Source organism: Hyaena hyaena, unplaced genomic scaffold (genome assembly GCF_003009895.1).
Source record: "Hyaena hyaena isolate Hyena2069 unplaced genomic scaffold, ASM300989v1 scaffold_281, whole genome shotgun sequence".
NCBI classification, from domain to species: domain Eukaryota; kingdom Metazoa; phylum Chordata; class Mammalia; order Carnivora; family Hyaenidae; genus Hyaena; species Hyaena hyaena.
The window spans coordinates 1,175,410-1,242,722 of record NW_024080914.1 but is presented as its reverse complement, the minus strand read 5'-3'; the positions used below and the strand labels follow the sequence as shown (position 1 = coordinate 1,242,722).

General features: G+C 57.6%; 4 protein-coding genes across 5 annotated transcripts in view; all 4 read right to left on the bottom strand.

Moving 5' to 3' along the window:
• CFAP45 (cilia and flagella associated protein 45) overlaps positions 1-18,232 on the bottom strand; it is a 25,982-nt gene extending 7,750 nt beyond the window's left edge. For both annotated transcript variants that reach the window (XM_039246397.1, XM_039246398.1), the window contains exons 1-8: positions 18,177-18,232; positions 12,797-12,922; positions 10,819-10,955; positions 8,661-8,805; positions 8,207-8,377; positions 6,464-6,642; positions 4,140-4,269; positions 1-112 (exon numbers count right to left, since the gene is read on the bottom strand). The exon at positions 1-112 is cut by the window's left edge and continues 35 nt beyond it. In XM_039246397.1, coding sequence (XP_039102328.1) covers positions 1-112; positions 4,140-4,269; positions 6,464-6,642; positions 8,207-8,377; positions 8,661-8,805; positions 10,819-10,955; positions 12,797-12,922; positions 18,177-18,179 — 1,003 coding nt within the window. In that variant the 5' untranslated portion in view covers positions 18,180-18,232. The remainder of the gene's footprint in view (positions 113-4,139; positions 4,270-6,463; positions 6,643-8,206; positions 8,378-8,660; positions 8,806-10,818; positions 10,956-12,796; positions 12,923-18,176) is intronic.
• Positions 18,233-33,157: 14,925 nt separating this feature from the next.
• On the bottom strand, positions 33,158-40,430 carry TAGLN2 (transgelin 2). Its single transcript, XM_039246473.1, has 5 exons — positions 40,344-40,430; positions 35,441-35,648; positions 34,579-34,753; positions 34,209-34,311; positions 33,158-33,970 (listed from the first exon to the last, which is right to left on the bottom strand). The coding sequence occupies exons 2-5, from the start codon at positions 35,618-35,620 to the stop codon at positions 33,829-33,831; spliced, it is 600 nt and encodes a 199-aa protein (XP_039102404.1). The 5' UTR covers positions 35,621-35,648; positions 40,344-40,430; the 3' UTR covers positions 33,158-33,828.
• A 1,500-nt stretch (positions 40,431-41,930) lies between these two features.
• On the bottom strand, positions 41,931-57,082 carry IGSF9 (immunoglobulin superfamily member 9). Its single transcript, XM_039246510.1, has 20 exons — positions 56,978-57,082; positions 56,554-56,742; positions 52,060-52,212; positions 51,217-51,371; positions 50,890-51,007; positions 48,835-48,976; positions 48,592-48,737; positions 48,356-48,498; positions 47,102-47,242; positions 46,577-46,693; positions 46,248-46,398; positions 45,923-46,046; positions 45,516-45,691; positions 45,000-45,250; positions 44,744-44,828; positions 44,465-44,641; positions 44,089-44,131; positions 42,926-43,786; positions 42,563-42,690; positions 41,931-42,416 (listed from the first exon to the last, which is right to left on the bottom strand). Exons 1-20 carry the CDS (start codon positions 57,033-57,035, stop codon positions 42,235-42,237), a joined length of 3,540 nt encoding a protein of 1,179 aa, XP_039102441.1. The 5' UTR covers positions 57,036-57,082; the 3' UTR covers positions 41,931-42,234.
• Positions 57,083-64,463: 7,381 nt separating this feature from the next.
• Positions 64,464-67,079, bottom strand: SLAMF9 (SLAM family member 9). The gene is made up of 4 exons (XM_039246472.1): positions 66,974-67,079; positions 66,237-66,578; positions 65,189-65,461; positions 64,464-64,830 (listed from the first exon to the last, which is right to left on the bottom strand). The coding sequence occupies exons 1-4, from the start codon at positions 67,017-67,019 to the stop codon at positions 64,709-64,711; spliced, it is 783 nt and encodes a 260-aa protein (XP_039102403.1). The 5' UTR covers positions 67,020-67,079; the 3' UTR covers positions 64,464-64,708.
• Positions 67,080-67,313: the final 234 nt, after the last annotated feature.

The following is a 67,313-nucleotide window of genomic DNA, read 5'->3' as shown; positions in this document are numbered from 1 at the left end:
CCGCCAGCTTCTCCTGAGCGAGCAGCTCTGCTTTCTGTTTCTGGTTTTCGTCATTAATGCGCTTAATCTCAGCTTGCATCTTCAGCTTCTCCTGGTGCCTTTGCTCCAAGTCCTGCCATCAGAAGGAAAAGAGCCTCCGAGTGGAAGGGGACCAGGAGACACTGCACGTCGGGGCAGAGACACAGACCGAGGCAGGGGATGCACTCCGTCTGCGGCCTAGCCACTGCTGCTGCAAACGTCGCCATTGACCCCTCACAGCCCCTCTTTGCCGTCTATACCCACTTGGCTTGGTGGCAGCCTGGACATTGTTGATTTCTAACCAACTCAGGGAAATGGAGGCTCTTAAAATTCTACCTGGAGTCCCCCACGGGGCCTGCAAAGTCCTATCCCCTCCTCCTCGCCTTCTCACCTGCCTACAGTTTCCTTCTCTTAGTCAATCCCGAGCTTTTGGTCTCTACTCAACGGTGATGAGTGAAATAATAAAGCGTTACCCTCACTGACTGTTTTGTATCCATTGGGCACCTATACAGCCCAGCTCTGAAACCTAAATGGGCACCCCAAAACCCTGAAAGGTAAAGCTTGTTATGTCTGCCCTGCCAATGAAGACATAGAGGCCACGAATTTGAGTGACTTGTCCAGGGCCATCCAGCTAACAAACTCTAGTTCTGGAATTTTGGAACCTGATCTTTCTAAATTAAAGTTCCAATCTTCCTTGGAAGATTTTCTGCCAGTTCTCTCTGCATTTCTGAATCCCTTCTACACTTAAGATGGGGCCACAGCTCCTGGGATTTGGTTCGGCACTGCCTTGTGGCATTCATTCATTCATTCCTGTGGGTTTATTCTGTCCCAGCCAGAGCACAGGGACCACGTCATACGTCCTGTCTTCTCTCGCAACATGCAGCCCAGGGAGAGGAAAACAGCAAATACTCAATACACCAGAAAAGGGAAAGGGGGAACCAGAGTGAGGGGCATGTGAGCAAAAGAAAAAAAATGGTAGACACAGAGAAACACAATGAATGATGGAGGTCAGAGTGCCTGACGCTGAGGGACAAGATCCCTTCTAATGAAGGAGCCTGAGCCTTTCAAAGCCCCTGATGACCTGACGGAGCACATTCTCAGGTCCTGATGCAGAATCTTTTTAAAAAATTTTTTTAAACATTTATTCAATTTTGAGACAGAGAGAGAGAGAGAGAAAGAGAATGGGGGAGGGGCAGAGAGAGAGGGAGACACAGAATCCAAAGCAGGCTCCAGGCTCTGAGCGAGCTGTCAGCACACAGCCTGACGCAGGGCTCTAACCCATAAGCGGTGAGATCATGACCTGAGCCGAAGTCGGATGCTCGACCGACTGACCCCCCCAGGCGCCCCCCAATGCAGAGTCTTGTGCACAAGACGGAAAGTCTGAACCTGGCCCACCTGTACTCTCCCAGGGATTTCCATCCCTATGCTTCCAATTATTCTACCTATCAACTCCTGCCATGTGCTGTTTCCAGCTCCTTCCTTGAAGACACTGAGGCCCCAGATTTAAGTGACTTGTCCAGGGCCATCCAGCTAACAAAGTCCAGTTTGACCTCCAGGCGGGACCTCACCCTGGGACTTCCAGCTCCTCCTTAGCCCGGCTTCTGACCTGACTCATCCAAGGCAACTCTGCGGGCTCTCCCCAAGCTTGACTCACAGCCAAGTTCACGGCTCCCAGGAAGCCTCGTGCACCAGACCGGCACAGTGCTGACCGCCCCCTGCCAGGCCTGTGGTGCGTGAGTCATGGTCGAGAGCGCTCTCTCACTCTCGCCGTGCCTACCTCCTCACTCACCCCACTTTTCCCCACCTGGCCCAGAGGCTCTCCACTCCTTTCCCCCTTCTCCCTTTCTTCCTCTCCTTTCTACCTGCTTCCCCCCTGGAGTTAGACCTGCCACTGGTACCCATGCATTATTTAATCCCATTGACCAGCTCAACTTGAAAACCCGCTGACCTCCCGTCCACGATATATACAAGCATGCATGGACTCATGTCTTTGCTTGTTTATTTACCTTCCAGTCTGTTGTTTTTGTGGGTTTGCTTCATTTCCAAGAAACCGAAGGACTTGCACTGTCTCTGATCTCTGAACCCATTCCAAATCTACCCCAGGGAAACACTCTTGTTAGCGAGGCGGGGGGTGCTGCCCCGCACTATCCTGAGATGATAAGGCAGGTCTGAGCTGGGAGACACGCATTCCTTCCTTAAAGCTGCCTAAGAACACTTCCTGGAACCTCGGGAAGTGCCTCTCTGAAGGACAGCACCCGTGCAATGACACGCATCAGGCCATGGCGTTGACTCAAGATCACCTGGAACTTTCTCAGGGAGTCCCCCGTTCCCCCTCCAACAACCTAGCCAGATCTCCCGGTCTTCCTTTCTCACCCTTCCCCTGCATGTTGAACCCCTATCTCCCCTTCCTGGCTCTTTCCTGGGCTCCGGAGCCAGGAGCTCGGCCAGGCCTCTCTGGCTCCTCGACGCAGCTGGGCCGTCTTCTCAAGTGGCTCACAAAGCTGCCGGCTCTCCGGCCTCCCTCTCTTCGTGCTCCTCACCTCTCTCCCCTCACAGGCCGTCCCAAGGCGGGCACTCTGAGAAGCCTCCATAGCCGTTAGGCTGTCCCCCTCCCCGTCCCTCACTGCCATCGCTTCACTGGGGGATGACAGCCCGTCCCTTCACGTGGGGAACGAGGAGAAAAATTAAAGAGTGTGTGTTCCACAGGTTAAATGACAGCGTGAAGAAATAATCCAACACACCAGAAAGGGAGACTCTTCAAGTCAGCTGGCCCGGGGGCTTCAAAATACCAGTGCCGCAGAAATGGAGGTAAGAAGGAGCCAGAGAGCTCTTTCAGGTCAAAGCCGACTAAGGAGGCCGACTAAGGAGGCCTAAGTGAACGCGGGGTGAGGACCTTAATTGGATCCTGGCTGGAAGGACAGAAAACCAGTCAAGGCACATTGGTGGGTCCACTGGGGGATTGAATGTGGATTGAATATTAAGTGATATCATAGAATCACTGGATTCTGCTTTTGATGAGGGGCTGTGATAGCCATTCTGTCTGCCGGATGGAGAATGTCTCCGCTCTTCAGGGGTGAGGGCTGCAGCGTTTAGTAGCAAAAGCGTCAAGACACCTGCAACTCACTGCCACACAGCATAACAGTGACAGAATGCGTGTGCGCTCCGGAAAGAGACAGGCAAGCAAGGCAGATCAACAACCAGCAAGTCTCCAAGTCTCGGTGCAGCACTGATGGGTGTGGCTCAATCCTTTCAGCTCACCCGTGTGCATAAAAGTGTTCACAGGCCAAAAACTGAGTGGGGGGGGGGGGCGGTAATAAATAAATGTCCCAATGCTCTCCATGCCCCTCATTGTGCGAGGGGCTTCTGCCTCTTCCCAGCAGAGCATACCCGTCAACAGGAGGGGATTTAAGTCCGTCTATGGAGTCCTTCTGGCAGGTATGTCATTTCCTTGGCTATGGGTAAGCCTGTGGTTTTACTTAGCTGAACACGGCTCTTCCACACAATTAGCCACACTGGGGTGCCCTTCGCTTTGAATGAGGGAGCAGCAGGGAGCCCGGGCCATGGACCCTCCTCCCATCCACCTACACAATGTAACTTATCCCTGGATAATTGCGGGAGGACTAGAAACTTCCCTAGGCTTATTTGTGCAAGGCAGGCAGCTATTTCCTTTATGCGTCCTGTCCGTTCACATGGATGTGTCAGACCCCGCGTCCCGGGGAGGCGGGGACGGTATCTGTCCAAATCCCTGCTCCCCCCGTGTGGTGCCACGGCCAAACGCATGTTCAATATGGCAACAAAAAGTGAAGGGGCGCCTGGGTGGCTCAGTCGGTGAAGTGTCCGACTTCGGCTCAGGTCATGATCTCACAATTTGTGGGTTAGAGCCCTGCGTCGGGCTCTGTGCTGACAGCTCAGAGCCTGGAGCCTGTTTCAGATTCTGTGTCTCCCTCTCTTCTCTGCCCGTCCCCTTGTCCTCTCTCTCTGTCTCTCAAAACATGAATAAACGTTAAAAAAAAAAAAAGTTACTGGTGGCCATGTGAAATGCACAGGTGCCCGACGGAAAGCCAGTCCGCAGCCTGAGCCGAGTCTCGAGCGCCTTGCCGGCACCGTGGGGGGCCCGTTACCCGCAGGTCCTCCTGCTGAAGCTGCTCCATGTACTCCAGCATCTGCTCCTTCTCCTGCTCCCGCTGCTCCGCCAGCAGCGACCGCTCCTCCCGATTCCTTTCCATCTGCTCCACGATGTGCCGTCTGCCTCTAGGAGCAAACGGCACCGCAGGGGTTTAGAAACCCGGGGCCCACGCGTTTCTGCTCCACCCGCCACCTAAATAACCCCCAAGATGGGAGATGGCGGTCACGGGGTCACTTTGACGAGCGCCCCGTGAGACATCGCTGTGCTTCGTGAGCCCAGAGGCGGCTGTTCCCTGTCTTCCAAACTCCCTTTCTTTTACAACAGTGTTTTAATGTTTATTTATTTTTGAGAGAGAGGGAGACAGACAGAGCACAAGCAGGGGAGGGACAGAGAGAGAGGGAGACTCAGAATGTGAAACAGGCTCCAGGCTCCGAGCTGTCAGCACAGAGCCCGACACGGGGCTCGAACCTACAAACCGTGAGATCATGACCTGAGCCAAAGTCGGACGCTTAACTGACTGAGCCCCCCAGGCGCCTCCTCCAAGCTCCCTTTCTTGAGATTCCCCTTCTTTGTTGGTTTGCCCACATGTGCACCCCACATCGCAATGCGCCTTCTCCCTTTCATTGTGCAAAAGGCTTCTGAAATCCTAGCGTCCCCCCCAAACCTGTCTGAGCAATCGTGGGGAGCTGCCCTCCTGTGCCAGCTTCACAGTTAGAAAGCCCACGACCCCCTTCCTGTGCAACCTCTGCTGCGTCCTGTCCTGTCTCCCAGCCACCTCCCACGCCCCCTTCATTAGCCGTCTGTCCGTCTCATGCCCCGGCCCTCACCGCCGGTGGACAGGGCTGGGTGCGAGCCAGCCTCTCCGCTCAGCGATGCCCTGGCTTCACAGTAAAAAGCAGAGAGCCCAGAGTCTACAATCAGCGTGGCCGGTGACTCCCTGTGTGTTGTTGGGGTGACAATAAACCTCAAGGCGTCCAGACCCCACGACGGATGAGTAAAGGCAGGGACAGTGAGAGAAGACACGGGCTGGGGTGAGAATTGGGAGGAAGGACTATGAGATTCCCATCCAGGTGGAGCCCTTGAATGGCTTCATGACTCCAGATGAAATAAACAGGAGGAATGAGTAAAAGAGTTGCAGGGAAACAGACTGAGGCTCAATATAAGGACCAGCTCACATCATTAGAGCAGCCTAATGAGGCAGGCAGAGATTTTTTTCCCTAATTAGAGCTGTTTGTGCCGAAGATGAAGAACTACTGAGCTATTAAATAAGTGTTTATAGGGAGCCTACTGTCGTCTATACCTACGAGAAGTACAGGGATGAATGGTCCAAGAAGACTGAATCAGACGGAGAGACACCAGCCAGTTGGTGCGGTTCCAGGACTCTTTAAGGAAATAATTCCTGCCTTACACAGTTAGTGTTCTAGATCTTGGACACCAGGATTCTATAATTTACCTCCTCTGGGGATTGTCCTTTAGCGCAAAAGGAAGGGGACTGAATTTATTCGTTCTAACGTGTTAAACGCAGGCCCGACTCTCCGCTGGACCCAGGAGCTACAGAAATGAATTAAGAGAGGGGCGCCTGGGTGGCTCAGTCGGTTAAGCGTCCGACTTCAGCTCAGGTCATGATCTCACGGCTCGTGGGTTTGAGCCCTGCATCGGGCTCTGTGCTGACAGCTCGCTCAGAGCCTGGAGCCTATCTTTGGATTCTATGTGTCCCTCTCCCTATGACCCTCCCCTGCTCACACTGTCTCTCTCTCTCTCTCAGAAATAAATAAAACATAAGAAAAAAAAAATGAATTAAGAGAGGGATGCCATCCTCAGGGAGCGCGCAGTCTGACGCGGGCCAGGGAGCCACGGGGCAAGAAGCAGTGTGCAGGGGCATAACACAGGGTGGGCAGGCATGACATGGAGCCGCGAGCCTGCCCGGTGAAGTGAGAGGGGTTTGGGTGGGGGGGAGGTGAAGGCCAAGCCACACGCTGAAAGAAGAGAAAGCACTTTCCAAGGGAAAGGGGAAGAAGAGGAGGCTTCAGAGCAGGAGGAAGGACAGGAACACAACTGTGACAAGCCCAGGCTTGCTGGGGGAGGGGACGGCGGGGAAAGGAGGGTATTGAGGCAGAACAGGGGCCAGATTGTGAGGCGCCCGTTATGATCTTAGGAATCAGCTTCGAGGAGCACTGCGGTTCTGGGAATCTCTTCGTCAGGCTCTGAGATAATAATAGATGGCGATGATGACCATTTCTCTGCCCCCTTTGCAAGGCCACCTGGACCCAGGGATCCGCGGAAATGCCAGGGAGGGAGATGCCAAAACCCCCGCTTTACCGGATTCTTTCCTCCCTCCTCTTCCTGTCTAGCTCCTCCTGCCTCTGAATGGATTTCTGTCGCTCCACCTCCATCATCTGATCCAAACGCTTCTCCTCTGCGTCCAGCTCTCTTTGAATCAGCTGCTTCTCCAGGATTTGGGCATCCCGGATGGCGTGGCACTTGGCGTTGAGGATGATCTGGAGGCAGGGAGATGACACAGGGCACTAGGTCAGGGCACAGGGACGGGGCGGATGCACCAGGGGGAGTAGAAGGCGGAGGCGAGAGACGGGTACCACTGAGCATGCTGGACGCGGCCACAGCTTCGCACAAGCCTGGGAGGATGCGAGCATCCTGCTGCTCACCCTTCCCTTAGCAGAGCTCCACGCTAACACGGGCCGGGCGTCTGCAAAGCGCTGGTCTGTGCGAGGAGAAGCCACAGGAGCTCCTTTCAGGGTATCAGTGTTGTGGGGTCATCACTCTCTGAGAACATGAGGAAAGCTCTGAACTCCGTCCTCCTTAAGATTCACTTACATATGTGCACATAAGATTCCCATGAACCTTGGGGCGCCCTGGGGGCTCAGTCAGTTAAGCGTCTGACTTCGGGGCTCAGGTCATAATCTCGCAGTTTGTGGGTTCGGGCCCCATGTTGGGCTCTGTGCTGACAGCTTGGAGCCTGGAGCCTGCTTTGGATTCTGTCTCCCCTTCTCTCTGCCCCTCCCCTGCTCATGATCTGTCTCTCTCTGTTTCTCAATAATAAATAAACATTCAAAATTTTAAAAAATTGTCCACGAAACTTCAGGGGTTCGAGGTCCCCCCTTGAGGACCCTTGAAGCCCCATATTTAGACCCTCTGTTCTGCTTCTCAGGGAAACTAACACACTTTTGCAGAGACCCAGCTACCGAAGAGCCCAACAAGACCCATCAGGGGATGGCCATCTATAAGAATGACCAAGATAAAGTTCTGGAAAATAAAAGGAGGCCTGAGGACAGCCCCACCTGAGAGAGAAGGTGTAAATGAAGGGGTTGGGAGCCCGCAGTGTTCATTTGCTTGGGAAGGGAACCACATGCAAATGAGAAACAAACAGTCCAGAGGATCCTCGGGCCCTCATGCTCTCGGCTAAAGGAACCACTTTGCCTCCTGGGAAGAAGCCTGCTGTGGGGGGCGCTGCACGTGGCCAGAACCGAACCGGCAGGACAGACACAGGAGTCACATCGTCACCTTCACTTGCCCTCCACACTTCCCGAAGCCACTGCCATGGGTTAGCCCAGTTCACCCTGATCCATCACCCTGCGGAGAGGGTTGACCACTCTCCTTTTACAAATGAAGGAAGTGAGGGGCGCCCGGGTGGCTCAGTCAGTTAAGCTCAGCTCGGGTCATGATCTTGCGGTTCATGAGTTCGAGCCCCGCGTCGGGCTCTGTGCTGACAGCTCAGAGCCTGGAGCTGCTTCGGATTCTGTGTCTCCCTCTCCCTGCCCCTCCTCCGCTCACTCTCTATCTCTCTCTCTCAAAAATAAATAAACATTAAAAATGTTGTAAAAAGAAAACAAATGAAGGAAGTGGGGCCCAGGGTGACTTGTGAAGGTCACACAGCTAGCGTGTGTCACGGCCGGTCCTCCGTGTGACCACAGCAACCCCCAACTCCGCCAGCCCCTCAGCGGTCACCCCTCCTTGCCCCACCCCTGCCCCACGTCCAGCCCAGCAGAGCCCGTCCAGAGAGTAAGGGGAGGGGCGGCGCCCTGGGGTGCGGAGGAGCGGCCGCACCTTGCTCATGCCCCTGAGCTCCTCCTCCTGCTGGGCCCGCAGCCGGCTGGCTCTCCGCAGCAGGTCCTGGGCCCTCTCCTGGGCCTCCTCCTCCAGGTCGCTGAGCTTCTTCTTGCTCCTCTGCACCATATCCTTCTGCTTCATGATCTTCTTGCGTGTGGTCACCGCGTCCTACGGGACGCAGCCCGGATCGGTGTGGGGACTGCCCTGGGCGCTGGCCCGGCTACCACGGGTGACCCTGTATGACCCCCTGCATGGCTTCGCCCCGTCATGCTGTCGGAACCCAGAAGTTTCTCAGCCTGGCTTCCTGCTGGCCCCGCCCCTGCCCCCCAGCCGCTCCCACCCCTGTTCAGCTGGCTCCAGTAAGCACACACCCACGCCTCCTTCCCAGGGCCCCCTGACCACAGCTCCCCCTCTCATCGGCAGAGATCGGGGCTTGGGGGAGGGCGGCTACCATGATGGCCTCTTTCTCCTTCTTGAAGGCCTGCTCCCTGGCCTCCAGCTCTTCCCTGGTCAGGACTTGGGATGCGCCCTTGATGCGCTCAAATTCCTCAGGGCTCATGATGAGGGACTCCCCGGAGGGATCCTTGGTGGGAACGCTGATGCAGGGGATGAGCAAGTCAGTGGGGAGGAGGGAGAAGCTCTCAGCACTGCTCTGCCCTCCCCTCCTCCCTCACCACTGCCAGCGACCCACAGGGCCGCCCCGATGGGCCGGCTGGGGAAAAGGGGCCCCAACGAGGGGCCGACAAAACAGAGACATTTTAAGGACTTTTGCTAAAAGGCCTGGTGCATCCATCGCCCTGTCTGTGCAGCTGTGAGCCCCAGGCACCCACCCGAGCCACCGACCGCACCCCACTCCTGCTGCCTGTGCTGTGGCCACGTGGGCGCAGCCTGGGTGCTGCACTGCACGCTCCTCCAGGATGCAGGCTCTGCTGACCGCACGCCTGGCCCCGACGCTCCAAACACTGGCCGTCCAGGCCCCAGCGCAGAGCTGGGCCTAGAGGCAGAGCTCAAAACAACGCTGGTGAACTGAACTCCAAAAATAGCTTATTCCTCAAGGACGACTTAAAAAGGGCACAGGGACGCCAGACGAGGTCGAAATGGATGCTGTGAGAAACCGAAGCATCCCTGTCCATCCGGCCCAGAGAGAAGCTTTGAACCCTAAATATTAATTAAAATCTGTGATCAACAACAGTTGGAGGCACGTCTGTGGCCCTCTCCCCCGAGCCGCCCAGCACATGCAACAAACCAATAGCTAATTATGATGATTACAAACAAATGACATACACAGAACGTGGAGGCGGGGGCAGCAGGGGCCGGGACTAAAGCTGCTTCTGGGTGAGGCCATTTAACAGCGACACGGCAGCCAGACGCAGACCGTCTGAGGCAGGAAGTGAGACCTCATCTCATAAAACTTGCGTGTGCACGTCTGCACGTGTGTGTGTGCATGTGTGCATGCATGCAGGTGTGAGCATGTGTGTATGTGTGTGCGTGTATTGTGCACGTGCGTGTGTGCTTGCATGTGTGAGAGCATGTGTGTATGTGTGTGCATGATGTGCATGTGTGTGCATGCATTATGTGTGCATGTATGCAGGCGTGTGAGCATGTATGTCTGCATGTGTGCATGTGGCAGGCGCGGGTGTGCATGCATGTGCGTATGTGTGTGCGTGTGTGCATGTGTGTGTGTTGGGAGGAGTCCAGGAGGAAGATCCAATGAGTGAGTGGATCCGGGGCATGGCCTGGGGCCAGAACGACCAGAAACGGTCTGTCTCTGAGATAGCACCTTGTGCGGGGAAGGCCTAGACCCCCCTCCAAGGAGGAGCCCTTCCTTAGGCCCCACAAGTAGCCGCAGGTCTGCTGACCATGAAGGGCCATTGGACACCAGGGCTGAGCAGAGCATGCTCGCGGGGCTGTGTCCCAGCCCTGCTTCCCCAGCTCCCGATGCGGACAGCATGGCCAGGGAGCTCATGATCTCAGCGGGTGGAGCCAGAGGAGTTGGGAGAAGGGTTCCAGAGAGTGCAGCTAGACGCACCCCTCCCACCCCCAGCAAAGGCTCAGTTTGCAAGGCTGAGGGAGGCCTAACCCCAGGGCACTGAGCAAGGAGGCAGCTCCAGTCAGAAGCCGAGCTGGGCCAACCCCAGAGGAACACAAGAGCCCTTGGGAATTTCCCTGGGAAGAAGCCAGGGGGCTGGTTGTCATCTGGTCAGTTTCTCCTCGCTTCAGATTCTCGGTGCAGCCAAAAGGAGGTGACTCATTTGGACCTTTACCGAGAGCACTCAGACGGGACCCACTGAGCACGGCCCTCTCACAATCCCATAGGTCCGTCAGCAGCCAGGAGACAATCCCATAGGTCCCTCAGCAGCCAGGAGAAAGGGAAAAGGAAGAAACTGGGGATTGAGAGTAAAGGCAAGAATAGATACAAATAGGGGAGAAACGAGAGAGGCCGGTATGCTGAGGAAGGAGAGCTAGCAAGCAAACAGGGGAGATGAACAGGAAAGAAGCCAGGGCCAGACCAACTCCATGAACACAGGGAGCACCCCCTTCCTGCACAGGTTTCTGGCAGAAGGGCAGGCTGGGGCAGCAAGTCCAGGCACCGCGTCCTGGGCACTCACATGAGTTTCCGGACCATGTATCGGGTGACGATCTGGATGGTCTCCCGCTTGCGGTCCGAGCTCAGGGCAGTGAGAGACTTCCGAATGGCATGCTTGTCTCGGAGAAGCACAGTGGGACCGTCGCTCTGGGCCAGAGGCTACGGGGTCAGGAAGCACAGCTTAGAAGCTGGTCAGCCCACATCCTCACGGTCAATCCTAACTTCTTCAAGCGTAGCCTTCCCCTCTTTCTGCCGCACCATCCAGGGGCAGAAAAGGCTGCCCGGCGCCCGGTGCTGTGGGGCCCTGAGGAAGCAGCGCGGTGCTCTGCACTTGAACCTGGCTGATGTGTTCTGTGCTGACCGGCTCCTCTGAGAACAAGCCCCCCACCTTGTCTTATGCACACACTCTGGGTGGATGGGGAGGGGGTGCCTAGTCTGTGCTCCTTCCCACCCCAAAACCATCAGGAACGAACATTGGGGGTCTCCATGTTCCCCTCCCTCCGTGAATTATTTAAGAAGAGAGAATGATCCCTCTTGGACACACCGTGGGTTCGAGATAACACACTGTGACACACACTCATCCAATCTATGATATTTGGAATTGTTTAAATCCTTAATTTACTTTGATCCCCACCACCCCCCCAAATCATATAGAGGGAGTTAGAAACGGCTAAAAGGCCTAGTGAGGACCTGCTCTTACATCTAATGTGGTAAGGAAGTCAGGGAATCCAAATTAGCAAGAATACATATTAAATGTATGATTTTTTTCCCCAAAATGTTCCAACCGTGAACAAATTTGATACTAAAAAAACAAAACCATTGGGGTGCCTGGATGCCTCAGTCGGTTAAGCGTCTGACTCTTGAAAACAAAAATAAAATAAAATGAACTAAAATAAAATAAAATAAAATAAAATAAAATAAAATAAAATAAAATAAAACAAAACACTTATTTCAGGAAAATTTTGAGCACAGGAGGGAATTTCACTTGTCCTGAAAGCAGTAACTGTGATCCTGAGTGGAGGCAGGGGGATGGCCTCAGCGGAGGTCCTTCCGGTCTGAGCTCCCTTTGCAGGGACGTCCCCGGGGCGCTGCTGCCCCCTGCTGCCCATCTGCCTCCAAGAGGACGCAACTCAGGCTCGCCGCGGACCGCGTCCGCCCCCTACTGGTGGCTCAGCGACTTCTGACTGGCCCCGCAGGAAGGCCAAAGAAATGGGCCAGGAACCGGCATTTTCCCCACTGCCCCTCCCGCTAGCCAGCTGGACGACTCCCGGAGAAGGCGGCCCTTTCCAAACCTATCTTCGCTGTAACTAGGAAACACCCCAAGGGCTCCAAACCAAAGCTGTCTGCAAGTGACAGGGCGCTCCTCCGACGCCTCCCCCCGCCCCCAATGCTCCCCCACCTGCCCACAGCACAGGTGTTCACACCTGGTCTTTTCTCGGTCTGTCCATCTCTCTCTCCTGGCCTTCCTTCCTTCTTACCTGCTGCAAGTCCCCAGTACCAAGAGCATCTCTAACCCCGCCCTAGCTAGCTCGCCCTCTCTGCACCTTCTCTCCTTCACTTACTGTGGGCAACATCTGCCCATGAAGACCTGCTCTGGGTTTCCCAAAGCTCAGTAACCCTGCTAGTTGAGCGAGCAGGGTGGGGTGGGGGCTCTGTTTCTTGCTGATGCTATTCTTGGATGGAAGGGAAACCTGTTACTCCCTCCCAATCTGCGAGCTGGACAGCGGCCCTCAGGCAGCTCCATCCTGGGGCCCTCACTGGGCATCCATCTGCTCTCTGCAGCAGAGCCCCCTGTCGACATCACAACAGGTTTTACGTGCCAGGCGGACATGTGAGGATTGCAGGGGTGCGGGGAAGTTCACAGGGGCTGCTCAGGTCTTCCTCGGAGGGTCACCTGGGAGAGGGCTGGCTTGTCCAGCACTAGCTCTGTCCTGAGCAACGCCGGCCCCGGTCACTGCCTCCACCAGCCGGCCACCTGGAGGGGCTGGGTGAGGGGTTACCTTGACCCGTCCGAAGAGGTTCTCATCCACCTCGGAGCTCACGGCTTTGGTCCGATAGCGAGTCTTATTTCTCGACCTGTTGGAAGTGGCGGAAGAGGAGCTCAGGATGCCAGAGGCACTCAGTGGCTGCAGGGAGAGGCAGAGAGTTTGGGTCACCAGGACTGAGCGCCCTCTGGTCCCTGGGCAAGGTAAACACTCTGCCAGCCTGTGGTGGGGAGAAGCGGGTAGAAAACCACTGACAGAAAGCACCTGGGAAGCCCTGCAATGTAGGAGACACCCCACAGAAGTGGAGGGGCCTCTGTGGAGGGGCCAGGTGAGGGGGCATTTCCTCGCCGCGGGGCTGACGGAGGCCAGGTCCCCGTGTGGTACGGAAGCAGGGAGGAAGAACACAGAGATGGAAGGAGGAGGACATCATTGTCATCCTGGCCCCAGTTTCCCACAAGGACACTCTCGTGAGGCCGCTTGAGCTTCCTCCCCAGAAATGCAGTGTCCTCCCCACGGGCCAGCCTCTCAGCCTGAGCTCTGAGCCCCCTTCACAACTAACACTGCTATCTGACCTCCTCCAAGTCTCTACAAGTTCACAAGTTTCCGGTGGGGACCAGAGGACCCAGAGGATGCAAAGGCACCTTGCCCACTGCTTAGCACACAGCGGGTGTCCAGTAAACTCCAGCGGATGAAGGATGAGCGATGGCTTGATGGTGTCCACCCTGTGGCTTTCCCTCCTGGGACCCCTAATGGGTGCACCGATCTGCGTTTAACCACCCAGTATCTCCCTACATTTGGAGAATTCCTCATCTGATGACTTGTGAGAGCTAAGGCCCATCTCCTCCAACTATAGACGCTGAAAACACCAGATACACATGCGCCTTCTGAGCCTGGGCAGAGGCCCTCAGCTTCACTGATTGGATCCCCTGAGCTAGAGAACGGAGGGGCGCTGATGGCCAAGAGAAGTGCTGGCAAATGCGGAGGTGGCCATACCCAGCGCCTGGGGCCGTGCTGATAAGGACACCCGCAGCAGCACCCACCAAGCTGCCAGAGTCAAAGGCCCTTGCCAGGCCAGGTCTGGGTTGTGATTCTGGCCCTGATTCTGGCTGCAGCATCTCCCTTTGTCATTTTCCAAGCATACTTTCCCAGCCAGGAGCTCTCCCAGCCCCTATCAATATATGCTCTTGAACTCAAAGTAGAATTCTGGCTCTGCTGCCTACACCAACAAGATGGGTGAAGACACCCTCCGTTCCCGAGGCTCAGCGTGGCTTCAGCTCTGCCCGGGGAGAAGTCTGTCTCCAGGAGGTGGGTCCTGTGAGGACCATGGGGCAACTCCAGGCTTAATCTAAAGCTGATCCAAATCCCCCTTGGAGGAGCCAAGCCATCCCACAGTTCTGAGCTGGGCTGTCTCGGGGGCCTGAGCTACCCACTTTGGGTCTCCCACACCTGGGAATCGGCAGCCATCCTGGGAAATAGATTCTGTTGTTCAAAGTCACCAAACACTGGGCAGTGTGTTCTGAAAGCTCTCTCCGACCTGCCCTGACCAGCCAGGCACCCCTGGACACCTGCTCCACCTGTATCAGGTGTTCACACTAAATGGGGAGATTATTCTCCAGCTGAGCTTGTGGGCCCTTCCCCTGGCTGCCGCTGGCTGACAGTGGGAGCCTGCCTTTACAGCCTCAGGCAGCCCCCTGTACAGCAGAGTGGGAAAGCTTGGATTTATTAAAAGGTAAATATAGCAGCCCCGAGGATGCCTAATAACAGAGTCTGAAGAGTTATTATATGGTAAGGGGTGAGCAATGGCTCCCTTTTCCACCAAAAATAGAATACGAAGAAATGAATAGAAGCTACAATAGGTAGGAGGAGGGAAAGCACTGGGGACACTGGGAAAACGTGGAAGTCATCGATTGGATCCGCAGGGATGGTGTGAGCTCTGTGTATAATTAAGGGGGAAGGTGTGATGGAAGATGGTAGATGCTGGCACGTGGTAGATGCTTAATATGCATTTGATGAGGAAAGAAAGAATAAAACCAAGCAAGATGACCTCTCGAGGGCTGCCGGCCAGTATGAGATGAGACCCTTTCTGGAACATGCCTGACTCCAGGTCACTATACCACTCCGCGTTTTCCAAATCACCGTGGAAAATAATGTGTGTGAAAGGGCTTTGGAATACAGATGGAAAGGATGATTATTGTTTTGCATGTGTTTTCCTGGTTCTTTTCAAGGGCTTCTGCAGGGTTTTTCTTTGCTCAGGTGTCCACCAGACTGCAGGTTCCTCCAGGGCTGAGATCCAATCCCCTCTTTCCCGTGCCATGGGTACCCAGGTCTAGAGGAAGTCACTCAAAAGATGCAAGCCTGAGCCTAGAAGGCAGAACAGAGGAAGGAAAAGAGATGACCACAGAAAATTGGCCACTGGGCAGGGCAGAGGGAAGCACTGAGCTCTCTAGGGTTGGGTGGCTGAGAAACCTCACTGGGGAAATGCTGACTTTGAAGCCACAAGCCAGCGCCATGGTTAGGATGGCCAGTTTCGCCAAGAGTAACAAGAAGGATTAGGGAGGTCACCGTGTAAAAGCACTAGGAAAAATGAAGAACCAAGCAGAAATGGAAAGTTAGATCCCTCTAGGCCAGAGACTGTGGCCAAAAGGTTCTTTCAGGAAGTGAAGGGCTGCTTTTATTTCTTGCATGACCAAATAAATAGCCCCAAGAAGTTGAGTGATGCCAGGCTAGTCCTCCTTTGGGGGAAGGGAGCTCTGGATGAAAGGGAAGGAAGAGAGACCTTTAAAACTGGCTATAGCTAGGGAGGCCAGAGCAACTGGGAGGATGGGGATGGGGGACCGATTAAAAATGCCAGCCCTGCTTTGATATTTTCATCTTGCTGACCTAGCTGACACTCTCTCTCTCTTCAAATACCATCCCACCCCAGGACCACAGGAATTTGGCCTCTGCTAGGAATTTGGGGAGAGACTCTGATGCCAAAAGATTAGCTGGTCAATCAGATGGTTTTCACTGTGTCATCGATAGAGGACTAGCTCCATAGTACATCGACTATTAAAGAAAGCAGATCATAAGAAACATGCAAGTTATTTCTGCAGAAATGTGTGTGTGAAGGGCACGCACCCAGCATGCGTATTGAAAAAATGTTCACAAAAATGTTGAACAGATATTGGGGGTGAACATTAGTATCTTAAGATAGTTCTTGTAGTGGATAATTTTCTGCCCTTGAGCAGGTAACATACTGTATTTATTTGAAAACAAAGCAGAGCCGTAGGCCTGGTGCTCTGACCCTGAACAGAAGAGTGAAGCCCTTACAAACTTCGGATCTGGTACGTTCAGCTCAAATCCAGCGAGAGAGCGGGAACACGGATGACAGATGGCCACGGACTTTCCCTGACGTAAGTGCAACACCTGTCCACCGAACAAAGACCTTCCAGTCCTTCTCCTGGGCATGCTCTCCACCCCGGGCTCCAGTCCCTCCTTTCATACACAGATTCACTGTAGGCTGGCAAATGCAGGCTTCTCGCTCTTGGCCTGACTCTATTTCCCCTTCAGCGTCCTGTGGCCAAGAAGGTGGAGATGCCCTCACACCAGGCACCTGCATTTGCTGAATGATCAGCTCAGGCCACCTCGTTCCCCAACTGGGACACAGGGTTAGCCATCAGCGCGATGCCATTCGAAGGTGGCATCCTGGTCAGTACTGAGGTCCCAAACGTCCTTCTGAAGGGGGCTGTTGTTCATTGTTTTGGAAGGAGTGCTGGAAATCTGCCAAAGTGTGAGCCCCTGCCTTTCGGCCACCACCAGCACTCCTCCCCACCTCCCCACTCCTCCAAACACTCTCAAAAGCTAGTGAGCAGCACCACACACACACACACACACACACACACACACACACACACACACGACCTGCCAAAAGAGCAGAGATCACTCACTCAACCCACTGCTTCTCAAAGGCGCCCACAGGCCCAGTCCTGTTCAAGGAATTTCAGGAGGCCTCAGTCAGCAGGCCAGCGCTGGCCCTGAGTGGCCCTTAGGTGAGGAAACCCTGATCTGAGTCCTCTGAAGACCATAATTCTGGGGGTGCCTGGGGGGGTGGGGCTCAGTCAGTTAAGTGTCCAACCCTTGATTTCAGCTCAGGTCATGATCTCATGGTTCCTGGATCTAGACACGAATTGGCCTCTGGGCTGACAGTGCGGAGCCTGCTTAGGATTCTCTGTCTCTGTCTCTCTCTGCCCCTCCTCTGCTCTCTCTTTCTCCCTCTTTCTCTCAAAAATAAATAAACGTTTACGATTTAAGTGCAATTCCCTGATTAATATGCGCTTGAAAATATGAAATTTTTTAAACAGGAGAAAGAAGAACATTCACCGTATGCCCTTAGATGCCAGGCTGATGCCAGGCCATCACAGACAGACCTACACCCTGCGCTTACAAAGCACTAAGGAGAGCTGGGAGTAAGCACTCATGATGAGAGAGAGAAATGGAAGGGGACCCCCCACGACAATACCCCCAGGGAATCCTCAGAAATCAGGAGCTGCTCTTCGTTGCAGAGATGTTGGTTTTATAATTAACAAAGCTCTTCTGAAATCCCTAGATGAGGACCCTGACTTTGAACCGTTGATTCCTAGAAAACCAGGGTGACCTATGGGCATGAAATGCGCCCACAGTACACCCAAGGCAGCGGGTGTGCCCCAGAAATTCTAAGGTTATTTCCGACACCCCAACCAAGGCTCCATCACCTATGCTCTGTTCCTCGCCCTTAGCCCTCAGGGACCAGCACAGTCGTCACTGGACCCCAGACACCACTTCAAGGCTCCTGCCAGGCCTGAAGCACTTGTCAACCCTCAGGACTCCGTGGTCCTTCCCACCCCAGGGAACCCCCAGGCTGGCCACAGCAGACCCAGTCCCTCTCCAGGGCTTTTGAAACCTTTCATTCACAAATATTTGTGGAGTACCTGCTGAGTGAACCAAGGCCCGGCTATCCGGCTATCTATCCATTGGGTGACTTGTGTATTGTCACTTGCTAGTCGGTGGCTGTACAGGTGCTATAACCCGTCAGGTGGCCTCCTCACCAGTGGTTTTCCCACATCGCGGCCCCCAGTTCCCCAGCCAGTGAGGGCCCTAGCCTGCTGGACGGACACGAGGGCGTCCCTTTCGCCGCAGCTCCCCGGCTCAGCACCACCCTACACTTTCGACCCTTATCGACCCCCGCCCATTCCTCCTTCGGACCCCCCTCAGGACTTCCCTTGCCTCTTCTAGGCTTGTCCTCCTCGCTCCTGGGCCTTCCCGACCCCAGACCCCGACACAACTTCTGCCCTCCCCAGCCCCTCGCTCTCCCCGCTCAGAACCCCAGCCCAGTTCAGGACACCTGAGGCCCGCCTCCTCGGTTCTCCCGGGACCTCACCATCTCGGCCGCACGCTCGGGCTGCGCGCCTCCGCCGCCTCTGCCGCCCACACCGCCCCCCGGGCGCTGGATGTTGACGCGTCACCATAGCAACAAGAGCGCGCGTGCGGGCTCCAGCCCCGCCCCCGGCCCTGGCCCCGCCCCTCGGCTCCCGCGGACACACACGGCCTCAGGCGACGTCGCGACCCGAACCCTTCCTGGGGTGGGGACCGCGCCCCCTCCCAAAGGCTGAGCCGCGCGGGCGCCCCCGGCTCTCCTCTCTGGCTCTGGCTGGACCGCAGGGTCGGAACCCTAACCCTCAGGGGCCTGGCGTAGGCCCAGGATGTCTAACAGCCGGCGCTCCTGCAAGAGCCAGGCCGCAGGGGGGCGGGAGGGGGGACAACCCCAACCCCCGGTTACCATGGTTACCGTTGCCCCGGTGCCCAGGCGGTGCCCGCCAACCGTGGGTCAGACGAAGCAAGTTTCACAACAGGAGGGAGTCTGGTTAGACCGCAGAAAGAACTTCCCGCCCTGGGGATGTGTGATGTGTGTGTCATTTCAGGAGCAGTTCCTTGAAGTGTGGGGCCCCCGGCCTCCACCTCAGGGTCACCGGGGAGTTTATTCAAAAGAAAACGCATGCCCTGTCGACGATCCGAATGGAAATCCACGGATCAGTCTTTGAGAAGCCCGCCCTCTAACTCTTCCCAGTTTATGTATGGACTGTTCTGAAGGTGTTTTTAGAAGCGTTATGATTTCCCAAGCTGCTTTGGCCCCTAAACCTCCCCAGCCTGCAGGGACGACACCGCACTGACCCCCGCAGTCTGGGTGCCCCAAGCCTCACGGCACCTTTGCACCGTCCAAGTACGTGTTCTCCTCCAGGCCTGATGAGCAGAACGGGTCCGGAAAGCAGCCTGACCCTGTGATCCCGGGAACCGCGCTCCTGCTGCAAACCTCAGCCCAGACCCTGGCGGCCTGCCCTTCCAGAACTCGCTGCAGCTGGATTTCTGTGCTTCAAAGCCACGGGCTCCGTTCGAGACACTCTGGGCGGAAGGGCTGTCTGCAAAGCTGAGGGCACCGAGCACTGTTGGAGGCCCCAGGGGAATGCAGGAGGGGACCGGGACACCTCTAGTTGTTCTTAAAAGGACTTCCTCCAGCAGGCTCCACATCCCTTCTCTGGATTTGCCAGCCTTATCTCCTTTGGGATCCTCAAAACAACAAGGGCAGGGGTGGGGGCGAGCGGAGCCAGCACACCCCGCGGGCCTCAAGGGGGAGCACGACCCTGCGCACATTCAAGTGAGGGAAGGGCTTTTCTGTTCCGGGCACCCTTTCTCTCCCAGCCTCCTCCCTGCAGCCCCCAGGAGGAGGGACCACAAAGTCAGCCGCCTGTTGTGGATCCGAAGCTCCCCCTAAGCGTTCCACCCAATCCGCACAGCATCCCCATCACCAAAGAGGAGACCGAGGCCAAGAGAGGTCATTGTCCAAACTCGAAAATAGTCTGTGCTCTTTTCTCATCCCCGCTGCCTCTCCCAAGGAAAGGAGTAAAGTCAAGGCAGGAAGGAGAGGGTGGCCACGCAGGGCCAGGGAACCCCCCTGGCAGGCTCTCTCTGAATGCACCTCAAAGCTGTCGGTGCTTAAGTTCCAGGCCTTCCGCGTGCAGGGTCCCTGGCAAGATGCACATCAGGGCTCGTAGCCATGTGCTTGGCCCTGTGTTTTGCAGATTTTTGGATTTCAGTGACACCTGTTTGTGTGGTTCTCCATCACTTGCATAGTGAAGTTATTGCCTACTGTCCTGCTGTAGGAATGGGTGTCTGGAACATTCCCTCCACCAGCCCGCACCGCCACCTCACCTCATGCCAGGACCCGAAAAGTGCCGGCCGTATTCTCCGGGGGAATACATGCTATGGCGCCCAACATCAAAAGTAAGTGCAAAGTGGTAGAAGTACAAGGTTTGGATTTTTAAATAATTTTTTAATGTTTATTTTTGAGAGACAGAGCATGGGTGGGGGAGGGGCAGAAAGAGGGGGAGACACAAAATCTGAAGATGGCTCCAGGCTCTGAGCTGTCAGCACAGAGCATAACGTGGGACTCGAACTCACAAACCGCAAGACCATGCTCTGAGCTGAAGTTGGATGCTTAACTGACTGAGCCACCCAGACACCCCCCTTCCTCCATCTTTAAAGCCAGTAGCCTTTCATCTCTGAGCACTCTACATGAGTCACATGTCCTCCTACTGAGAAAGTTTCTCTGATTTTAAGGACTCCTTTGATTAGGCTGAGCCCACCAGGATAATCGAAGAGAATCTCCCCATCTCAGGATCCTTAGCTTAGCCATATCTACAAAGTCCTCTTACCATGTAAGGTAAATATTTAGACATTTTGGGAATTGAGAAATATTTGGAGGAGAGGAGTTGCCTACCACACCTTGCTAGGTAACAATAACCTTTTAAGGTTCTGAAACATTTTTTCAAAGTCTTGGGAGAGAAATACAAAATACAAAAAAAAAGTTGTTACAACTTGAACATGCCTTTCTAAACAGCATCTTGGAAAGTCTTTTTGAAGGCTGAAATACTACAGGTGAGATTTAACAGATTTGGACAGATATCAAAAGTACATCGTCTTCAGGACGCCTGGCAGCCTTAGTGGGAGCAGCCCTTGACCTCAGGGTTGCGAGTTTGAGCCCCACTGGGCACAGAGTTAACTTAAAGATTTTTAAAAATGTTTTAAAAGAGAGTACATTATCTTTCATCAACTTTAAATGTATGTGTTAAAGAGCAGAAAACCTACTTTAAAATTAATGAGTTTATTCTGTACAGAAAAGGAAACGATCAACAAAATGAAAAAGCAACCTACTGAATGAGAGAAAATATTTACCAATCATGTATCTGATAAGGGGTTAATATCCAAAATATATAAAGAACTACAATGTAATAGCAAAAAAAAAAAAAATCCAATTAAAAAATGGGCAGAGGTTCTGAGCAGACATTTTTCCAAAGAAGACATACAGATGGTCAACAGGTACATTAAAAGGGGATCAACATCAGTAATCATCAAAACCACAAGGAGATATCACCTCACCCCTGTTAGAATGGACATTATCAAAAAGATAAGAAGTTACAAATGTTGGCGAAGGTGTGGAGAAAAGAGAACCCTTTGCACTGTTGGTGGGAATGTGAATCGGTGCGGCCACTGTGGAAAACAGTGTGGAGGTTCCTCAAAAATTGAAAATAGAACTATCATATCATCCACAATTCACTTCTGGGTATTTATCCAAAGGAAACAAAAACACTTAACTCAAAAATATGTATGCATTTCTATGTTCATTTACAATAGCCAAGACATGAAAACAACCTAAGAGACCATCGATGAATAGAGGCACCTGGGCAGCTCAGTCAGTTAAACCTCCGACTTCAGCTCAGTTCCCGATCTTGTGGTTTGTGAGTTCAGGGCCGACCCACTGGGCTCTGCGCTGAGAGCTGGGAGCCTGCTTCAGATTCTGCATCTGCCTCTCTCTCTTCCCCCTCTCTCTGTCTCTCTCAAAAATATTTAAACATTTTTAGTAAAATAAAATAAAAATAAAATTCTCTCTCTCCCAAAAAGAAAAGAAAAAGGAAAATAAGGTGTCAGCAGAATTGTAAGTAAAGTTCTAAAGCTCTAAAATTCACCATATTCCTTGGCTCATGGCGCCCTTCTTTCATTTTATATATAAGTGGTATATACAACAGAATGCTAGTCAACAATAAAAAAATAATGGAATCATGCCATTTGTGATAATATGGATGCATCTTGAGGGTATTACGCTAAATGAAATAAGTCAGACAGGGAAAGACAAATGATATGATCTCACTGTTGGGGGAGGTCTTCAAAGACCTGACCTCTGGTTGATCCATGAGCTGGGCCCCGGCAATCGGAGGCTCCGTAGCCCCTCCTCTGTCCTCAGAACATGGGTCCCCCTTGGCTTTCCCACTCCCAGAGGCTGTTCCAAGGACACAGCCTTGAGATAATGACTCGGCACTGAGAGCCTCTGGCCAGTATACGTGCCTGAACCCCATTAAACCCTCTATATCCACTTTTAAGATTTTGGGGTAGAGGGGCAGGATCTACTAGTCTGGCTCCCATCCAAGACAAGCCTAGTATATAAGTTCCCTCGCTTGTTCATCCCACCACCGTCCAACCGGGTCATCTCAGTCTTTGGTCTCTCTCTGTCCTCCACATATAGGGCCAGTTTGAGATGCCATCCAGGAAGCTCCTGAGGGGGTTGTTCACTTCTGTGTAGAATCTGAAACAAAACCCAACTCAGAGATACAGAGAACAGACGTGCGGGGATCTCTGGGTTGCTAGAGGTGGGGATTTGGCGTGGGGGAATTGATGGTCAAAAGGCGCTAATTCCCCATTATAAGATAAATGAGTCATGGGGATGTAATATACAACATGATGGCTATAGTTAATTATACTGTATTGTATATTTGGAATGTGCGAAGAGAGATCTTAAAATCTCTCACGATAAAAAATGTGTAACTCTGTGTGGTCACGGATACTAACTAGATGTACATCTGCGATCATTTCACAACATATACACATGTTGCATCATTATGTTGTCCACCTGGAACTAACACAACGGTATGTGTCAGTTATATGTCAATAAAAGAACTTAATAGGTTTATGAAACAAAAGTGATAAAAATGAACCATGAAATCAGTACAAATTATTTTGAAATTGAGAAGTAAATTGAAGCAAAAGTTCTATCAAAAAAGGTAATTCAATAAGAGAAACAAAGTTTGAATAAACAGGCACTTGGATTGTTTAATAATCCAATTAACAAGGATAAAATCATAGGAACACATTGGAAATATTTTACATTTCTTATTGATCTGACATAAAATATAGACATTGATAGAGCTTGCAGAAACTTCTATCAGCACGCTGGAATCAGGACCCATGACAAGCTGGGTAATGAATACCATCAATTCAAGGAACGTTTAAGATTAATTACTGACCAATGTCCTGAAATTCTGCGACTCCTATAACAAATTTAGCTCAGATTTTCCCAAATTTGACAATTATAAAAATTGATATTTTGCCCACAGCAAACTGTGAAATGAAAGAAACATCCTAATCTACTACTAATAATAAAAGTGTCGATCAATCCTTATCAGAGGAAAGAATGAATTATCACTCTATTCTGTCTATGTAAAATAATATTATAAAATCGCTGTCATTTGGAGAGACAAAGAATATATAACCAGATGGGGTCCCTGGGTGGCTCAGTCAGTTAAGCATCTGACTTTGGCTCAGGCTGTGATCTCCTGTTTGTGAGTTTGAGCCCGGCATCGGGCTCTGTGCTGACAGCTCAGAGTCTGGAGCTGCTTCAGATTCTGTATCTGCCCATCTCTAGCTCCCACTCTGTCTCTCTCCCTCTCTCTCAAAAATAAACATTAAAAAAATTTTTTTAACAGCCAGAAAAGGTAAGGGCGACTGCTCTGTTAGTGCTGAATTCAGGGAATTCACGTAGATCTTATGTGACTCCTTCGGATGTCACGATGTTGATAGTCCTTGCCAGATTTGAGAACATTTCAGGGCGCCTGGGTGGCTGAGTCGGTTAAGCATCCAACTTTGGCTCAAGTCATGATCTCACAGTTTGTGGGTTCAAGCCCTGTTTCAGAGCCTGGAGCCTGTTTCAGATTCTGTGTCTCCCTCTCTCTCTGACCCTCCCCTGCTTATGCTGTCTGTCTGTCTGTCTCTCTCTCTCAGAAATAAAAATTTTTTTAAAAAAATTAAAAAATACATTTCTAACTTGTCCCAATTTGTTATTCTAAATAAGTGTTTATTCCTGTAATTAATTTTGTCTTAATAATTTTGCCTTGTTTCTCTTGAATGGGGCTTCCAGAACTGTGCGAGCCTCAGACCTCACAAAGCTGGGTTCCACCCCAGATAAGGAGGGAGGCAACCTTCCCCTTCTCAGCAAAACTTGGCTGCAAAGTGCAGCTATATCCGTTGGGGCCGGGTGGGGTGCCCTTGCGCTCCCCTCCCAGCCTCAGCCAGCTCTGCCCACTCCTCCCTGCCTTCCTCTCCCACCTTCTCCCCTGTGCCCTGCCCCACCCGGCACCCATTCTGGCCTTTCTCCCTTCTTGGGGCCCTATCCCTGGGCTCTTGCTTTGCTCTCATGCTCTGCTCTGCCCCTTTGCCTTGGCCAGGCTCCGGACCACCCTGGGGACAGAGCAATCTGAGGCTGACAAGGGCTAAGACCCTGAGGAAGAGGGCAAGTCTGGACTCCCCAGCTCCCTGACCCTTCCTAGCGAGTCGCCACTCCCAAAGGAGCCTCAGAATAAACCGGGTGCGGTCCCTGAGTTGGGCTGCACTGCACGGGGGCAGCTCCTTCTCACCCCACTGGGCTTTGGAGCCCTCCAGGGGGCTGACCCCACCCTGACGGCCGGCAGAAGTGCTCTCCACCCCGGCTGAGGCTGGAGGGATCAGAATTTTGACTCTGCTGTCTAAGCACATTTCAGTGGGAGGAGCCATTGGTTAAAATAAAAAGTCTGGCCTGTTGCTTGAGCTGGTCTCCCGTCCAGGAGCCAGGGGAGGGGACAGGGGTTCCCTGCTTCTCTCTCTTCCTCTGTCTCTCTGTCCTTGAAATGCATCTCGGAGGCACTTTGTAGCCTGGGGGTCCTCGATGCTGAGGCTCCTCAGGGTGGCCCAGGGGTGCCAGGGCCACGCACAGAGAATGGCCCCCCCACATCCCTTGGGAGAACGTCGTTCTTTGTCTCTAAACTCCTTTGATACCCATGCCTCGGGACTTCTCCAAATTGGGGGCCCCACCTCCTTCCTCTGGACCTGACCCCCCAACCCGCTTCTGCTCCCACTGAGGTGGTGACCATCCATGTGTGGAGGGAATTCTGCAATGCTCACTCAGTTCCCGGTACAGCGCGATTTCTTTCTAACTGGTTCACAGCCAGGAAGCCCCTCCATGGGCAGGGCAGCTCGGAAGTTCTCCCATGAGCAGTGCTCCCTGGGCAACACGGTGCAGAAGGCAAGCGGGGCTCGTTTTGGAGCCAGACAAGCAGGGTTCGGACCCTGGCCCAGCTAGCCTTGTTTCCTCTTATGTGACATTCAGAAACAGCTCCAAAGAGGTTCTGTGCCGAGTGGGCTCCGGAATCAATTTGCACAGTGCCTGGTGGTTTCTCTTCCCTTCTTCTCCTTCCCCCAGAGCAGGGGGCAAAGCAGGAGGGGGCTGGGGGATGGCTTCATCCTCAGTGTAGTATAAACACGGTCAGGAATCAGACTAAATCCTCTGAGTTGCAAGGATGCCTGAAAGCCTATCTCACTGCCGCCTTCTTCCTGGAGCACTTGAACTCTCAAAACAGCCGTCCGTCAATTCTTCCCAAAGCAAAGTAGAGCTGAACGCATAAATAAACACTTAAATGCATGAATTGTTTTACTCAAAGTATTTGCTGCCTTCCCTCCTCCTTCAAAACCAGCCCCTCATCCTTAAATACTGTGGGGCCTCTCTGCTGTAGGCAGAGTCCGGGGATGGGGCCGGGAGTTGGGAGAGGGTCTGAGGATCATGGAGAAAGATGTTGAGCACCAGGGAAAGAGCAGAGAGAGAGAGGAAAGGTTGGGGGCGAGGGGTGGGGGTGGCTGGAGGCTCTGGGTCCAGAGGGAAGAAGGGAAGGAGGGGAAGGGCACTGGCCAGGAGGCAACCCCACCCTTGGGGCTTGGGGGGGGTGTGCGATGGTGGGGAGTGGGGCTCTGAACCTCCAGATCACTGGCAGAGACTTGCTGGCCAGCACATCCCATCCACTACCTGGCCAGCCCCCCTCTCCCACCAGGGGTGGTTAGCTCCCAGACCCAGGAGAACACTAAGGAATCTGCAGCCTCCACCCCTCTTCAAAACCACATCCCCGCCCCCCTCCCTGCCCCAGGACCTCGGGCGGAGTTTCCCTGGTGCCCACACACGCCCCCGCACGCCTGGCACCGGCTTCCTCTGCTACGTGACCAGCACAGACCCTGGACTGGGTGGCGGATGTTGAGATAAGGCCAAGGAGGGAAAGCCTCCAAAGCCAGGAAGTTACACAGCCCGTTTCCCCTGGCAACTCAGCCACAGTCACCAAACAGTGCAGGGTGGGGGGTGGGGACAGCTCCCATCCAAGGCCTGGAGCCAGGGCCCTCCCAGACCGTCTTCTGGTTGGAGAAAGTTCTCTCTGCATCGATGCCCTAGGACAGGGCTGCCTACGAATTATGGGGGAAGCCAGTTTAAAGCAAATTCAAGGGGCACCTGGGCGGCTCAGTCAGTTAAGCCCCTGACTCTTGACTCCACTTCAGGTCATGATCTCAGAGTCTGTGGGTTCGAGCCCCATGTCCAGCTCGGCACAGAGCCCAAAGACTGCTTACGGTTCTCTCTCTCTCTCTCTCTCTCTCTCTCTCTCTCTTCCTCTCTCTCAATAAATAAATAAACTTAAAAAAGTAAAAGAAAATGCAAATTCAAGACAGCACCCCCGTGAACACCCCAAGATTCCCGGTCTAGCAGCTCTAAAAGGACAAACTGGAATCTGCATTTCGAGCCAGCCCTGGGTGACTCCAGTCTTGGGTATCTGAGGACAGATGTCACTGAGAGAACAGGAGAGGTCCGCGCAAGGTGGGACTCCTCGTGGCAGGACTGGGGGAGATACCGGGCGGGGCCCAGTGTAGCCCGACCATCCCGCGCCTGCTAGGGCCAGCCCCAGCCCCAGCCCAGGGAGGGGTATTCACTTGGGGTATGCTCTATGTCCAGCGAGCGGCCAGGGATCCAGAGATCTGGATTCCAGTACACGCAGAAGCAATTCAAAACCATGAGCTTCCACTGAGCCACCTTCTGGGCCACATATTACAGTGCTAAGAACCATGAGGCATTCGAAGATCCAGAAAAGTCTGCAAGCACCTGGGACATTCCTTGAGTGTGTCACCTGCCGTGTCTGGGTTTCTTTTTCTCTTTTTCCCAAAGGGTGCAAAAATACTAAAGCCCCGGGGGCATCTGGGTGGCTCAGTCGGTAAGCGTTTGACTTCGGCTCAGATCACAATCTAGCGGTTTGTGAGTTCGAGCCCCGCGTCCAGCCCCGTGTCGGGCTCTGTGCTGACAGCTTGGAGCCTGAAGCCTGCTTCAGACTCTGTGTCTCCTCTCTCTGCCCCTCCTTAGCTTGTGCTCTCTCTGTCTCAAAAATAAATAAATAAACTTTAAAAAATTATTTAAAAAAATAAATTATTATTTAAAAAAATAAATACTAAAGCCCCACCAAGAGGTGACAAGCCTCTCTGGATCTAGCAGATGTGGGAGTGCCTTGAACGTGCACCTCTCTGTATGTCCTGGTGCTCATGGCAGCTTTTGTTGCTGGCGGTGAATGGTGGGCTGTCTGGAATCTCCAGAAACTCAGAAAGCCTTGGGGACAGGACCCCCGAGTCACAGGATCCAGGGCCTGGGCCTCAGTGGTCTTTCCACTAGTCTTTTTCTGAAACTGCCAGATCCTCACTGGCCTTGGAGGGGTGGCTGCTGTGAGCTGAACTTCCTGCACCCCTTCTCGGGCCTGACCTCTCCCTTCCTCCCTGTGGCCCCGGCCTCCATCCACAGAGAAACCGCAGTTCCTGACCACTGGCCGCTGAACCCTTCCCTGGGGCCAGTGAGCTCACCGGAGAGCCCTGCCCAAGGGCAAGCAGTGAGCGTGGCTGCTTTTGTCACCAACCCAAATCCCAGTTCAGCCACCAGCTGCATTCTGAAGTTCCTGTTGCTCTTTGCCTCGGTCTCCTCGCCTGCAAAATGGGAGAGAAGAGGGATCTGTGCGGTGGGGTGAGGCCCCTGCTCCTGGATTTCCAGTCCCAGGGATGGCACCCCACTCACTTGGTTGCTGAAGCCCTCATCTCCGCTCGCCACCGCCAACCAGAAAGCTCTGGCCAATTTGGAAACCCACCTCTTCTCAGGCCCGCTGACCCCTCTCCCCCTTGACGAGGCTGCTCTCACTCCAGTCTCGACCAGTGCAGGAGCCTTCTAAGGTGGGCCCACCTCCTGAGTCTTTCCAAGCCCAGGCCTTTCTCTATCCTACAGCCTAAGGAAGCTTTCTAAAGAAGACACAACTCGGGTGCCTGGGTGGCTTAGTCGGTTAAGCGTCCGACTTTCGCTTAGGTCATGATCTTTCGGTTCGTGGGTTCTTGCCCTTCTTCTGGCTCTGTGCTGACTGCCTGCTCAGAGCCTGGAGCCTGTTTCAGTCTGTGACTCTCTCTCTCTCTGACCCTCCCCTGCTCACGCTGTCTCTCTCTCTCCTAGAAATAAATAAAAACATTAAAAAAATAAATTAAAAAAAAACTATAAAAAAAATAAAAAAAAAAATAAAGAAGACACAACTCTCCTCCCTTCTGCCCCCTGCTTAAAATTCTTCAGAGGTGCCCCAAGTCCTTAAGGAAATGTCCAAAATCTTTAAAATGGCTTTGAAGAGCTGGTCCCAACTTCCCTTCTCAACTGCATTCAGTCTCTCAGTCCACATTCTACAGTCAGGTTCTGCACATTCTCACCTCCAGGCCATGCCCGCCCTGGACCTCCGCCTGGAACGTTCTCCTCACTACCGTGGGCCACCCCTTCAGGCTTCTCCCTGCCCTCAGACCCCCCCAGCTCAGATATCAGCATCTTCCAGAGATCCTTACTGACGCCCTCCCCACGGGGCTGGGTGGAGTCTCGTCCTGCGGGAACGCCTGGCACCTTCCTGTATCACATTGTGACTGGCTCTTAGCTCTTCTAGCTCTTCCGAGGAAGCCAGAGACTCCGCTTCTCTTGCTGATGCTTTGTCCCCCGGCACCCAGCAGAACACCCTGCCCTCAGTGGATGCTCAAAATCTGCTGAAATAATTAAAGAACAAACATAAAATTATAGCCAAAGCTCGTCGCTCAGTGACCAGCAGAAGGTGGTAGTGAATGTCAGCATCGGCCCCTTTATGGCCCTGCCCACACCGATCCCCACTTCTTGTTTCTCTTATGGAAACACAATTTAGAACTGAGGTCCTGCCAGTGGGGGGGGGGGAGAGGGAGAGGGAGGAATGGTGAGACAGCCCGAGTGTCCCAGGGGTTGTGTGTGTGACTGTCCCCCCGTCCCCACCCTGCGCTGTTGATCTGTCCGGACCCAGTCCCTGACTCAGGCCTCTTTGTCCACGCCTACCCTAGGCTGGGAGGGAACAGCCCCTCACCCCCCACCGAAAGTTGGCCTCTGATCACACAGTGAGGATGACTGTTCCTACCCCCAGGACTCCTGGGATATGCAGCCTCAGCTCCCTCACGACATCACCACTAGCCTCCAGCGAGATAGCCTCCAGCAAGATGACCCAGGGCTGCGGGAGGTTGGCGCCGATTTTCCCAAAGAGCACTGTTGGCATTTCTCTGAAGGCACATCCCACTGGCTTCCTGAATGATCATTGGCTCAGCTCATATCTGTTTTATCTCCCCTCCAGGACTATGTGCTCTTTGAGCAAAGAGATCATGTATTAATAATCTTCATATCCCCCAGCAGGCCTGACATGGAGCACCCCAATAATTGCTGAACGAATGCGTGAATTTTAAAACTGTGTGCATGCGTATGCATTCCCGGGCAGACTTGCCCATTTTCCACCTTAAGAAGATGGGATGTGTCCTATTATTGAAAACATTCCCCTTGACCCTGAAGGGATCCCAGGGGCTAATCACCTCCAGAGTCAAAAGGATTGTTTTTTTCCTGGTCTAACCTAAATTTCTCTAGATGCAACTTCAGTGCATTTTCTTTTAATATCCAGCTCTATAGCCACTGGGACTAAGACTCAATTCTCTGCAAGGAGATAGTTACTAACTCACTCTTTGGGCTTCTCTTCCACAAATGTAATCTCAGATCCTTTACTGTTCCTTCCCAGGGGCCCTATTGTCCAGGCTTTTCCCCTGTTCTGCGGCTCCTTGGGCCTTGTGCCAAGCTCTCAAAGGCCTGCCCCCGGCTGGAGATGCAGGAATGGGACATACTGCTCTCCACGGAGCCGTGGGCAAACTCACGGACGCTTACATTCTGCCTACGCGCAGGAAGCTCACCTCTCTGCGCGCCCGTAACCCTCAGTCCTTGGCAGAGAGGGCTCATGGGCGGCCTCTGCGCACCGTCTCATTCCTCTGCTCCCACCTGCTCCCCTGAGCCCCAGACTGTAACTCTCACACACCTGAACACACACTCACACGCACAAGAAGAGACCACACAGACCTCGCCACCCTTTTACCCCAAGGGGGAGCCAAGCTCAGGCAAGCGAGCCATCTTCCTCCTCCTCCCCCCTGCCTCCTCCCTCTGCCTCTCCCTGTCTTTCTTCTTTAAGCCTTTCCTTTGGCCACAACGGGCCAAACCTGCTTTCTCTCTCCACCTCCGCAGTGATTTTTCACTTCAAGGCTGAAGGCAAGGAGTGAATGAACTGAAGTTGGCTCCTCCTTCCCCCCACCCGGCTCCCATTTCTTCCCCCAAATCCTCAGGGTGACCTCCATTTGCCCAGAACACACACCACTCTCCATCCCCTTCCCAACCCACCCCTGCCTTTCCCCAGCACTGGATTCACAGGTTTCCACCTGTTGGAAATGAACCACGGGGGAGCATTGGAAGCCGACAGACAGACAGACAGGCGGGTTCCCCCTCAGACTCAATGACAGGTGGCCGACTGTGACTGTGGTCTGGCTGGGCACCGTGTCAGCGGGCCAGGCGATTCAGGAACATTGAGAGTAGGGTGATATTCATTCATTCGCTAGACAAATATTTACCCAGAACCTCCAACACCCCAGGCACCTCGTTGCATCCACAAAACCAACACAAACCTGCCTTTACACAATGTACATTCTGTGGGTGGAGACAGAAAATAAATAAGTCAAATAGACTGTGTGTCGGGTGGTGACAGGAGAAAGCAGGGAAGGGGGACCGGGTGCAGGCGGAGGGTGGGAGGTGCACCCTGGAGGAGGCCGGCTGGGGAAGGCCTTACGTGGAAGGTGGCACTTGAACAAAGACCTGAAGGAGCGAGCCACGGTGAGGACGGGAGGGGACAGTCCCTGGGTGCAGGGCATTAGGAGACACCCTTGTGGACAGCCATGGAGAACGAGGTGCCATTCAGAGGAGCTTTCGCCCCCAACCCCAGGGCTGGGAGCCCGAAGTGGGGGTTGGGAGGCAAGAGAGATGAAAGAGGCCACAGTAGGCATGAAACCGTGGCCTCAGAGGGGAACAGATGCTAAAAAGCAAACAGAAACCAAAGCGAGTGTTGAGGTGTCCGCGTAGGCCATTTCCAGAAGGAGGGAGGTAAAGCTTCAGTGAGGTGGATTGAGGGGGGGCAGGAGATTCTCACAGAGCTTGTGGGTGGATGGCGGTCACGGGCAGAAGCCAGGAGCACCCCGTGGCCAAGCCTTTCTGCAAACCCGCCCATGTTTGCCTTGAAGGGGTTATTCCCAAGGGAGGGGGGGGTGTACTCCTCCCTGAGGCATCATCAGTCCCGGCGGTGCCCACACAAGCCCTACTGCACCCCACGTGTCTGTGTCTTCAGCACCTGCTATACCAGGGATGACACCCCACTCTCTGCAAAGGCATCACGAGGAGCGGGTACCTTTAGTTTCTGGGTGAGGAGCACCCACCACCTCCATGGCCCCTTGGTCCCTCAGTTCCTCTCCAGCCCCACTCCGTGCTGAGCCTGGAGCCACACAGGCTCACAGGCAGGCTGACCCGGGCTCAGACCCATGTCCCTCCGTTGACTCCTTCCGTGGTCTTGGGTCGCCCTGAGCCCCCACGTGCTCATCTGGGGACAAAGAGGGGGAAGTAACGCGGTAATATCCACTTCGGGGACTGCTGTGGGAAACTGCCCGGAGAAGGCAGTGACTCTCCATCTTGGCTCTGGGACAGACTGAGTGTCTCAGAAAGTCGTGAGGCGTGTGGCCAGGAATCTGTAGCTATAAATAGTCAAATCGGGGAAGGGTGCACACTGTTTGGTCTTTTTGTATAATTCAGTGTTGGCTCTGCAGTGACATCACTCTCGGGCTCTGACACCGGCAGATCCTCCAGGACCAGAGATAAAGGGACAGCTAATCTCCCGGGAATTTGCATATAGGCTGCAGCCTCTCTCTTATCTGTGTCTCAGCCTCAGGGAGTGCCGCCCCTAAGCAAATTCCATCTCTCCCAGTGTGTGGTGTCAGGATTAGGGGCTGAGACTGCGAGTTGATGGCTAATGTCCAGCCCATAGGGCTTAGCACATAGCTGGGGGGGGGGAGGCTAGCACAGAGTAGGTGCTCCTTGGTGGGGGGGGGGCATGGCGGGGCAGTGGGAGAAGAATGAAAGTCACCCTCGGGCACAATGTGGCAGTTCCGCCCCCCTCAGGAAACAGATGCCCTGAAGGAGAAAGTGGGGAGGGAAGAAGCTGCTGTGGGGGCTGGCCCCAGGTCTGTCCAGTCCTCCAGCGAACATCCAGGGTGTGATGGGGAGGCCGTTGGGTAAAGGTGACACCGAGGAGTTGGACAGGACAGGGTGAACATTCGTGCCTCGGTCAGGGCTAGCTCAGGACAACCTGACCCCCAGATTGCTTATCTTGGTACAGGGCCACCCACCCAGAAGGGAAGCTCACCCAAGCACCCAAGCACGTGGGGTCTATCAGCAAGGCTTTCTCCCTCCAGCCACGGACACTAACTACTTCCTGCTCATTCACAGCCTGTCAACTCCTCCCCAGAGGCCACCATGTCCCAAGCCTTCCTGAGGGGCCTCCCACCCAGTCCCACCCTCCTGTGGTGGCTATGAAGCTGTTCTGGCTGGGGGAGGGGTCCCCAGCAGGAGAGCCAGCTTCCAGGCCCTGTCCTCAACCCCAGCCGACCCTCACCTAAACCACAGGAGCAAGAAGATGGGGAACGGAGATGGGGGTGAGGATCGCAGCCTCCCATCTGAATCCCTCTCCGCTGTACCAGTTACCACGCTGCCCCCCACATTTCCTCCCTTCCCAGTGGAGGGCTCACGGCCCCAGACACAACCAGAGTCCGTCCAAAAGAGGCAGAGAGATTTATTCAGATCAGCAAACTTGGGTTTTTCAAGCCCCGGCCCGTGGTGGGCAGCCCTCCCTCCCTGTCCCCTCGCCCCCACCCCTTAGCCACAGCAAGGGGACTGGAAAATGGGAAACCGAGGGGGGCCCCTGCCAGGGGCGGGCTGCCTTGATGTGTGGTGAGCGCAGCCCAGCTGTGGCTGGGGAGGCGGCCACCAGAGGCCTCTCCCTATAAATTAAGTCCCTGCAGCCACAGCTAGGGGCGAAGCATACTTGTGGGAGGCAGGCCAGAAGGCAGCGCCCCGACCCCCAGCCAAGGAATGGATTGAGGGCACAGGGCTCAGGGGTAATGGGGGGAGAAAAGCCAAAGGGAAAGAGAAGAGGTATGCGGGTGGGAGGGGGTTGGCAAGGCCCCCAAATTTTGGTCCCAAGAGAAAAGAGGCCAGTTTTGGTCGGTCCAGTTTTGGTGGCTTTGAGGAAAGGAATGTATTGGTAAGCACAGGGGAGAGCCCGGTGTCGGGTGCCCCCCGGAGGAGGCAGGCCAGGCCAGGCCCCCACGGCGGCAGAGGGGAGTCTGCGAGCCCCAGGGGCCCTCGGGGAATGTCACCGCTAAAATATATATATATATATATTAACCATCCGTGGGAGGGCGTGAGCAGAGCCGCGCTGCCATCAGAGGATCTGGCGGGGCATGCCGTAACCGGTCATGCCTGCCTGGGAAGCCCCACGATTGGTTCCCATCTGCAGCCCGATCACATTCTTGCCCTCTTGGAGCTGGTTGTCCGAGAAGTTCCGAGGGTTCTCCTTGGATTTCCTGGGTGGACAGAGAGGGCTGGTGAGAAAGGGGCTGGAGGCGGCCCCAGCGGGCATCTTCCCTGAGGACGCACGTGCCGCGGCCAGCTTTGCTCCCGAAGCCGCCACCTCCCCGCGTCTCAGAAGGGACGGTCCGTGGCCATCCCAGGAGGGCAGCGAGGACTAAGGGTGACAAGGTGCTTTGCGCGGGACCGTTTCCTCGGGATGGGGATAGGTCTGGGCCCCCCCACGAGACTCACTTGGGAAACCAGTTGGGATCTCCAGAGAAAAGCCCATCGTCCCGGGCCACTGCCAGCCCGCCCAGGTTCATCAGTGTCCGCTGCACACACGCCATGTTCTTTCCTGGGAAGCGGAAGGCGGCGTGTTGGCCTCAGCAGCGCTGGGTTCCACCCCCACCCACATTGTCAGCAAGCCTGGCTTCCCAGTTCTCCTCTTCACCCCCATAGTCCCCGTCACCCTAACCCACACGGCCCTCTCCTCCATGAAACACACACACACACACACACACACACACCTGTCCTCAGGCTGCCAGGAACCCGCCCCTTCTCCCGGGTCAAGACCGCCCAGCCCAGTCTCTCTGGTCTCCAGGGTGACGGTGCCCTGGCCCACCTTCCCAGAGGTCCACAGTCTGGAAGATGTCAGTGGTGTTGATGCCGTAGCGCTCGGCCGCCTGCAAGAACTGAGAGATCTGCTCCATCTGCTTGAAGGCCATGGTGGAGGCCTGGATCTTCTTCACCGGGGCCTGTCCCTCGGGGTACAGCCCATTGATGAGCTCGCACAGCACCTGGGCAAGGGCAGCAGGTGTGCAGATGTGAGGCCACGCTGTTGCCAGGGACGCCGAGCCCCCGAGGCCCCTGTCCTACCTGAAGACTCTCCAACTCCACTGGCAATGAGCCCCAGCTCCCTCCTGCCCAGCCCCTGCCTCTGAGCCCAGACTGAAAACCTTGCTGTTCCTGGGGCGCCTGGGTGGCTCAGTCAGTTAAGCGTCCGACTTTGGCTCAGGTCATGATCTCACGGTTCGTGGGTTCGAGCCCTGTGTCAGGCTCTGTGCTGACAGCTCAGAGCCTGGAGCCTGCTTCGGATTCTGTGTCTTCCTCTCTCTCTGACCCTCCCCTGCTCACACTGTCTCTCTCTCTCTCTCTCTCTCAGAAATAAATTTTTTTAAAAAACATTAAAAAAAAAAAAAGAAAAAAGAAAACCTTGTTGTTCCAGCATCACTACCTAGAACCCCCCCAGCCCGCCCCACCACACCCCCCTCCCGGGTTCTTCCCTGTGTCCCCTCCAGCCTCACTTTTCGCTCCATTGGAGGGAGGAAAGCACAGGCCATTGGCAAGACAGATGCCCAGGCTAAGGAGGAAGTAGGATGGGGTTGCCCACAGTTCTCCAGGTGAAATAATCCCAGCCACCACCACCCTGCCCCCCAGGCCCAGCTCTGCTCCTGGCACTTGCAGTCAGAGGGCCCAGCTCTCACTGTGCCGTCCTTGAGCCAGTTCTGGAAGTTCTCACGGCCGGGCTGGGGCCGGCCCACGTCCTTGCGGCACTGGGTGGTGATCCACTGGGTCAGGATCTGCTCCAGGTCCGCGTCATACTGCTTCTCGATCTTCTGCTGCACCTCCCGGCTCAGGCCGTAGGCAGGTCCCCTGTTGGCCATTCCGAAGGGCAGCGGTGGCTGTGGGGAGCTGGGGAGAGGACACAGCAGTCAGTTCTCCGCAGCCTGTGGGGACACACTCCCTATCCCCCGGGTGGGCCCCAGAGGCGGGACCCACTGGCAAATGAGGGCACTTTCACTCTGACTCCGGGGCGTGGGCTGAAATAGCACCGCTCAGAGCTCTGAGGTTAAGGGGCCACGCAGGCCACCTCTGGGTTCCCCCAACCCTGTGACGGGCAGTCTGTTTATTATATTGAGTCTTCCCACTAGATTTCATTTGAGGAGCCCCACTACTCAGATGAGGTAGAAACCCCACTGGAATGGAATATGGGCTAAATGAGGCCAAGCCTGGGGTTCAGCTCCTCATCTGGGGTGCTCAGCTTTAGCAAGGGCAGGCTGGTCATTCTAGCCCTTCAGCCCTGGGGAGAAAGAGGATTTGGAGAGAGGAGGAACACTTGGAATGGCTTGGAAGATCTCTGCCAGGAGCTAGAGAACTGGACACAACTACCCTCAGTTAGCCACTGGCTTGTGCCGGGGATTGCGGAAGAGACAGAAGCCCTTGGGTCCTAGAATGCCACCGGAGAGACAAAGTGAGCTTGTGCATGTCAAATACCACATAAGCCTACACAGTCAGACCCTACGTCATAGAAACGCAGAAGAGAGTGTAGGCAGAAAAGCAACCTGGAAGGCTTCCTGGAAGAGTAGGTCTAAGTGGGTCCTTAAAAGACTTGGGCAGGCAAAAGGAATCTCCCATGAGAAACCAGGCAGTCAAAACAAATTCTACTTTCCTTTCTAGAAGCTGTGGTGGACAGAATAATGGCCCCCCAGAGGCATCTACATTCTAATTCCCTGAAGCTGTGAATGTTACATGGCAAAAAGAAAAAAAAAAAAGGACTTTGCAGAGGTGACTGAAGGAAGGGTCTCAAATGGGGGAGAGTCCCTTAGACCATGCAGGTGGGCCCAGGGTCCTCACAGCCAGGGTCTCTATAAGCCAAGGAGGGAGGCAAGGAGGGAGGCAAGTCAGAGCAGGAGAAGTGAGAAGAAAGCAGAGTCAGGTCAGGGTCAGGTCCAGATCCTGGACAAGGCCCGGAAAGCAATTCTCCCCTAAATTCCCCAAGAAGGAACGTGGCCTCGCTGACGCTTTGGTTTTACGGGTGAGACTTCTGCGGGGATTCCTAGAGCTGCATGATGTGCTTTAAGTCACTAAGTTTGTACTGATTGGTTAGGGCAGGAATAGGGAACTGATGCAGGAGCCTTGGGTGGTATTTTCAGGGGAATCTGGGAGGGAAGGGAGACTGGGGGAAATGCACAGGAGGGTTTAGCTTTGAGGACCTCACTTAGGTAGAACAGGGTGGTTTCCAGGCCGTCGGGCCATGGGCAGTCTGTCCCCACCCACTACCTAGGTCCCCCCTCCGGGACCCCACAAGCAAGCCCAGGAGTGATACTCATGCAGGGGGGAGACAGGCCCAGAGAAAGGACAGGACTTCACTTCCTGTCCCCATCCGCTCTATAAATGAGCTTCCCTTGCCATTGTGAAAGGCAGCCAGCTGTCTGCTGCTCACACAGGGAGAGTCACCAGGATAAGCACCTGTGTTCAAGGACAGGAAAGGGAGACACTCTTGCCCCCCATATCTGGCTCTAGACCAGGTCAGACTTAAGGGACGAAGTCCCTCTGGCTCCCTCTCTCCCACACACCCTAGGTGAAACAATCCTGGCCCCCCTTGGGCCTTGGGGTTCAGGAGAGGAGCCAGATCGTTTGGGCAGAGCCACTCAGCCTTGGGCCTCAGGCTAGGCTCCTCCCCCACCCTCCAGCATGGCTGCTCCTTCCCCGTCCAGCTCATCCCGCCGCACAGTTCCCGGAGAGATCCTCCCCACAAATCAGTTATTTTTATATCTCATTAAGAGCAACCCACCCTCCCTTCCCCCCACTTCCCCCGCCTGAAGGCTGGGCCAGATAAATGTGGGTCTGGGCCTTGACCCGCACCACCAGGCGCGCGCGCGCGCACGCACGCGCGCGCGCACACACACACACACACACACACACACATACACGCTCAGCTGGGGGAGGGTAGGCTGAGGCCTGAGGAGCAAGGGGGACAAGAGTTTCTCCTTCCTAGCCCAGCCAGAGCAGCCTGGGGCCCTGGCACACAGGGGCGTGGCTGGGAGACCTGAGGTGAAGGGCGGAGGTGCGTGGGGCTGCAGTCACCAGTAAGCCCCCTTTTCTTGGCCCAATGTCCAGACCTCTCTTCTGGGAACAGCTTCACTTCGGTCCCCTGGGCCTCAGGGCTGTGTCTCCTTGGAGCCAAGTGGCCTGAGGCCAAGGGATCACGATGGCCCGGGGAGAGAAAGGGCAGGAGAATCATTAACCCAGGCACCAGGGTTAGAAGGGGAGAGCAGTTTCCCCTCCCACACACAGGGGCAGAACGGACTCGGCCTCCCAGACGCACCTCTGGGCTCAGGGAGGATGCTGAGGGCCCCTCCCCAACTCTGGAGACTGGGCCTAGCAGGCAGGGTCTCGGCTCCACGCTGGGGCCACAGCCCTTGAACCCGAGGTGCCACAGCTGTCGGGCGGAGCTCCGGGAAGGGGCGGGGCCCTGGGAAGAGGCGGAGCTCTGGGAGGGGGCGGGCCTCTGGGAACGGTCAGGGCAGCCCCGAGCCAGCCAGTCCACAGCTGTTTTTTCTCCTCCGGACCCCTGGGGTAGGCGCCAACGGATGGGCCTCGGCTGGCGGGCTGAGCTGCAGTGGCCCCCCCTAGTAACACCCAGGGGACTCTCCGCATCCATTGCTCAAAGGAAGGGAAGACAGCCAGGTGCCTACTGGGGTGGGGAGCCGTGTAGGAGATGCCTGGGGCTGGGGGTCCAAACAGACAACAGCTGAGCTACTTGGGGGGGTGGGGTGGGCCTGATGCAGGAACATCCCTCACCACCCCCCACCCCCCAGACCCTGGGCAGGATGCTCACCTCGCCCCACCCCACACAGATGCTAAGGGAAAGGGTCCTTGGCTGGGGTGTTTCGTGAGGAAGACAGTCTCTTCATTCATAGTGCACACAGGACGCAGGGGAACTTCCCGACTCAGGGTCTGGGTTAGGGCTATTCTGAAAGGGCGAGATGGGGGCCCCCGCCCCCAGAGTGAAGCGCACAGGGAGCAGGCAGACGCAAGGATGATGGACACCTGTGACCAAGGAGCCACGCGGGGTAGCCCCTCACCGTCAAGTCAGCGAGCAGAAGAGAAAGCCCAAGCTGCACAAACAGGAAGCCGCAAGGCTTGCGGGAGGAGGGGTGAGGTGGGGGCCGTTGCCATGGCCTCTGTGTACCAAACACAGGAGCCCAGCAGGGTGGGGGCACCAGGCGGAGACACGCACTCCACACACATGGAGTGGGGAGGAGGCTCTGAGCACCGGGGCCACAGGCGGCATCCTTGCAAAGGGGCCCCTCGCCGCATTCTCAGGCGCGGGCAGGTGCGAGGGCTCCCGCAGCGGGGGAAGCGGGGGGAACAGCTGCGGAGGCCATGGAGGGCATCTGGAGAAGTGGGAAGTTCCAAGTTGGGGGGTAGAGAAGCAGACTCAAGGAAACAGTTCAGAAGAAGAAATGCCCTGGGAACGGAAGGCAAGACGGGAGCCAGAGAGCCCCATAGTTCAGAATCCTGGAGGGAGAGGGCTGGGGGAGGAAGCAGTAGAGGCCAATCCCCAGGGGGCAGGAGAGGGCTGGGGCGCTGGAGGGGGGGTTGCGGTCGGACAAAGACATCCGGCTGCCTCCGCGGGGCAGGGCCCGGCCGCCCCAAGCTACCTTGGGCTCCCCTGCAGTTGTGGGTCTTCCGGGGGGACTGGAAGAAGAAATGGGGGGGCGGGGGGCGGCGTCGGTGAGGAGGAGCTGTCCCTCTATCTGGTGCTCTGGAGTCAGAACTCGGGAGAGCCCACCCAAGCCACTGCCCCCCCATCCCCGGGACCCTCACTCCCGCCACGCTCCTTTCTGCTCCCAGATACCAAGCGCCCCCAGAACTTCCCGGGCACGGGCTGCAGGGGGCTCCGTGGGGCCTGCGGGGCCGGGAAGGCGGCCGTCCACTTCCGGTCCTGCAGGTCCGGCCCCGCCGCCCCGCCTCGCCACACCCTGGGCCGTTACAGCCGGATGAGTCACCCACCGCCCGCCGCTGGGGTGACGCAGTGGTCTGGGCAGCCCGCCCGCCCGCGGCCCCCGCCGGCTTTCCCAGCAGCAGGGGGCGCGGGGTGGGGGCCCCGGCCGGCGGGGACTGGAGCGCCTGCAAGCAGCCCTCTCCCCACACCAATCGCGCGCGCCGGCTGCGACCCCCCGAGCCCGAGGTCGGGGGGGGCTCTCCTCCCCAGCCCGCGACCCTGAGTCCCCAGGAAGACAGCCCGCGGGAGGAGGCGCAGAGAGGGCGGCCCCCGCACGTGCTCCAGCCACCGGGAAGCGAGGGGTCGCGGGGAAGCTCCCGCGCGCGGTCCCTCGGAGCCCGCCAGCCACGCCCCGACGCCCTCCGCTCCTCAACCCCGACGGCCGGGTCCCCGCTGCGGACGGACCCCCCGTCAGTGCATCCGCACCCTCGCCTGACCTCATCGCCCAGCAATGCCGGGTCGGGGCTTGGGGACAGAACCCGACAGCGCAGGGCGCGCAGAGCGGTCGTCGGACCCTTGCCCCGGCTCCGGGAGCAAGTCGGCGGCGCGGGCCTCCCGCTCCCCGGGGGCGCGTCCCCCGCCCTCCCCCTGCTCACCGTTGGCAGGCCGGCGGGGCGCGCTCAGGACGGGGGCTGCGGGCCGAGTGGCGCGCCCGGGCCGGGCCGGGGGTTTTCAGCGGCTCCCGCCTCGGACGGGGCGGACCCGGGGCGGGGCGAGCGCGCGAAGGCTTTAAAGGCGCCGCAAAGCCTGGGCAGAGGGCAGAGCTTGGGGAGAGGGGCGATGGGCCGGGTCTTGGGCAAAAAGATGTGGGGAGTCGGCCTCGGCGGGCAGCAGCAGTGGCCTCCACCCATGAGCACCTCAGCCTCCACCTGGGAGCTCATAACGTGTGCCTTGGTGGGAAGCTTTGTGCCTGGAAGGTTAGCTCCAGACTGTGGGCGTGTTTCTGTGGGAAGAAGCGTCTTGATTTTAAAAGGGTGGCTAGGTAAACGGAGGCACGGCAAGACTCCCCCATCCCAACTGACTAAGGTGTGACAGTACTGGGTCTGCAGGCCAGGACAGTACCCGCACGTGCTCCCGCTTTCCACCGACTTCAGGCCTGGGCAGGAACGAACAGTGAGGTCATTCTTTGTTTGCCCCCGCCCCGGGGCCCGAGGGGCGTGACGAGTGTTGGGACCCAGGGTTCAGACCTGATTTCTCTCCCTAGTCTCCTCCTCTCTGACCTGGCATCTGGATCCTCAGGCGAGGAGGGGGAGGCAGTTCTGGGTCTGATGTTGGAGGGGAGGCACAGCTTAGGGGCTGAAGGAGCACCCCTCTTGGGGCTTCTGCTGGGCAGTCCCCCTGGGGTGGAGTCCCTGCCTACACCAGCCAGTGGGGTTCTTCCCGTTTTGGTAGAAGCTGTTTGGCCTGGTTTCCAAGGACATCAACCACCAGGTCCTTCCGCCTCTCATCCCCTCCTTCCGGAATCCTCCACGCCCGGGAACCAGGTCCACCAAGGGATTCCCTGGGAAACCCGACCTAGTGTTCTCACTCCTCTGTGCTTTCTGCCTGGAATGCTTTCCCTCCCTTGACCCACTTCTGCCCTGCTCTACGCACCCCCCGCCCCCATGCCCAGTGTGTGACCTTTGGGCAAATGACTAATGCCTCTAAGCTTTGGTTCGCCAGCCTATGAAATGGAGAATTCTACCAACCTCATAGTTATGGAAAATGAAATGATACACGTAAAGAGCTTAGAGCGGTGCCTGGCACATAGCGGGTGCTCGGCGATTCGCTCTTACTGTTACTCCCATTCCGTGAGGACCCCCCCCCCCCCCACAGGTGGGGCACTGTCCCAGGACATGCTGGAAGCACTCGTTGTGTGCACTCCTTCCCTTTGTGCTACAATACCCAGCACAGAGCCTTATCGCAGAACTTTTCACGTCACACTGTAACTGTCTCTTTGCCTGCTCCACCAACTAGCAAGAGCTCGCCAAGGGCAAAGGCTTGACTCCGTGAACTTTGTTTTCTCAGCCTCTAGCTCAATGGTTGGTCGGTTGGTCTCTAGATGACCTCAGGAGGCTCTCAATAAAGGCTCTTTGAAAGGATGTTGAATGCACCTCTATCCATTCGGGAAGGGCTGCCTCCTTTTTAAGGGTTGAGGGCTTTCCCTACCTCCCTCTCAGATTCAAAGGCAGAAGACACACAGGAACATTTGTCAGACTTTCTTTATTCACCTGTAAAAAACCTCACCCACACCACAAACACCAGCACCACACACACACACACACACACACACACACACACACACACACACACAGGGGCAGATCTAAGATCCCTGTCCCAGTCCTCAGACTCTAAGGGCCGGGCATACACATCTCATGGCGAGCCCACCGAGGCCTCCCCCCCGACCCAGAGCGGCAGGAGCAGTGACCCAGGCTTGGAGCTGGGGTCCGCTGGGGCCTGCCCTCTGCAGGGTCTGTGCGCCCTCACCCAGCCTCATACTAGGCGCTCTCACAGCAGAGTGGCCTGTTCGGGATGGGGGACTGGCTGTCTATAGACTGGCAGCCGGGCCCTAGTGGCATCGCGGCGGCGACGGAAAGCCAGGAACTCCTCCCGGAGGGCAGCACAGCGGGCCTCGGGGCCAGGGGCAAGGGCAGCGTTCAGAAGGCCACCCTCCTCTGGAGTCTTCACATCTGCAAGAGGAGGGCACAGCAAGGAGTGGGAGAGGGCTGAGGGTCGCTGGTGCAGGTGAGTGAAGGAAGCAGGAGGAACAGACTAGGGAGACGTGGAACGGTGGGGGGTGGGAACGCGCCCCCGCCTTCCTGGAGGGCTCACACACCTAGCTCTGGCTCAGCTTCAGGTCGGGGTCGAGGGCCAGCCGCGCCCAGGTGCAGAGTCCCCAGCAAGTCCATGTCCCCAGGGAATTCTGAGTCCCACTCATAGTTTTCATCCACAGATGTGTTCCTCCTGTCACAAGGGACAAATGTGTGGTATGGGGAGAGGAACAGAGAGGGTGACCAGACTCAGGTGGGGCCGTGGGTCTCCCCTGAAGATCCCAGACCTCAGCGAAAACTTCTGAAAGGAGCCAAGTTCTCCTGGCCCCCGGGGGAGAAAGCTCAGAAGGCACGGGTATCAGGAGAGGGGTGGGGAGGGCTGGGCAGGAACCGGAGCCAAGGCAGGGAAGGGCAGGGACTGTCCTCACCTCTTGCTGACTGTCACCACGTGCTCCCTTCGGGGCCACCTCTCAGGGCCGCTGGCCCAGCTGCCGGTGTCTCCCGGAGCAGGGCTGAGGTAGCTGCCTCCTGCAGAGGGGGCTGTGGAGGGGGGCCGAAGGAACGAGGCGCTGCCCCGCCCGCTGCTCTGGCTGGTGAGGCTGCCCCGAGGGGCGGCAGGGAGAAGGCTTGGCAGTAGCCGTTCCCTCAGTGTCCAGTCGGCCAGTGCCGTGTACAGGGGCTCTGGGGTGACCCCGGCCCCGACCACAGCCCCAGGAAGCACAGCCCTGGGGGACACGGTGGCGGAGTCCAGGGGCTGAAGGAGAGATGAGGTGGGGCAGGGCCGGGTATCCATGTAATCTGGGGGTGGAGCAGCCCCAGGCTCCTCGAAAGGGGGCCAGTCCCCATCCACATTCATCTCCCGGAAGAAGGGCAGGCTCAGGTACTGAAGCAGGGGTCCTGGACCAGGCAGAGGGCTGGGCGGGGCCTCGGGAGGGGGCCCCACAGGGCTGATGTCTGTAATGCAGAGGGGCTGGGGCCTCCCACTGGGGCTGCTGCTGCTGCAGTCAGAGGACCTGGCCTGGTGCTGGGCTGGGGTCCGAGGTTCAGCTCGCTCAGAGCCTGACCTTTCCTGGGGGGTCCCGGCGCTGGGTCCCATCACGAATCGGCCATCTGGTCCCCGGCAAATGGGCTCCAGGGGTAAGGGGCCCCGGCTAGGTGGAGGATCCGGAGGAGGGCTGGGGGGGCCAGCGGGCTCCCCCCAGAGCAGACTCTGGCGCAGGCTGGGAACTGGGGAACCCTGGAGCTTCAGCCTCGCCACGCTATCAGGACTGTCCGAACCCGGAGCAGAGCTGGGGAAGGGCAGGGGATCAGGCTCTGTGGCCGAGGACCACAGGAACCAGCCTTGAGAGGTCTGGGGGACAACAGAGCAGAGCTCAGGACAGCGATGGCGGAGACAAGGACCCACGTGGTGGAGGGGTGGAGGAGAGGCGCAGGGCACAGCCCAAGGCTGGGACCTCTGCACTCCCACCCTGATCTCCTTCCAGCTTCTGTGCCGCCCCTCTCCGCCCACCCCAAGGCACCACAAAGGAAGCGGAGACAGCTGGCACAGAGGGAAGGCCGAAGGAAGCGCGGAGGAGGTGTAGGGACTTACTGCGGCGCTGACTTCCGGGGCGGGGAGAAGATAAGAGGCGCATCTGTTCGGGCAGGAGAAACCGAGGTGACATCGGCAAAACTCAGGCCTTCCAGGGCCCCAGGCGCAGAGCCTCACCCAACACCCGCTGGCACGCCCTCCCGCTGGGGACCGTGTGGACGGACAGGACGCACCTGGCCTGCGCGGGAGGCAGGCGGCCACCTCCGGGGGGGCGGGGCCCTGCCGTGAGGCTGGGGCTGGGGGCGGGGCCCTGCCGTGGGGGCGGGTCTGGGGGCGTGGCCCCGCGTGGGGGCGGGGCTGGGGGCGGGGCCCTGCCGTGAGGGCGGGTCTGGGGGCGGGGCCCCGCGTGGGGGCGGGGCTCGGGGCGGGGCCCTACCTTGGCGGAGGCGCTTGCGGCGGCGGCGCGCTGCCCTGCGCCGGTTGGTCAGGCAGGCGGCCAGGATGCTCACGAGGACAGCCACGCCCAGGAAGCAGACCCCGCCCACCACGCCGGCCAGGACCGGCTGGGGCAGGAGGCCTGGCAGCTGCGTGCGTGAGGGGTACACCTCCAGGCCTGGGCGAAGGGTCACGAGGGGCGGTCGGTGCCCGCGACGGTGCGCTCAGAGCCCCCCTTCCCCACCGCGCCCAGCGCTCCGCCCTCCCGCCGGGTTCTCACCGGAAGTGGACACGTTGGCCGTGTTGCTGGGATCGCTGACATAGCTGCCTGCGAGGGCCACGAGGCGGAACTCGTACAGAACGTCCTGAGGGTGGGGGTCCAGGGAGGGGGTCAGGCCCAGCACCGCCCACCCCAGCTCCGTCCAGAAAGGCTGTGCAGTTGGGAGGGAAGGGTGAGAAGCCCGGGTTCGGGGAACGGAGCCGGGGCCCGGGGAATCGCGGGGAGGAACCTACGTGTGCCTGCCTGCCACGCGTACCTTGATGAGTCCTGGTACCAGCAGCTGCATTTCCGTGCCTGCCACGGCCCGGTCTAGCACCTCCCAGCCCTGGGAGCCTTGCCGTCCTTCCAGCACATAACCATCCAGTGCTTTAGGGACCAGCTCTGGGGGATCCCAATGCAGGAGGACCCCCCGGGGTGTCCTCACTGCCACCAGGCCTCGGGGAGGTGACAGAGCAGGTGACATCTCAGTGGGCGGAAGACTGGGGGCAGCTGGCGTGGTAGGAAGCCCTAAACAGGGCAGACAGGCATGAGATGGGGCTCCCAGGCCCCTTCCACAAGCCCTCCATCCCCTGCCCCCAAATCTATGCCCAGCCATTCTCCTAGAGCCCGTAAGGCAGGAGGGAATCACGTTCTATAATGCCCTGTGGACCGCAAGCGCCCAGCACCTCTGCCTCCTCTCCCCCAGGTCGTCCCATATCCGGGTTTTCCCTATCAGTCCCACCCACCCTGTGAACTGCTGGAGGTTGGGGGCGGGGGGGGGGGGATCTCTCACCTTCAGGGGCAGACAAGACGATCTCGCTGAAGGGCCCACTCCCCAGCTTGTTCTGAGCTAGGACGCTGAACTGGTACTGGGTATGGGGCTGCAGCCCGGGCACCAGTAGGTAAGCAGCCCCCACAGGCACTGCCAGCGACACCCAGTCATGGTGGGTTCGGTCAGGACGCTTGGCCCTGGAGGGCATGAGGAAAGGGGGGCACATCGTGACTAGGAGGGCCAGCAAGCTTTGGAGTCCAGAGATTTGACCTGTCCCCTCCCCTCAGCTATGCAGGGTCTCATGAACACCAAAGATCTCCCTGGAAATAGGGCAGCAGAGTTAGGGCGGGGCTGGGATGGAGGGGTGGGAGGAAGGGCAGAGGGCCAGATGGACTCAGGTGGGGAGACAGGAGGGGCGGGTCACTCACAGCGGGGTATACCAGACACTGAATCTCTGCAGATAGCCACCATCAAAGCCAGGCTCCCAGGAGACATTGGCACCCTTGGGCAAAGGCACCACGGACACATTGGTGACAACGTGTGGGCTGGTGCCTGGGGAGGGGGAATTGAGTGGATGGGGGAAAAGGCTGGTCAGGTAAAGAGCTGGGGGGGGGGTCCCGGGGCCTCTGATTTCCACTCATCATCCCTGGGGTCCCCTGCCCACCATCCCCGTGTGGACCTCTGAAAAGGATTCTCCTGTCTCCTGTCCCACTTGGGTTCCTCTAGCCCCCAGCCTGCCCTCCAGTCACTAACCCAGCACATAGACGTGTGTGGAAGTGGCCACTCGGGCCACAGCATTGCTGGCGGTGCACTCCCAGCGCCCGTGGGCCTCCTTGGTCACCGGTCGCAGGATGAGGCTACTGTTGCTGTCCATCTGGGCCTGGCCCTGCGGCCCCCGGCCCACCTACAGAACCACTGGTCAGCCCTGAGGACACATGCGGCCACCCCTCACCAAGGGCAGCTCCAGTGTCTTCCCCACCCTGCCTCCGATGGCTCCCTCCTTCCCGCAGAATGACCAGGGGCAGGGAGAGGCAGGGGTGCAGGGGGCATGCACGTGGGCAGAGCAGGGCTAGGAGCCTTACCTTGGCCCAAGAGATAGCAGGAGGGGGATCTCCCTGGGCAGAGCAGGGGATGAGCAGCTCCCGCCCTACTTCTTGGAAATATTCTTCCTTGGGTCTTTCTAGAAAAGCTGGGGGGGCCTGTAAGCCAGATCTGGCATTGGGAGGGGCCTCTCACACTGAATCGAATCCCCTTTGGGGCTCCCATCACACCCATTCTCCCAACGTCCCCCTCCCTGTAGTCTCTGCTCCCCGTGGGTACTGGAGGGAAATGGGGGTCTGGGAGGCTTCTCTGGGGTGGCATACATCTCCTCCCCAGAGCACCCTTTCTCTCCCTCCTGGGTTTCGCACCCCTTTTCCTCCCGAGAGGCCGGGGTTAGGGAGTTGGGCAGGCAGGTATCTTGCCCTGGGGACGTGTGCGCACCTCACATCCCACCACGCCAGCAGCAACTCTACAGAACCCGCTGGCACAGAGTCTGCGGCCGCCATTAGAAACCAACGCGGAAGCCCCTCCCCACACCTCGCCAGGGTGCCCACAGCCACCCTCACCTTGAGCAGCACGCGGGTCACGGGGGAGGGCCCTGCAGTCCCGAGGCTGTTGTAGGGGGTGCAGGAGTACTCTCCCAGCACATCCTCGTTCCCCAGGGCGATGATCAGTGAGCCCTCGGGGCCCTGGGACCAGCCAGGGAGCTGGAGGGAAGTGAAAGCAGTTCAGGGGGGGTGGGGGGGGTGGGGGGGTGCGGGAGAGGGAAGCGAAAGTCACATCCCTGCAGAGGACACCTCCTCCAGGCCTGACCCCTCTCTGAACTCCAGTCCTACACTTCTCTTTCCAGCAGCACCCCCTGGAGCTGAGCCCCGGTAGGGGTGCCTGCTGGGGTGTCCGGCACTGGCAATGAAAGTCAGCATCTTACACCCCCAAATCCTTTCCTTTCCCTGCCTGCCCTGTTCCTTGTTAAGGGCCCCACTGTCGCCACTAAGCCCGGTCTCCTCCGTCCCCCATCAAATTGCTCACCAGCTCTCTCCTCCGGGAAGACCTCAATCTAGGCACGAAGCCTGTCCACCCCCAGGACCCTCCTCACCTCTCACCTGGACCACTTCACAGCCTCTGAATCCCCTCGCCCCTGTGCACTCTGTCCTCCGTCCACCTGACTCAACTCCCGCTCACACTCCCAAACTGTCACACCGCTGCTCCCCAACTTCACTGGCTCCCACTGCCTGCAGGCTTTTTGGAACTTCCAACAAGAATGTACTGAGTCCTCCTCTTGCAGAAGCCCCAGGGACAGGTTCACTAGGACTAAAAGATGTGGCGGTCGCCCACAGGGAATTTATGCTCTTTGCAGGCAAAGACCCCCAACCCCCAAGTGCCTTGGAAGAACGCACTATTCCCTTGGCACCCACACTTCTCCCTCTTGGCCCCAACCTGTTTCTCTGCAGCATCGTGTCCCCACGGGAAAGCGGCTCCCCCCAAACTCGAGGACTCATCACGCCCTCGTGCACAGGTAGTGCACAGTTCCGTTTCCTGCCTCGGGGCCCTGGCTTCCGCTCTGATTGTCTGTCCACCCCCAGGGCCCATCACCAAGGTCCCAGAAGTGGTTGCTGATCTGTCCTCAACCGGCCCTGGCAGCAGGCTGTGCCCTCCTTAGGGATGGATCCTGTGCTCCTCCCCAAACACCCCTCACAGCCCCCGGGAAGGGGGGTGTCCCTCGTCACTGACTGGAGCGACACTGAGCTAACCCTGCCCCTGCTGACCTGACCAGGAGAGCACCAAGCTACACCCCTGCCTCTCTGGCCCGAGGCCTGTACCTTATCCAGCTGCAGGGCCCGCCCGTCCTTGGTCCAGCTGACGAAGAGCAGTGGGGGGTTGGCACGGACCGGGCACCGGATCACCCCCCGCATGCCTACGGGCAAGGGGGTCTCAGGAGGCATCGCTGTCACCTGGGCTGGGTCTGGTGGGAGAAGCAGTGGCTGGTTGTGGGGCCGGAGCCTGGCCGGGCCCGGGGGAAGGGGGCAGGCTGGGGAGGGCGCCGGGTCAGGCTTACAGAGCACAGTGAGGTAGGCAGAAGCCGAAGGCGGGCGCAGGAGGCCGTTGCTGGGCACGCAGGTGTAGCGGCCTGCGTCGTCGGGCTGGGCAGCCTGCAGCCGCAGGCTCCCATCTACCAGGATCCTCACTCGGGGCTGCAGGCGGCTGCAATGTGGCACATGTGGGCAGGGGTCCAGGCTGGCCCGGCCGGGGGACTCCTTGGGGGCTGCCCACCAGAGCCCCACCCACCCCGGAGCCCCACCTAATGTGGAATACGTTGATGCTGTCCTGGAACCAGCTATAGGTGAGGTTGGTGGGGTACGCCTCAGCCCGGCAGGCCAAGGAGACGTCCTGGGAGGCGTTGACCGTGCTGTTCTTGGGGGGCACCACGATGACTGGGGGACCTGCGGGCGAGTGCACGGGGAGAGGGGTCCTCAGCCCTGAGGCCCCCGTACAGTCAGCCCTCTGGAATACACAAGGGCCTTGAGGAACTGAAACAGCCCTAACCCCTGTACATTTTTTTAAATGTTTTATTTATTTCTGAGAGAGAGAGAGAGACAGCGTGAGCAGGGGAAGGTCAGAGAGAGAGGGTGACACAGAATCCAAAGCAGGCTCCAGGCTCTGAGCTGTCAGCACAGAGCCCGACGTGGGGCTCGAACCCACAAACCATGAGATCATGACCTGAGCCAAAGTCGGACACTCAGCAAACTGAGCCCCTCAGGCCCCCCTAACCCCTGTACACAACAGAATTTCCTTCTCTTCCCCAGACTGGATTGCCTTCGCACCAGGGACAACCCCATTCACCCAGATTCCCGGGCCTAGAACCTGTGTGTGTGTGTATGTGGGGGAGGGGAGGCAGGTTTACTCTCTGCCCATTCACCCTTTACATCCCTTGCCTGTCACATGCTAAATCACCTCCGCGTGTCCTACCCTAATGCAGGTGCCCAACACCTCACCCCAGGACACAGCACAATCCCTAACCTAGGCTCCAAATCTCACCACTACAGCGGCTCTTGGCAAAGATGCCCCGTTTGGCCACAGAATGCTTCTTGTTCAAGAATTCACAAGTCCTGGCTCCCACTGCATCAAGCTTGAACTTCCTGATCCAGCCTTGCGGGCACTCATGACCCAACCCCTCCCGGCCTGGCCAGCCCTTACGAGCTCTTTCAGGTCAGCGTGGGCAGCAAGCTGTGCCCCGTGCCAGTCGCACGCCTTTGCTCTCTGGACTCCATCTGGAACGCTCTTCCCACAGAGTCTGGCCAGGCCACATCATCCCTGCAAATCTATCTCTCCCTTCTACCGCTCCGCTGCCCTCTCCCCTCCCCGGGCTCCGCTGTGTGGGGAGTCGGTAATAGGAAGTAACGATCGGAGCCAGGGGCCTATAGAACACTATAGGCACGCGGGCGCTCCGCTAAGCACTTCACTGCACCATTTCTTTTAATCCTCACAAGAGCCTTCTGTGGGAGGAATTACTGTCTCCACTTCACAGATGAAGTAATGAAGGCTGAGAGGCAGAGAAGTGAGGTGAGGGCCCAAAGTTAGCAGGGTGGGCAAGACTCATTCAAGCCTTGCTGACTCCGGCGGACTTGGCCCTTAACAGTTCCTCAGCGCTGCCCTCCCACGGAACTGGGGAGAGTGACCCTTTGCTAACTCTTCTGACTTCCCTTCAGAAGAGGCTCTCTGAAGGCAGAGTGCAGGCAGTCTCTTAGCTTTCCTTCTGGAGGGAAGGTCTTGGACAGGGATTACTAACTGCTGATCACTGTGCTCAACTGAACCTGATTAAATTCTTGCAATAGTCCTAAAATGCAGATATGAGCCTCTTTACATATAGATGAGAACTTTGGAGGGGGTGGTCAGGAGGGTTACACACCAACTGCTGGGCACTAAGTATCTACTTGTCCACTCAGTGCTCCTTTCAAAATTAAGATGCTGGTTTTTAGAGGGGCACCTGGGTGGCTCAGTTGGTTAAGCGTCTAACTTCGCCTCAGGTCCTGATCTCACGGTTCATGAGTTTGAGCTCCACATCTGGCTCACTGCTGTCAGCGCAGAGCTCACTTGGGACTCTCTATCCCTCTCTCTCTCTGCCCCTCCTCTGCTTGAACTCTCTCAAAAATAAGTAAAATACTTTTAAAATTATATATGTACGTGTGCGTGTGTATTTTAAGATGCTGGTTTTAGATTGCCGACCTGCATTGGTAGCTCCCTTTCTCTCCATGCACCTGCCTCCACTCCTGCTATGTTAACCCCCGGCCACAGGTCAAAGCCCCCCATATAGGTCCCCTAGTTCCCGGCAGTCCCCACCCCCCCGCCAGAGCACCTAGCACCAGCAGCTGGGTGGCGTGGGAGGCGCTGCCCTCGGTGCTGGAGGCTTGGCAGGTGTAGACCCCGGAGCTGCGTCGTTCCACCTGCCGGATCCACAGCGTCCCATTCTGCACCTAGGGTAGGTGATGGAGGAAGGTCCCACGAAGCCCCCCCAGCCTCCGGCTGGCCTCAGACCCTGCACTTCCGAGTCTGGCCGGCAGAGGGCAGCAGCACCTCAGGCTCAGGAAGCCAATGCAAAGTCCTCTGGCCAGTCTCCCAGCCTGGCCTTTGGCCCCTGGGCCTCCAGACCCGCCCCCAGGCCGCCCCCAGCCCCAGGACTCACCTGCACCTGACCCTGGCCCTGGGCAAGGTCCTGTCCTCGGAGCTTCCAAGTCACATGAGGCTGTGGGCTGCCACGGGCCACACACCGCAGGGTCACGGGCTCCAGCTCCTGAACTTCCAGCACCTGGGGAGGGGTCTCCAGGAATTGAGGGGGTGCTGTAGAGAGAGAGAGGCATCAAGGGATGCCAGAGGGGCTATCAGTCCAAAGAGCGGGGACACCGGTCAGCGCTGCAGGCCTCGCCCACTGGCCGGCCCCGCTTCTTGGGAATCCCAGCCCAGTGCCACCCTGTCTGCTACATTCAGGGCCAAGTGAGGATCGCACCAGCCCATGCCCACACTGGCCTTCGGACTTAGCAACTGGGGCTGTGCACAGGCTGGGTGTCAGAGCTGGGGGAGAGCTAGTGGCCCCTGACTGCTCTGGGGGTCAGGAGGCCTGCGTTCCAGACTCCGCTTTGCCTCTAGTCAGTGGCAGGATCCAGTCTCCCCACCCATGGGAAGGATCCTGACCTTACTTCCTTCTTAGGGTTGAGAGAGAAATCATGAGGCACTGGGTGAAAAGGTGTTTTGAGCAAACCAAATGCGGTCCCTATACGTGAGCTATGTTTCACTCAGGGCCCAGCAGCCCCCTACCCCTTCCCCTCTCCAGGCCAGAGAGGTCGGGGGCTGGGAAGACAGGAAGAGCAAGTTCCAACGCCAGAGGGCAGGCGTGGGGGTGGAAGGGGCAAGATGCAGACAGTGAGCCCGCAAACAAGGGGTGTCAGCCAGGGTGGGGCCCCGGAACCCGCCCCCCCCAGCCAGAGGTCCTCATCCTGCCCCTCCCCCCCATCTGCCCCCAGCTTCATACAATTGACTGTGAGGTGCACCCAGGAGCCGTTAGCGGAGTCGTCCTCAGGGCTGTGCTGGTCCAGGAAAAGCACTCGGCACTCGTACCAGCCCTGGTCTTCCGCCCGGAGCCCCTCAATCCGGAGAGACGCCCCCTTCTGCAGCCGGACTCGCCCTGCGGGAGGAGCCCCAAACCCTGGTCACGCTGGTTATTCTCAGAGCTCAAGAGCAAGGCCCTGTCTCCTGCAGTCACCCTGATCCAGTGAGGCCCGGGGAGACACAGGTGGGGCTGGGGTCACTGAGGGCAGACCCCTGCATTCGGCCCCCAGATCGTTCCTGCCTTTTAGCAGCTGAGACCCAGTTCAGACCAAGAGAAACCCTGGCCCTGGGCAAGGTCCACCGGAGCAGTGGCAGGTGGACAAGACATCTACCGAACCGCAGGCGGCTTCGAGGACCGTCGGGGGAAGAGCGGCTTAAGAGCCACCCTTAGTCTCCTTGTGACTCTGACAGGGTCCGCGCCAGCCCTGGGCTTTTTGGAGGGGCAAGTATGGCTCCCGGAGGGCTCCTCCTGCCAGAGCAATGGCCCTGGAAACCTCGGCAGTGTTTGGGGCCCAAGCAGGGACCCAGACCTCCCTACCAAAGCCCCTAATCCCTCGGGGCTATTATCAACGGCCTAAGCGCCTTAGGGTGGCCAGAGTCCAGCCCAGCCAGGCAGCAAGGTCAGCAGCCTCCTCACCCCATCCCCTCAGGCCCCAGGGCACCCAGGCCCTGGCCGACTGACCACGTGGGGCTCCACAAAGCCACACAGCCACAGCACAGGCAGACACCCATCCCCCCCACCCCGGTCAACATCCACCGCACCACCAGGCTCAGACTGAGGCTGCCCCCCCACATCCCTCAGCACCCTCCGCACACAGCTTCGGGGGTCCCCGGCAGCGCAGCCTAGTGAGGGGGCGCACACTTGGGAGCTAGGGACACCTAGAGCCCAGCTCTGCTGTGTATTCCCTTGGGCAAATTGGCCAACCTCAGTTTCATCTGGAAAAAGAAGTTAAGACAAATCTGGGTAGGGGTGGGGAGGGGAGAGGAAATGCGGGGCCGGCAGGGGGCCCACAGCTCCACACTGTCGAACAAGATGTGAAATCAGAAGTTGGACTGGATCTCAGGTCTCCCCTTACCTGGTAACATGCCCTCTCCGCGACCCCACCCCCCCACCAGCAGCGGCTAGTCCCACCATGTCGCCCTTCCAGAAACCGGGGATTGCCAAGACCCCTCTCCGTTACCTCCGTCGTCTGAGTTCAGTACCTCTTTGACATTCTGCCTCCTGAATATTTGTTCCTTCTCTTGAGGCTTCACCTTAGTGTGGCCCCGTAGGATCTCCCGCCTGACTTACTCCACAGCCCACCAAGGGGCCTCGGCCTTGAGCCCGCCTTCCGTTACCTTCACCAGCCCACCACACCCTGACTTTCGATGTGGACAAATGAGATTTCCTAATCTTTGGGCTTCCCCAGAACTGCTGCTGCTCTGAGACAGGTCCCTGAGCAGGGGTCCCTCCAACAGGACAGCGCCCCTGACGAGCCCTTCCCAATACCAGACATTCTGAAGCTGTTCGTCTGCTTCCCTTCTATCTCCGCGGTGATCTTTCCAAAATATAATCTAAACCTGTAGGGATATAATCTAGTGCCGTCGGGGAAGAAGAGGAGACTACTCAGGCTGAGGCTGTGACTTTTTCCTTCCTTATCAGGAAAGGAACTTTTCCTTCCAAGGATGAGGTCCAGGGGTGTGGACTCTCCCCATGGGTGGACCTGCTTCAAGGACTAGGTGTTGAAATCTCCACCTAGGAGATAAGCCTAGGCCTCAAGGGTAAATATTTAATATAATCACACCCTTCCCCACACACCCCCTTCAGGATTCCTCTATAACCCTGATCTGCGATCTGTGTGGCCATGGAGCCCTGCCACCCCAGAATGCAATGTCTCTGTAAGTTCCATTAGATAGCCACTTTTCACTACGGTTATCTTCGAGCTCCACAAAAAAAGCAAGAAGAGAGAAGGGGCATTGAGCACTGAATATGGACCATGTAATATTAAGCACGGTCCCTCATTTAATCCTCCCAAGAAATCCATTAGAGACGAAAGGACGGACATGAAGCTGCTTTCCGAAACCACACGGCTGGTAAGTGACAAAGCCTGGCCTTCGTTCTCCAGAGGCAGTACGCTTTCCATTGTGCACTGGTGTTAGAATCAAGTGACGCTCAGGGCACTCGGCACTGGCCGTATTCAGGGTGTTTTCACTCAGGGGCTGCTGGTGGCCGGGGTTAGCAGTTCTAAGTATCTGTAGATCCGAACATTTAAGGAGGCGTACTGCATGCCCTACCTTTTCTGGGAGATATGGGCTACTAGACTTGTGTCACAGCACAGGAAGGTGGCCAGGGGCAGGGAGTCCTGAGTCCTCCTGAATCCTGAGCCCTTCCTGGAGGCCCATCCTCCACCCGCAGGGCCAGAGCCTGGTGGGCTTCCGTGTGCAGGGGTGTGTAAAGGAAGCAGAAGACACGGACTGCTCTCTCAAGCTCTCAGGAGCAGAGAACCCACATGCAGGTGCACATACAAGTTCACACACACGCAGTTCCAGAGATGCTGCTTGCTGTGTTCAGAGGTTCCAAGGACCACGGAGCGAGAGGCACACTGAGGGCTTCCAGAGCGCTGTGACTGCACGGAGGGGTTTGCAGGAATCAAGGGGAGAGAGTGGAGTGCTCTGAAGATAAGAGAACTGCCTTGTAGCAAACTCAGGACAGAGAGAAAACTCCGGTCTCTCTGCCACCCGCACTATCGCGAAGCTCCCCAGAGCGACAGCTAGGAAGTCAGAGACCAAAAGTCCCCGTGTGGATTAGAAGAGCAGGTGTAAGACCCAGAGGGAAAGGCGCCACGAAGGCCACTCCGCGCAGACGCTGTGCTGCGGGCTTTACAAACCCAGGCTGACTCCATCCCAGGAACGTGTCCCAGCCTGGTTGATACCGCTTTTTACCACTTTGTGCTCATCTGTAAATCCCGTTCCCTCCGCCAGATGGATTCTGGAGTCCTCAAAGGTGGGGAGCTCAGGTCTCAGGCGAGGTCCCTCCCACATTCAACAGGCCACCGGCCTCACACACACAGCCCCAGACCATCTCTCCTTCACTTGCCCAGAGGGCTTATGACAGGACCGCATTGTCCTTAGCAACCTCCACCTCCCAGAGGGCTTATGACAGGACCGCATTGTCCTTAGCAACCTCCACCTCCCGTTGCCTAGCAACTGCGTTCAGAGTCCCCCACACAAAGGCCGGGAGGCCCCTTCCACACAGGGAGGCAGTAAGAGAGTTAATGGGCGCAGGGCCCTCCCCCTGGGGGAGCTCCAGACTGGGGGCAGGGGTGGACACACGGGGGGGGGGGGCAGGAAGAAGCCCCCAGGGGTTACCGCTCACAGCCCCTGGAGCTCAGAAAAGCAACACAAAGAAAGGAAACCCACAGGTAGCAAAGTTGCCAGTCAGCCAGCCATTGGCTTGTCTGCCCAAGGGACCCCCCCCACGACAGGGCCGAGAGGAGGACAGGTGGGAGTCCCAGGGAAATTCCTCTCTCCTCCGCCCCACCTGCCCCTGCCCCATCCTCAGTCAGGCATCAGTCTGTACCCAGCCCAAACCCCTCCCGGCCCAGCCCGCCTGGCCCTGCCTGCAGAGGCAGGGAGGGCGGGCCGGTGGGCACAGCCGTTTTCTCCCCCACTCGTCCTAATTGGGGCCTGCTTTTCATCAGCTCTCACGGGGCTTGTGTAGACACATCCGCTCCCACCAGGCTGTTTGCCAACAACTGTCCCCAGTTTGAAAATAAACTCTCCCTCCAGCAGCACCTGCCTGAGTTCAGCCTGCCCCTCAGGGAGAGCCCAGCCAATCCCAGAGCTGCTCTCAGGATTCAAACGAAAGAGGGAAAAGGTGGGGGTCCCCTCCCCCATCAGCGGCCTTTCCTGGGTTTCCCTCTGAAGAGTGACTGGCTCAGTAGCCCCCTGCCCTAGCCTCGGGCCCTCCCACATGCTCCCCTTGGATGCCTGCACTAAAGCGCTCAGATTAAGACTCCATCCTCAGATTAAGACTCCATCTGGGGTTAGGAGGAAGGCCAGCCCTCTGAGGGAGCCAGCAGGGGTGGCGGAAGGTGGTGGGGGGGGGGGGTGTCCATACACTTAGTACAGGAGCCAAGTAGCCCAGCCTGGCCCCATCCATTCCCTGATCCTTAGGGGCCCTGGCCCTCCCCGGCCCACCCTCCATGGATGTGCACCTGTGTCCGCAGACCCAACCAAGCCCCCACTGGAGAAGCAGACAGGCCATGGACCCACCCACCCTGATGCCCATCAACCCACTTCCCAGAAGCCTAGAACCTGCCAACTGGCACGAGACAGTGGGGGGGGGGGGGCAGAGCAGTTAACACGAGGTCTTGCCCACCCCCCACCCAGCCTGCCCTTGCTGTGGTCACAGTAGTCACGCTCTCCCGTGTCTTACCCACGTAATCAGGGTCAATTCTGGGAGAGTAGAGGCCGAACTGGATGAAGATGGGAAGCAGGAATCCGAAGCGCAGCCACTCGATGACGTGCAGGGGGGGCCGGCCAGCCAGCGGCAGCAGATCGCAGCCCAGCACCACACTCTCGCCAGCCCGGCCCACCACTGAGCCCACCTCAGGCTTCCCTCGACCTGCACGGTGGGGGGCAGTCGACGACAGGGACCAGAATCAGGGCTGGGACAGGAGGCTCCCTCAGTACCTCTGAGCACTCCCTAGGACTTTGTGAAGTGGTGGAGAGAATCCTTAACTTCTCTGAAAGCAGTCCTATTCGTCCCCTACCCCGCGTGCTCACAGAGAACCCGCCCAGGGAGTGCCCCCCACCCCAAGGCCCGCAGGGAGCTCCTGAGCCCAGGGAGTCTGGCTCACCGTCAGCCCCCTGGCTGATGATGAGGCTGAGGACGGCCAGACTGAGGCACCAAACCATAGCCCAGCTGCCTGCTCGCCCGGCCCCTCCTATCCACGGGGGCCCAGACGGAGGGGCCCAGGGTGGGGGTGGGGGGTTGTCCACAGCCCAGCAAGCCCCAGGAGGGACGCCTTCTGATCCGGTAGCAGGTGTCAGCTCTCACTCTTCTGGACAGTTAGAGCTTGGCTCACATAACACCTGATGCGGCCGCTCCCCGGAGCACCACCAGATCTAGATACAAAACGAGTCGGAACCCCACAGTTAGAGAAGGGCCAGGAGGAGAGCAACGGAAGAGAGAGGAGAGCAGATAAGCAGGGGAAGGATGCAGATACCAGAGATCTGGTGGCCCTGGGGAATAAGGGCCTGGTGGGGGCTCTGAGAGAACGAAGGAACACTGGGTGGGGAGACCCGCCAGGTGAGGGCACGGGGAGGGTGGGGCGGAAGAGTCGGGAAGATCTGAAGAGAAGCAGAGGCATTCTGGGGGAAACCCCGGTTACTGACGTGCCCGGAAAGCTGAGCTTGGAAAAAGATTTGTCAGAAATCTTCCCTGTTCTTTCCCGAGTCCTGATGCTAACAGCAAATAGCAGATTGCAAGGGAGACACAGTATTACGCCTCCACCCCCGCAGGGACAAATGAGCACCCTGAGGATCTCTGGGGGGCTTGCTCTGGGGCACAGAGCCAGTGAAGGGCAAAACCTGGGCGAGAACCCCCAGGGGACCCCCACACACAATCCCTTGCTCATCTGCCCAGGCTGTGACCGCTGGAAGCTTGGGACGCTCTATCTCTTTCTCCACTCAGCCTCCCAACACGGCTTTAGCAGTGAGTGAGTCAGGCGCTGGGGAGAAGAAGAGGTGCCTCCCCCACCTGCTGGGACTGGGGGCCAGGACAGCATCCTCAGGCCTGGGCAGGTCCCGGGACAGGCAGCTGGCAGCACTTTCCCTGCATGATGCTGCCAAGCAGCCCTTCCTCCGCCAGACAGCGTGACCCAAGAGCCTCACCCCAGTGCTTCCCATTCGCTCTCCTCCAGTGTCCTCGGGGCCCAGACTTTGCCAAGCTTTCTCTTCCCCAACCCTAGGGGCATGGTCCCTGAAAGCCAAAAGCCTAGCCAGCCAGTTCCTAGCTGTGCAAAGTGAGCCCTGGGGGGCGCAGGGTAGGAACCCCTGCGAGACCCAGACCCAGAGGGTGGTCCCGGTGGGCTGGAGGGCGGGAGTGCTGCGGCCTTGGGCCCCCACAAATCCAAGCAGACTTTGCTCTGGCCCCCACCCCACTCCCAGCCTCCTCCCAGTTCTGGACTGGCAGTAAAAAGTCCTCCAGATCTCTCGGCCCGTCCCTGCCTTTACTTAATGGCCCCGGGTATGTAACTCCTGACAACTCACCAGCAAACCTTCCCCTTGCTTCCCTCTGCCCGCGGCCGTCTCTCCCATTCTTCCCCGACACAGCTGCTTCCAAACGGATAGGAACCCCAGTTCCCTCCCGGCTCTGCCTTCCGAGCACCTCAGCAACCCGGGTTTCCCCAGCATTCCTCTGCTTTCCCTATGATCTTCCAACTCCTCTGCCCACCGCTCCCCCTCCCCATGCGCTCACCTGTCTGGTCTCCCCACCAAGTGCTCCGATTCCAGCTAGCCCTACTTCTCACAACCTCCCCCAACCCCCCGCCAATTCCCATTTTCCACACCTGATCTGCAACTGCACCGGGTCCTCCGCTTTCCCAGGCACTCCCTTCCCGGCTCCTGCAGAATACCCACCACCCAGCACGCCTCCATCCTCTCCGCGGGAATCGCCCCCCCACCCAAATTCTCCGGCCTCAGCCCACAATGCTACTCTGACACTCCATCCTCAATTCCCTTCTCCTTCGCCAGCTCCGGACCCCTGAACTTCCCCCTTGCTTTTGGACCCCCCCCCCCACAAAACCCACCCCCCTGTACGGACGCGCGCGCGCGCGCACACACACACACACACACACACACACACACGCAAGCAAGCGTTACCTCCAGTCGCCTCCGGTTCTCCGGGAATCCCCCCCGACCCGCCCCCCCAAAACCCCACTTCACTCCCCAGAACTCTAGTTCTGCTTCCCCAGCCCCCGCCGCCTCGGCTCCCCCGGAACTCGCGAGCCCCGCCGGCGGCCGTCCCTGCCCCCGAGCGCCCCCGCGCTCACCTGCCCGGCGCCGCGCGGCCCGGCTCCCGCAGCCACACAATAGGGGGCGGGCCCGCCTCCCGCCCGGCGCCCCAGCGCCCGCGTCGCCAGGGAGACCGCCGCGCCCCGCCCGCCGCCGAGGGGGCCGACCGGCGGGGCGGGGCGGCCGCGACCCCCGAGCGGCCTGGGAGTTGTAGTTTCGGAAGGGCGGGACGCGCGGCCGCGGGCTCGGGTCGCCCCCTGGCGGAGCTCCGTGCTCCGGGCGCCAGCCGGGGAGGGGGGGACCCGCCGCGCAGGCCCCGGACCCCCGGAGCTGGCCCGCCGTCCTCCCGGGCCTCGCCACCCGCGAGCCCCCGCCGTCCGCGCTCGGCCGGGGAGAGGCGCGGGGCCGACCGCGGAGCCTGGGACGGGAGCTGGACCCCACCCCCCACCCCAGGGAACCCGCGCAGCTCGGGGCCCCCAGCTCTCCTCCCCCGCCCCACCGCCAGCGCCGCCCACCCGCCTCTTCTCCGGCCCGACTGGAAATACCTGTCTGCACTGGCGAGCTCCCAGGCCCCGGCCCGGCGCCTCCCGCAGGGTGCCGAGGGGACCGTGCGCCCGGGGCCCAGCAGCCCCGCGTTGCAGCTCCCAGCGCCAGCGACCCAGCGAAACGGGCCCGGGGTGGGGTGGGGAGTGGGGTCAGAACGAGAGGCATCCCGATGCGGGGCCCTGTAGGGTCCAGGCCCTGGACCACGGGGTATGTAGCTCTCAGGTCACCTGCGCAGAGACCCCGGGAGGCAGGCATGACTCTGTTTGACTCCGGAGAAAACGGAGGCACAGCAAGGTGGAGCGGCTTGGCCCCGAGGTCCCATCTCGGACACATGTTCGCCAGAGCCGAACCCACACCCAACCCGGATGTCAAAACCCACCTCCTTAGAGGCCTCAGGCCAAGAGATGGCTGGCATTTCCGCTCCTTAGAGCTTTCTGCTTGGTGAGCTTGGGTCCCCTCCGGGACGTGGCGTCAGGACGCCTTCCCCAGCAGGTTTAAGCAGCGCACCTGCTCAGGTCCTTGCCATTGACCCTCACCCCAGCCTGAGCTCCTGGGACTCCAGCCGAGCACACCTGGGATTTCATTCGTGGACCCATGGCCTCAACCAGCGTCCCGTCAGGAGAGACCCTGCAGGATGCAGCCAAGGGCTCCCAGCACCACCCTCCTTCCAGGGGGTCCCAGCCCAAGGGCCCACATCCTCGGCCAGGAAGCTCACCATCTAGTAAGCCATCTCATCCTTAGAGAGGATGCTGCAAAGTGCTTGCGGGTGTAAACATCTGGGGGCTTTTTGCCACAGCCTGAGATGAAAATGTGAGGGGGGAGGGCGGCAGGCAGGAGCAGGGAAGGATGTGGTCTCTCTTGTTATCCCTCCAGCAAATTCCCCCAAAGTGGCAGCTTTCTGCAGTACTTTACAATGTAACAGACTCACCCAGCAGTGATAAGATCAGTTAGTCTGATAAGACCATTAGTTAACATAGTGTGAAAGATAGGCCAGGAGGAGGCCTAGAAAAGGCCCTAGTGAGCGTTTTTTTACCCCTTGGCTCCAAGGCCCATGCTGGGGGTGGGATCCGCTGGATCCGCCACCCCTCTATTCCAGATGTTCATTTCTGCTATCTCCAGTGTTTCCTTGAAAAAGAGCTAATTTCCTTTAGTTGTTAAAGTAACGTTTTGTAAACTTGGGATTTAAAAAACTTTCCGGGGCACCTGGGTGGCTCAGTCAGTTAAGCGTCTGACTTCAGCTCAGGTCATGATCTCATGGTTTGGGGATTTGAGCCCCGCATCCGGCTCTGTGCTGACAGCTCAGAGCCTGGAGCCTGCTTTGGATTCTGCATCTCCCTCTCTCTCTGCCCCTCCCCTGCTCATGCTCTGTCTCTCTCTGTATCAAAAATAAATAAAAACAAAAAAGTTTTTTAATAAAAAACTTTCTATTTTTGAAAGGTTTGGATTGGATCATTTTTTTTTCCTGGACGCATATTTTGTGAGCTGTATTATTATTGTCCTTTTGCTCTGATTCACAAGTATCTTCCAGGCTTTTTGGCAAGGACAGGAACCTAGCCCTGTAACTCGCTCCTTCCCCATGCCAGAAGTGAAAGCTGATAAAAATAGTCCCTAAGGCTCAAAATTAAGATTTTCTTCTGGTTTGCCCTCCATCCGTGATCATTACTCTCAGGGGAAGTTTGTTCAACCAACTAGGATTTTACCTAACCCGGGTATCAGCCAGCCCACGTGTTTTCGGCCTGTTGACAAGAAGATGGGCCAATGTTGTCAGTTCCACAGACAGAGCTGACCACGGTGGCACTGGCCCTTTGACCTGGGCAGAAAAGCAGTGTGGATTCTCAGGGCGCCTGGCCCTTTGACCTGGGCAGAAAAGCAGTGTGGATTCTCAGGGCGCCTGGGGGGCTCAGTCAGTTAAGGGTCCAGCTCTTGATTTCAGCTCAGGTCATGATCTCACGGTCTGTGAGATCGAGCCCCGGGGTTGGGTTCTGCCCAGGGAGCCTGCATGGGATTCTCTCTCTCCCTTTCTCTGCTTTTCCCCTACTCATATGTGCTCTCTCTCACTCTCAAAAATAAATAAACTTTAAAAGAAGAAGGAGAAGGAGAGGAAGAAGAAGAAGAAGAAGAGGAAGAAGAAGGAGAAGAAGAAGAAGGAGAAGGAGGAGCAGAAGAGGAAGGAGAAGAAGAGCGTGTGATTTCTCGTACACTGTCACCTGGCTGTTGGCGAGCCTGTCTTCTGCCTGGTTCATGCTTGAATCCTCCCACAGCCCTGCGTGTGTCAGAGGGTCCTGCCTCCTCTCCAGCCCAGACTCTTGCCTCCCCCTTTAACACACGGGTGTGGACTTGCACTCCCCGGACGTCACTGTGCTCTCACAAATCCGTGTCTTCTGGCTCATCCTCTGTCGGGCTAGGATGTCCTTTCCCTCCCTTCCCTGGACTCCCTGCTAATCTGGGGTCAGAATTCTGTTCACCTCTTCCCTCCAGGGCATGGTCCTGCCCCTCCCACCTCACCCTCACCTTCACCCAGGGCACTGGTCACACCTCACTGTAATGACACCCTCATGCACTCCAGGAAGACTTCCTTGAGGGCAGACTGTGTCCTTCCTGCCTCTCCAGGGCCAGCTCAGCTCCCGACTCTTAGTAGGGCCTTGAACAGTACCCTTCCCCACCCCCCCTCATTTGCTTTCACCTATTTTAAAGGACAGGCAAACTTTGCAAAGTGCTACCAGGTGGGTATTGTCCTGGCTTCCTGGCTTCCAGAGCGACAGGCCTGGGCTTCCTGGAGCTTCAATTCCCCCTTCTCAGGGTGTCTGCCCTCCAAATCCAAGGGCCTGGGATGGTTTGGGGCCTCAGCCCTTCTCAGCTCCAGAGACGGTGTGAGAAGCACTTGGCCAACTCCCAGGGACCGTCTATTTCTTTATTCACTTTCCGCAGGCCTGACCCTGAGATACAGAACACCAGAGGCCTGTGTGTTTTCCCAGTCAGTCTCCAGAAACTGTACTACAGGATTTGGGGGACTTGGGGCTGAACCTCAGGCCTTTTGGAAAGTGGGACTGTTCAGGAGGCCCAGAGAATCAGCCTCAGGCCCGAGACTGTCATCCAGGGGCACAAGAGCTCAGGCCCTCAGGGAGTAGAGTGGATCCGTTGCCGCCTGAGGAGCTCTTTGGGGACTGGTCCCCAACCTCAACACCTCCTTCCCAGGCCCCAAGGGGCTCTAGCCAGGAGGGGGCACCTGGGTGGCTCAGGTCACCATCTCATGATTTGTGAGTTCAAGACCCGTGTCGGGCTCCGCACTGAGAGTGTGGAACCTGCTAGGGATTCCCTCTCTCCCCCTCTCTATCTCAGAATAAAATTAGAAAGGGAAGTAGGGAGGGAGAGAGGAAGGAAGAAGGAAGGAAGGAAGGAAGGAAGGAAGGAAGGAAGGAAGGAAGGAAGGAAGGAAGGGAGGGAGGGAGGGAGGGAGGGAGGGAGGAAGAGAGAAGCGAGGCAGGAAGCTGCTGCTTGCCTCCTGGCCCTGTTTCCTTTCCAGTCTGGAACCTGGAAAGCACCTCCTCTGGGTATCCTGGTGCCTGGCCCCCTGTTTTCCCAGGCTGTGTCCTTGGTCGCCACCATGCCCTATGCATCCTACTACCCTTCACAGCCCGACACTCCTTCTCCAGGAAGTCCCTCGGGAGATCAGCATCCTTCCCACTGAGAGGAGGAGGTGGCATCTGGAGGAACGTCAGGAATGTCAGTCCCCAGTCCCTCAGACCCCTCTTCCCAGAGTCCCCAGGGGCACCTGCCTCCTGCCTCTACCCCCACAGCCTCGTCTCTGGAAAGGGCCCCATCAGCTGCATCTGTGCCTGCCTCTCCCTGAAAGTGTTCCTGGTAGAAACAGACTGAGTCTAGATGCGGAACAAAAGGTCCCAAGCGAGGGGCAGAGCCGAGCCCAGAGCTCCTGCCGCCCCCCCAATTCAGTAAGACCCTCGACCTGGGCGGGCGGCTTCCAGTTCCCCTCCCCAGCACTTCCCCACCTGCCCCGCATGGTGCATGGCGCTGCATTGAGTAACAGCCACAAGATCCGATGCGGGGAAGGCGGCTCAGCGGCCCCTGGACTGCTTGCGGGGATCAGGAAGGAGGAAGAGCATCAGCTTAAGGTCCTTTGCTTAAGGGACGGGTGTGTGTGGAAGGGGTGGACATGAGCCCAGAACAAGATCCAGAGAGAAGGTCTGAGGCACAGAGAGCTTTAGGGGAGGGCAGGGCAGTAATCCCAACCGCGGACGGACAGCCGTCAGAGGCCCCGACTTCGGCTACTGGTCCAGCCAAGCTGTCACCCCCCTGGGCCAGGCATTGGAGGCCCTGAGCAGCCTGGGTCAGGCAGAGAGGAAGGTGACTGAGGGTCATCGGGCTCAACTCAGCTCCAGGTAGGACTGCCCAGGGCACTTCACGGGACAGCCTCTGGGCCGAACAAGGGCCCCGGCTGGGGTGGAAGCCGGGCCTGAGAACAGAGGAGGAACACGCTGCTTTCCTCTAGGTTCTCAGTGCTCAGGGCTGTCCTATTTAGGAGACGGAGCCTCTCGCTTTTTTTATGTAAGGTGTAAATGCTATGTGTTGGTGGGGAAGGGGGTAGGTGGTGAATGATAAATACCAACACCTGCTTGTGAAGGGGGCTTTTCGACTCACTCTGCTTAGCCGGCGTGGAAGGGGCTGGGCAGCTGGAAGGGAAGGAAGGTCAGGGAAGCAGGTCTGGCCCCGAGTCATCCAGCCAAGGACCAAACACCGGCTCCTGCACAGTGGTGATCACCTGATTTGACTTTATTGCCAGATAATCTTCCCTAGGGGAGTACAGCCCTGTGGCACCCACCCCACGGCCCCCGGGAGGAGAAGCGGCCGGGAGGGGAGGAAGGACTCCCGGGGACTCCGGAGGGGAGGTGGGGAAGAAACAGTGCTCAGGGCAGGGGTCCCCCGGGGGCTGGTCAGGTCAGGCCCGGGCGGGGCTTCTCCTTCCTCAGCCTCAGCCTGTTTCTCCTGAGTGTCCTTATCCCTGGCGTTCTTCATCTTTTCCGGGCCCGGATGAGCCAGAGCCCCACGGCCAGAAGGACCACAAACAGGAGCAGCCCCAGCCCCTTGACCCAGAGGCAGAAGTAAGTTGACGTGTCTGAAGCGTAGCCGGGATCTGGGGCAGAAGAAGGGAAGGGGAGAGGTGCTTGCCAGAGGGAGGGGCAGGCCCACCGCAGGAGGCACACCCCCAGCCCAGATCCCACAGAGGCGCTCAAGTCAGCAGTCCGTGCTGCTCCTTTGCAAGTGTCTCTGGACACAACATGTTCTTGTCACAGAAGCTCAGGAGCTGAGATCCGGGGGTTGATCTCAAGCTGAGCAAGAGAGGAGAGAACCTTTGGGAAGCTGGGAGCACTGGCCCCCTCCCCGGTCCAGGGGTCAAGGCCCTGCAGGAAGGAGGGAGGTTCTGGATCCCAGGTACTCTCTGGGGAGGGGCTGAGGGAGGGAGTGGCCCCCTGTCTCTGGGGTCCTGATACCTGCACAGAAGGGCCCGGCAGGGACGAGACGGGATTGGATGGTGCTGACGGGATTGCTGGCCCTGCAGGAATAGGAGAGGGCCTTGTCCCCGGGGCTCCAGGATGCGCTGAGGGCAGAGCCCTCACGGACTGTCTCAGTGCCCTCTTCCCCGGAGAGCCAGCTGTAGGTCACGTCCGGGCCTGCCTTCTCCACGGAGCACGTCAGGGACACATTACAGCCACCATTCCCGGAGATCTCAAAGCCCACGGTGACATGAGGCTCCGACAGCCGTCCTAGATGAGAGAAGAACATGCAAAGACCCTGTAAGTAATCAGAGGCTGGGTCTGTTTCCTTAAGCTCCTGGATAGTGGGGTGAAGGGTATACCCTCTGAAGAGTCCCTTCACGTAAACAGAAACTAACAAAACCCAGCCACCATAAAGTCTGCTTCCAGGCTCCCCTGGGCAGCTGCTAAGGTAGACCTGTCTTGGGCATTTTCTACTCCCCCCGCCCCCACCGCCCGAAAGCCTTGCCTTCTCTCTCTTCCCTTTGCACCCCACCTTCCTCCAAACTCTATTCTGCCTCCTTGATCCTAGAAAATATTGTCACACTTCCTGGGGAGGGGGGGACATGTATAGTTTAATCAGTGTCTCTGAAAGATTCAAGGTCGAACAATAGTCAATGTCACAGGCACAAAGAAATGCGGTCCTGGTAGAGAGGAGATGTTGGTTAGTAGCCCTCACATCTCACAGAAGGATAAAAAGCTCAGGGCTAGAGGCACCATCCCCCGCCCCAGGGTGCAGAATCTCAGTGGGAGAGAAGGACCCCCAGGGGTCTGGGTCACCTGGTCTCACGCTGTTGGGAAGGCCCAGGGGAACAGCCTCGGTGCCCAGCGCCTCACTGTTCCCAGCCGCTCGGCCAGTGGTTGGGGTTGGACACCCTGGAGACAGCCTGCCTTCCAGTCCCAGCCCCTCGAACCACAACCCTGAGCCCTGAGCCCGCTACCCCTTTGCATGCAAAGCCCAGGAGAGCCAGAAAAAGTAGCTTTAGAGTCCCCAGCCTCAACTCACGGTATACACGGAGATTGTAGCGCTGTGTGGTGGTGGTCTGGGACGTCCTCAGGTTGACCTGAGCCTGGTAAGGCCCCGAGTCCTCCCAGCTCAGGTTGCTAATGAGCAGGGAGTAGCTGGGGTCCAGGAAGCTCACCCGACCTTTGTATCGGGGGTCGGTCACCCCGACGATAGCCGGATGTCCCTCTTTCCCTGGAACCACTGTGGCAAGCCTTTTGTGAGAGGACCAGATGATGTTCTCGACCTCTTCATCGAATGGGATTTCCAGGGGTAGGCTGATGGACTCCTGCAGCACGGCCACCATTTCTTCGGCATCCACACCATCTCCAGAATCCCCTCTGGCTGCAGGGAAAGGCAGAGAAGAAGACAGCACCCCAGCTGGCGTCTCGGGGCCGCTGAGCCTGGCAGCGGGGCCGTGGTGGGTGCACACTGACCTCGGACCGCGCCGTTTCCTGGGCCCCAGGCTCCGTCTTGCCCCCAGCTTTCCGCTGCACCTGACTTGAGCACCTAGGAACGGCTGGCTTCCATCTGGGGTCTCACCCTCTGGGTTTTACCTTCGCTGTTTGCTGCTGTGGGTTGGTCCCCTTTCTATAGCCCAAAGCCACACCCTATTCCTCTTTACTCCAGAAGAACAGAAGCATCCAGCCCCAAAGAAGGTGCCCACCCAGCCCAAGCCCCAGCAGAACAGGAGAGCAGAGGGAAGGGGACTCTCCTGTCCCAGGGCTGCCGTCTCTCACCTGTCCAAAGCAGCAAGAGCAGGAACAGCATCGGAAGGGCCCCCATGTCAGCGCCCCAGGTTGGCCTGCTCGGCCCCCAAGACTATGAAGAAGACAAGCTGTCAGGAGGCTGCTAGAGACAGAGTGACTGACAGTCCCTAGGAGGGGAAATACTTCTCATCCCCCAGCACCCTCTGACTTCCCTTACCCTCACCAAGCACTTCCCTATTCATCTTGGGAAGTTCTCTCGGAGCCCATCTGCTGATCCTACTCGCTCACTGACTCATGCTTCTGTCCATCAAATGCCACACAGTTCCCACTTCCTACAGGAAGCCTTCCTAGACTCCCTGCCCCTTGCATT

What these genes read in the sequence shown, in the direction of transcription:
- TAGLN2 (XM_039246473.1), bottom strand. Translation starts at nt 35,620, where the DNA reads ATGGCCAACAGGGGACCTGCCTACGGCCTGAGCCGGGAGGTGCAGCAG. An exon ending in ACTGGCTCAAGGACGGCACA is followed by an intron (nt 34,754 to 35,440) that starts GTGAGAGCTGGG and finishes GCCCTTGCCCAG; the next exon opens with GTGCTGTGCGAGCTCATCAA. An exon ending in GATCCCAACTGGTTTCCCAA is followed by an intron (nt 33,971 to 34,208) that starts GTGAGTCTCGTG and finishes CTGTCCACCCAG; the next exon opens with GAAATCCAAGGAGAACCCTC.
- IGSF9 (XM_039246510.1), bottom strand. Translation starts at nt 57,035, where the DNA reads ATGGTTTGGTGCCTCAGTCTGGCCGTCCTCAGCCTCATCATCAGCCAG. An exon ending in GGGCCCTGCAGCTGGATAAG is followed by an intron (nt 47,243 to 48,355) that starts GTACAGGCCTCG and finishes ACTTCCCTCCAG; the next exon opens with CTCCCTGGCTGGTCCCAGGG. An exon ending in CTGCTATCTCTTGGGCCAAG is followed by an intron (nt 46,399 to 46,576) that starts GTAAGGCTCCTA and finishes GTGGTTCTGTAG; the next exon opens with GTGGGCCGGGGGCCGCAGGG.
- SLAMF9 (XM_039246472.1), bottom strand. Translation starts at nt 67,019, where the DNA reads ATGGGGGCCCTTCCGATGCTGTTCCTGCTCTTGCTGCTTTGGACAG. An exon ending in GCTCTTGCTGCTTTGGACAG is followed by an intron (nt 66,579 to 66,973) that starts GTGAGAGACGGC and finishes CTTTCCCTGCAG; the next exon opens with CCAGAGGGGATTCTGGAGAT. An exon ending in TGCCGGGCCCTTCTGTGCAG is followed by an intron (nt 64,831 to 65,188) that starts GTATCAGGACCC and finishes CTTCTGCCCCAG; the next exon opens with ATCCCGGCTACGCTTCAGAC.